This window comes from Podarcis pityusensis (genome assembly GCF_964106645.2).
Source record: "Podarcis pityusensis genome assembly, chromosome: 2".
NCBI classification, from domain to species: Eukaryota; Metazoa; Chordata; class Lepidosauria; order Squamata; family Lacertidae; genus Podarcis; species Podarcis pityusensis.
Genome location: NC_138029.1, coordinates 119,151,057 through 119,206,973, shown reverse-complemented (window position 1 = coordinate 119,206,973; position 55,917 = coordinate 119,151,057). Strand labels below are relative to the sequence as shown.

Sequence of the window (55,917 nt, the reverse complement as noted above, 5' to 3'; positions counted from 1 at the left end):
CAGATGAGGTTGGTATAGTAACCTCATCAAACCCGTTTCCAGTAGTCAATGAGCACGCCATCTCTTACCACCGGCAAGACGAACCAGTCGTAGCAGAGGCCAGCAGGCCAGTAAGGGCGGTATGGCTCGGTAAGGTCAGGGCTGTGGGGCATAGAGCAAATCAATACAGAATATAACAGAAAAAAAGGAAAAGAGAAAGTCCTTATGAAAGTATTAAATGTCCTGGTGGACTTCCTGGATCAGTCCCGGCACGGGTTTTCACGTTGGGGACGCTGCCCGCGGGCGTCCCTCCCATCCATTTCTTCAGCTGTGCGTTGAGATATCAGCTTCCGGTGTGATATCAGCAGAGCGGTCATCAGCGGAGGGTCTGGAGATGGTCAGCCGAAGGGGTTAATCAGGATTTTACTGCACAGTTCAATCTATAGTGGTCACTCTGGTGTGGTGGACCCAAGGGGTGATGCCGGCGAATTTCACGGCGGTGGGTGTGGAGAGCAGGACGGTATAAGGTTCCAGCACGGTTGTAGCTGCGTCCGTGCCCAATCGTTTACCCACACTTCATCACCTGGCTCGAACTGATGCAGCCAACACACAGGGGTTGCGAGCCTGGGTCCACCTGTCGAGACAAAAGAAAACTCGGAAGAATATCTGGACTTAATTATTCAATTGCATATCCTGACCAGCATGTGGGGACAACATTCTGACATATGGGACCGGTCTCCCAAGCACAATTTCAAAGGGTGACAGGTGGGTTCGCTTTGACGGGAGACTGCGGACCCTGAGTAATGCCAAGGGCAACATGGTCACCCAATTAGACCCGGTTTCCTGTGTCAGCTTGGACAGCTGATTCTTTAGAGTCCTGTTCATTCTCTCTCCCTTTCCAGAACTCTGGGGTCTATAAGCAGTATGCAGCTTCCAGTTGATCTGGAGCGCTTTTGCCAGTCCCTGTAGGACTGCATGAACAAATGCTGGTCCATTGTCAGATCCTATGGACCTTGGCAATCCATAGCGAGGGATGATTTCCCTAAGCAGGCACCTGGTTACTTCAAATGCCTTTTCAGTCTTTGTTGGCCATGCTTCGGCCCATCCGGTGTAGGTGCACACTGCCACCAGCAGGTAGCGGTGTAGTCCACAATGGGGTAATTCAGTAAAGTCCACGACAAGATCTTCCATAGGTGCAGTTCCACTGTGCTGAACTCCTGGGGGAGCTAGTGGTCCGGTTCTGGGGTTATTCTTTTGACATAGCAGGCATTTCCTGGAAACCTGGGCTGCCAGTTGGTAGAGGTGGGCTATATAGAAGCATTTCTCCAGCTGCTTGGTTGTAGCATCTGGTCCTATGTGGGTTGAATCATGGTATCTCTGAGTAACCTGCCGAGAAAGGGACTCTGGAATCCATATCCTGTCATCAGGGGTAAGGTACCATCCTTCTTTGGACAATGTCAGCTCCTGAGCGTCTGCAGTGTCCCTTTCCTGCTTCGTATAAGCTGGCTTGTCAGTGGTGCTTAAAATCTCTTCTGGGACCAGTGCTCCAATAACCGAGGCGGGGGCCAGTTCTTGGGCTGCTTCCTTGGCCACTCTGTCTGCCAATCGGTTTCCTCTGGCCACTTCTCCTGGTCCAGTCTTGTGTCCATAACAATGGATAACTGCCACTGCCTCGGGCTCCCATACAGCATCCAGAAGGTTCAACAAGGCTTGTGGGTGGGCCACCTGGCTTCCTCTGGAGGTAAGCAAACCTCTTTCTTTCCATAAGGCTCCATGGGCATGTAAAGTCAGGAATGCATACTTAGAATCTGTATAAAAGTTTATCTTCTGTCCCTTTGCCAGGCTCAGGGCTCTGGTAAGCGCAGTTAGCTCTGCCAGCTGGGCCGATGTTCCAGGCGGGAGTGACTTTGCTTCGATCACCTGGTCTTCCAGGGCTACCACTGCATAACCTGCCTTCCGGTGTCCAGCCTCAATGAAGCTGCTTCCATCCATAAACCATGATGGCCACTGGGGGTCTGCTTCATCTTTAAGGTCAGGCCTGCTAGAATACACCTCATCCATTACTTCAATGCAGTCATGCGTGGGCTCCTCACCTACTCCTACCGGTAATAGGGCAGCTGGGTTGAGGGTTGTGGTGACTTGGAATTTCTAACGCGGATGTAGTAGCATCTGACATTTCCTCATTTTAGCCTGGGAGAGGAAATAGGTGCCTTTCGGCAGATGGCACGCTGACTCTTTCCTAAGCGGCCTCGCCCTCCTCTTCTTCTTCTAACGGTGGACCTCCCGTCTTCAGGGCCATCAACTTCTTTGCCTGGTACTTCTCCTTTTTTCTTCTGGGCCTCTTCCTCTCTCTGATTATAAGTGGTTTGGGCTATTTTCTAACATCCATTTCAGGGTGTGGCCCATCTGGATTTTTCGGCAAATATCGGGCGCTGCTTGGGCTACAAAGGCAGTTTTTATGATAGGGGCATGGATATACTGGCGGTAGGCTTCCTTCAGCTTCTTTAAGTAGGCTCCAGGGGCCTCCTCTGTTCCTTGCACTATTTCTCTGGCCTCCACAAAGTTGGTGAGTTTTCTGGCTGCCCTCCTCATGCCATTTAAGACATTCTGGCGATAAGTGGTGAGGGTATTTTACCCTTCAATGGTCTGATAATCCCAATTCAGTGTAGTTTCAGGATATCCTGTTGCAACAGCTTGATCTCCTGCCCCCTGCGCTCTCATGTGTGCTCGGGCTTCAGCATGAATTCGCCTATCCTCCTCTGTAGCTAGCAGGGCATCCATCAAATATTGCACATCATAAAAAGTGGGGTTGTATGTTTTAAAAAAAATTCCCTCAAACAGCTTAATGATTTTGGCAGGGTTTTCTTCAAATGAAGGGTTTTGGTTCTTCCAATTACAAACATCTGCACTAGAGAAGGGGACATGTTGAACTGTATAAGTTCTATTGGGCACCACCCCGTTAGGTCCCGTGGGGGCCGGAGGGTCATACACTCTATGGAGAGGCATCACTCTGGCCGCGCCCTCCTCCTGTGTTTTATGTGCCCTATGGGGGGTCACTCTTTTCACTGCCTTCCCCACTCTTTCTGCCACTTTCTTCTCTGTTCCCCTACACATCCCGCTGTTTTTAACATATGGGGACTGACGTCCACTTCTCCTGCATAAGGTTCCACATACTTTCTTAAACGTTCTGCCTGTTCTTATTATCACCTATCAACTTAACTAATCTTTTTACAAATTCCTCATCCTCACCATCCTCTTCTCGTTCCTCCCTTTCTCCATCCTCGCCCAGGTCTACCAATGCATTGTCCACGGGATTGGGGGCTGGGCCATCTGTTCCCTGTGGCGGGGGTGGTGCCAGGGCTGTTGCCGGGGCATGAGGTGGTGGGGCATCAAAACTTTTATCTTCTTCCCTCTCTGAATCCTGGAGGACTGGGGGGTTGTCCTCCTGTCTTCCTGACTGAGCAGATACGGCTGCCTGAGACTTTTTGGCAGCATGACTTCAGCCAGGAGGGGGGGGGGGTTCTGTTCCACATTGGTCTTCCATGTGGAAATGTAGGGGATTTGATCAGGGTGGACATTCAAAATGTTCTGATATAATGGATTAATGAGTTGCAAATCAAGGGTCCTGATGGACGGCCAATTTGTTATTTTGGGGTGAGCCAATCTAATTTACACAATGTCCTCATCCTCCCCTCTCATCAGCTTGAATCCCCAAAAGCATTTCAAAGGGGTACTTTTACTTTGGCCAGAACCCATTTCTTCCAGATACTTCACACACAACAGACCTACAATCGCTCGGCCAAGGGGACACTAAGCCCTGGCCCACACTTGACAATTCAGCCACTAGAGTATCTTGACATGCAACATACAACATACAAAACACACCAATATAATTTCAACATGTAACACACTAAACACACCAAAATAATTTCAGCATGCAATACACAAAACACACCAAAATAATTTTCCCTCCTTCTTCTGTTCCAAATTTTTGCTGGTGGCACTCTACTGCACAACCAATCCCCTTATTCCTGGTGGCTGGCACTCTACTGCGCAACCAATCCCCTTATTCCTGGTGGCTGGCACTCTACTGCCCAACCAGGTGAGGCTGATCAGACCTCGCCCCCCTTTTCCTTGGGGGCCCACGCCCTTTCCCTTGGGCTTACCTTTTTCCGCTGCGGACCTGTCCCCTCGGCGCCGTCCTCTTTGTTTTTCTCCCTCAACAAGATGTCTCCACTGCAGGACAGTGTGGCTGGCTCCCCCCACGAAACAGGTGGGGTGCGCACGGGAGCCTGCAAACGCTGCTGAGCTGTTCACCTTGGTTGAGCCTGGCCCTCCGGTCCGTATTGGGGAGAGGGCTTATCCCGGACGAGCCCCCAAAGAAATGAAGCCTTATTTACCTAGGGATCCATCAGCCACGCCATCCCCGGACCTTGGAGGGAACAAAAGTACCAGGAAAGCAAAATCTTCTTTGGAGAAAAAGTTTATTGAAATCTGTGCACAGAGACAATATCTGTACACAGAGACAACCAGCTGGATAGCTCCTGAAAATATACTGGCTGTAAAGCAAGACACTTCAGCAAACTTTCTTATACTCTCTGAGCACTCTTCCCCCCTCCCATACCTTCTCAAATTATTCCCTTACATGGCACATCTATATTGCTTGCTAAACACATTTTATTGCTTGCTAAACATTCCTGTCTTTCTATTTTGCTTGCTAAACACATTTTATTGCTTGCTAAACATTCCTCCCCTCTCCTTTGTACACGTGTCTTTTCTCATCTTTGCATTAGTAAGCATAAGACAGGAAAAGGGGCCTCTTTAGCAGGCCTGGTTAAATCTGCACTTTTGACCCGCCAGCCAAATTTAGTAGGTCTGGTTAGTTATTGCTAACAGCAGCGGTTTCTTGCTAGCTGGCTAGGCAGGAAACGAACTTTTGACCTGTCAGCCAAATTTTGCAAGCAGTCACTGGCGGTGTGCTAACTGTCTGGCCAAAATTTGCAGAAGTAAGATTAGCACAGGATTAGCACAGGAATTTACTGCAGATAATATTTGAGAGCAACCTTTCTTAGGTACAGAGTTCTAAGCACAGAAAATATTGAGAGAAACCTTTTCCCATCTCCCTTTAGTGTCATGATTTGACTAAGATGAGAGACCCAAGTTGAAATCCCCAATGAGCCACAAAAATTTGCTGCGTGACCTTGGACCAGTCGCTATCTCTCAGCCTGCCCTACCTTCCAGGGTTGTTTTGAGGATAAGCTATGAGTCAAAATGCTCTACCTACCTGGCAAAATTATCCTGCAAGTTCCCTTGGAGCCAAAATTTCCCCCCACCTCTTATTTTGAGGAATTCACTGCTGTATCATTTGAGCAAAGCCTTAGTATTAGTAGCAGTAACCTGCCCATCTGATTGTGTTGCCCCAGCCATTCTGGGCGGCTTCCAGCATATTTTAATAATAATAATAATAATAATAATAATAATAATAATAGACATTAAACATTGAAAACTTCCCTATGCAGGATATACATGGAATATAAAAACGGGGACTAGATTTGGAGAGGCTCAATTCTTTATTGAGTTACTAGATGCAGGATATTCACCAAATATGAAAAGCAGGATTGTTGAAACAAACATGCAGTATTATCGTGACATTGTTAGGCAAAAGCAGAAAAGCAAAATAAATTACCTTATAAACCTTAGAAACCCTTAGCAAAATGATTTTGTGTGTGTGTAGTTAAGAGAGTCAGAGTGCCGCCAGACAGTAGCTTGCAGGAGAGATGAAAATACCAGGAAATTTAAGTTTGGAAAACTGAAATGGATTCAGGCACTTTCAAAAGGAACCTCTTTTGCAGTTACGGAAGTGGTTTTTATTTTATTATTCAGTTATACAATTTATATACCATTTAACTACAATAGTCTCTTAAGAGGTTTACAAAGATTCTATATGAAAAACCACAAAGGTCAGTTAGCTATAGGATCAGCCTTCAATTAAAATGCCTGCTGGTGAGGCGGGCCCTGAAGTATCCTGAACCCAAATTATTTAGGGCCTGGGAAATTAATACAAGGAGCCTGAACCTGCCCTGGTAGCGTATGGGCACCCAGGGAAAACTTCCGAACACTGGGTTTTGTGCTGGCAATATTCTGTCCACATCAACAGTGTAGCTGCAACATTTCACCCCAGCCCTGGACAGAGCACAGGGCAAAAACCGAGCCCTGAGGTTGTGGCCAGTGCCAGTCCTACTCAAGAGTAAACCCAGTGAAATTAATGGCCGTGTGGGAAGACGGACAAGCAAGACAGGATGTGGTAGAATGGAAGCGTAAGCAAATTGGATCAATACAGACTGGATATAATCTAACCCACGTATGGAATTTGATTTGTTGAATTGGGATGAATATTCATAGAGTAATAAGATGTGAAATTAGTTCTGTATGTAGTAACAGCAGCCAGAATTTTGCTGGCACAGAAATGGAAACAGGAAGAGATACCCACGAAAGAAGAATGGAGGATGAAACTGATGGAATACACCGAAATGGACAGACTGACGGGGAGAATTAAGAACCAATGTGACCAGAGATTCTCCGAGGACTGGAAGAAATTTACAGAGTATATCAAAAATTTCTGTGATGAGCAAATAACGTTCGTTGGCTTTCAAGAAGCTCTGTGAAATTATTGTTAGAAATATTGTTTAAAAAATATGATGTGATTAAGAGTATTTGAGTGCAATATAATATTGGGAAATGTGAGACGAGGATAAAAAAAATAAACGGAAAATTATCAGACAAGCTGAGGGAAGTTCTGGAAAAAAGGGTTTAAGTTTAAAATGGATGTATAATTTTGTAAAAATGTTTTTTTTTAATGGAAAATCTAATAAAAAATATTTATAAAAAAGAAGAATATTCATAGAGTAACAGAGTTGTAGTGTTGGAAGGGACACTGAGGATCACCCAGTCCAATCCCCTGAAATATAGGAATGAATATGCAGCTGTCCCAAACAGGGATCGAATCTGCAACCTTGGAGTTATCAGCACAAAGCTCTAATGACTGAGCTGTCAGCAGATATAAATAAATAGATTGTCTGGAGGAGCCTTAAGGTCTAGGATGTTTTATTTTGTATTAGATTATTACATATTTTGTATCAGATTATTACATATAACAGTATTGTACACCCACATATAATAAAATACCCCACCCTAACCCAGAAGATGTTTAGGCAATATTACTGAATGAAAATCCAAATAAGTTCTTATTCCAGGCAACTATTTACGTTAACCAAATCATTTTATAATGCGAGTGGAGTCTTCCGTTTTCATCTTTTGGCCACATGCATAATTAAGCTACACCAATCACGACTAGGACCTTTATTGGAATAATTCCATAATAATAATTTTATTATTTGTGCCCTGCCCATCCGACCGGATTGCACCAGCCACCCTGGGCGGCTTCCAATAGACATAAAAACGTACTAAAACATTGCACATTGAAAGCATAAACTCCCAAACCACTCAGCGGCTAACTTGAAAAGCAACCTTATCAGACAACAACAAAATTGAAAGGCGATTCCAGCATGAAATGGCTGAACCAGGATCTAGCAACAAATCTGTGCCAATTAGTCAAAACTTCCCCCTGCATACTCAACTTGATCACTGGAATCTGCAGGAGAGGACCTTCTGCAAAACACAGTCCTATCAACATGTCCATGTGACATGATTTTGGAATCAGGCCTTTTGTGTGGTGGCACCTAACCTTTGGAACTGCCTGCCACTGCAAAACAGATACGCTGCATATTTACAGACCGTTTTTCACCGTAGATGGTCACAGGGTTAGAAGCTAGCAGGGTGCCAGGCGCATTTAACAGCTAAAGAGTCTCCCTTTGCGGGCACCTGAAAAAGTCTGGGTGCCATTTTTTGCACCTGGCTGACACTCAAGAATTACTGAATTGTATGTGCTTTGAAGCCTCGAAGTATATGTTAAGGATAAACAATATGTTTAACAATAAAGAGTAGAGTGTTTTGAAAACTGTAGTACGGTGCCAATATTTTTATTGTGCAAACACCAAATTAAACATATATGAACAATTTCTGTTAAAAATGTGATATTAACAATGTGTCACTTATGTGAATTGTGTATGAGTTCATGCTTCTCAAAATAATACATAAAAAGTGTTGCTGACCCCCCCCCCCCAAATGGCGACTAGACATTCTGTTTTGGCGCCCACAACCCAGGTCCCAGGAGCCATTTGGCTCCTAGATTTCCTATCCCAGTTTCTAAGACTGGGTGGTCACAAAGCAGTTTACGGAGAAATAAAACAATCCACGAACCATAATAATACAAAAAAAAAACCCTTATGTTTCATAAATAGGCACAGTATAACTTACTTAAAATGCCTGCTGGAATAGACTGATTGTTGTTCAATGCCTGAAGTTCAACATGTATGTGCAGTTCAAAGGCAGGTCAAAGGCCTGGAAACGATGCCTTATGAGGAACGGCTAAGGGAGCTGGGCATGTTTAGCCTGGAGAAGAGGAGGTTAAGGGGTGATATGATAGCCATGTTCAAATATATAAAAGGATGTCACATAGAGGAGGGAGAAAGGTTGTTTTCTGCTGCTCCAGAGAAGTGGACACGGAGCAATGGATCCAAACTACAAGAAAGAAGATTCCACCTAAACATTAGGAAGAACTTCCTGACAGTAAGAGCTGTTTGACAGTGGAATTTGCTGCCAAGGAGTGTGGTGGAGTCTCCTTCTTTGGAGGTCTTTAAGCAGAGGCTTGACAACCATATGTCAGGAGTGCTCTGATGGTGTTTCCTGCTTGGCAGGGGGTTGGACTCGATGGCCCTTGTGGTCTCTTCCAACTCTATGATTCTATGATTCAACATGTATGTGGAAGGGAGTTCCACAGGATTAGGCCCACAGTGCTGAATGCATGGCTCCTGGGGTTATAAACCGTGCATTTGTGCCACAAATTGTGAGTCCCGCAAAGTGCTTGGTGAGAGGCAGGGATATAAGTGATCAGGCGAGCCCTAAGATATTCTGGCCCCAAGTTGTTAGGAGTCTTGTAAATTAATACAAGAATCCTGAATTATCCTAGCCAACTGTAGACTGAAATAGTACAACAGAGTCCCAACATAAAAGGGATTCCCTGGTGTAGACAAAGTTCCCCTTTTAGGGTTGAAAATGTGCGCATTCAGATAATAAGAGCCCAGGAAGTTTCCTATGGCCCTGGTGGCATCGCAAACCTCTGTTTGCATTTTGGACGGAGGTTTTTAAAGAACTGGAAAACTTTTATAAGCTGAACATCATCATGTCTCCAGCCCCAGCAGTAGTGGGAATAGTGAATTACACTGACTTTCCAAGCTGTATATAAAGAAATGTCACTTTTGCTTGCAGCGGCTTGAAAATTGCCAGAGGCTGGCAAACGGCTAAAGGTCTGAGAACCAAAGGGTCTGAGAAAACTGGCAGAAAAACTAACATGCCAAATCCATGCTGCTAAAGAACATGTCCCTCTTCTTTCTTGCCTCAATAATGGACTGGATGAGAGCCAACAAACTGAAACAAGATTGAGGCACTTCTAGTGGGTGGTTCCCTAGACCAGATGGTTGTGAGGTTTGCAAGACGGTTTGAGCATATTACACCGATCCTGGTCCGACTGCACTGGCTACCAGTTAGTTTCTGGGCCCAATTCAAAGTGCTGGTTTTGACCTATAAAGCCTTAAACGGCTCAGGACTGCAATACCTCAAGGGCCGCCTCTTTCCATATGAACCTACCCAGACCCTGAGATCATCTTCTGAGGCCCTCCTTCGTGTGTCACCTCCTCGAGAGGTTTGGAGGGTTGCAACATGAAAACGGGGCCTTCTCTTCAGTGGCTCCCCATCTGTGGAATGCTCTCCCCAGGGAAGTTCGCCTGGCGCCTTCATTATACACCTTTAGGCACCAGGCAAAAACGTTCCTTTTTAAGCAGGCCTTTGGTTGATTTGATTGTCATCCTATGCCCTTTCAAAATGTGGCTTTTTTTGGAGGGGGTTAATAATAATAATAATAATAATAATAATAATAATAATTTGTTACTTATACCCTGCCCATCTGGCTGGGTTTCCCCATTCACTCTGGGCGGTTTCCAACAGATTAAAAATACATTAAAACATCAGTCATCTTTAAAAACTTCCCTAAACAGGGCTTTATTGGGTTGTTGCTTTTATTTTGATTATATATTTTATGCTTTAATATTTTGATTTTGTTCTGTGAACCACTCTGAGACCTCCAGGTATAGGGCGATATATAAATTCAATAAATAATAATAATAATAATAATAATGCATGGCATGGCAACAGTTTATATCTTGCATGAGACAGGAAGATCGGACAAGGATTCCTCCAGTGTCTCACAATAGACTCTGGAGAGGTTTACTTGTGCTATTTGCATAGTGTGACAATTTATTCTCCTTTCATTCAAATGCTCTCAGGGGTAAATAATGCAAAGACAGTATTGCAAACTGAAAGGGAAAAGGGAAACTTAAAAAAAACAGATCTGCAGAGCATGTTACAAGCCAAGTTCTACCCCAAATGGACTCTCTGATGCATCAAAAGATTTGATTTTTGGGCAAAACATTTCCCACACTCTGAACAGTTGTAAGGCTTCTCTCCTGCGTGAACTCTCTGGTGTCTCACAAGGTGGGATTTTTGGCCAAAACGCTTCCCGTACCCAGTGCAACTGTAGGGTTTCTCCCCTGTGTGGGTCCTCTGGTGGTTTGCCAGGTTTGATTTGTCAGCAAAACCTTTCCCGCACTCCCCGCAGCCGTAGGGTTTCTCGCCCGAGTGGGTTCTCTGGCGTCCGCTGAGGTGAGCCTGTTGAAGAAAACCTTTCCCACACTCCAGGCAGGTATAGGGCTTCTCTCCCGTGTGGGTCCGCCAGTGTTTTGCAAGCTCCGACTGCTGTGGGAATCCTTTCCCGCACTCCAAGCACGTGTAGGGTTTCTCCCCGATGTGGATCCTGTGGTGAATCACAAGGGCCGAGCACTGGGCAAAAGATTTACCACACTCGGTGCATTTATAGGGCTTCTCTCCCGTGTGGACCCTCCGGTGGTTCACCAGGTCTGAGAGCTGAGGGAAAGATTTGCAGCACTCGGCGCATTTGTAGGGCTTCTCTCCCGTGTGGATTCTCCGGTGTATCACAAAAGCAGACTGCTGAGCGAAGCTTTTCCCACACTCCGGACATCCGTACGGTTTCTCTCCGGTGTGGAGCCTCTGATGGTTCACGAGGCAAGACTTGTAAGCGAAGCCTTTCCCGCACGCTGCGCACTCGTAGGGTTTCTCTGCCGTGTGGGCCCTCCGATGCACAACGAGTTTCGATTTGTAAACAAAACGTTTCCCACACTCCTGGCACCTATACGGTTTCTCTTCCGGGTGGGCTCTCCGATGGCTCTTGAGTTCTACCTCCCGGGGGAAACCCTTCCCACTCTCCAAGCAGTTGTAGGGTATCTCTCCTACGTGGATTCTCTGGTGTCTGGCGAGAGATGATTTCCGAGCAAACGGCCGGCTGCACTCCGGGCATGAATGCCTCTTCTCGGAGTCGCCTGAAAGGAGAAAAGAGCAAAAAACATAAGACGGGGATTCACTGCTGTTCCTTGTAAAAAGCAACCTCAGAAAACGGACAAGGCAAGGGTCGCCAACATGGTGCCCACGTGTGCCCGCCAGCACCTCCTATGGTGCCTGCTGAGTAAAGACCGCTTCAAAAATCCACATTAGCCTCTCCAATATTAAATGGGCCCCCTTGAGCAGGCCCACATTTTATCAGATGCCATGACTGGACACCCAGCCTCCCGCTTGTTCTGAACAGAACAGAAAAACAAAGAGTTTCCCCCTCATTGTTTTCATTATTAGCAGGGATGGAGGGAAACTGAGAGGAAAACGACAATTCAAAATGGAAATTTGGGTAAAGCTGGGAGTGGAGGGTTTATTGCACCAGAGCTCCAGATCTACCATAATCTCATGCCTGAATCCCACCCCCAAATAGTGGCTGTCTGGAAGTGCCCTGAAACTCAACCGGAATGTCAAACAGAGCATTGCAGGGGGTTGGACTAGATGACCCTTGGGTCCCTTCTAACTCTACCACTCTATGGTTTTATGATCAGTAAAAAGCACATTACGCCCATTGATGGGGCAGCTGATGGCAGAGCTTCCCTGTCCAGTTTCAAATTTCCCCTCTGTTCTTTTGTATGTGGCAACCATTTTGTCTCAAGGCATGCCCCCAGCGGCAGCCATTTTGTGACCACAGCATTCCAAATACACCCACCGGTGGTGCCTGTACTAAGAGATACAGAAAGGAGAAAAGAAAACCATATATAAACCATTAAGACCCCTTCAGACCTGGTACAATGATAAACAAGCCATTCCCTGCCATCCTTGGGTGGAGGGCTAAGGGTGGGCAAATGAGAAGGGGTAAAAAGGTTTGCCTTAGCTGAGGAGCAGGATCTGCCCATCTCTTGGTAAAAAAGAAGCCATCATGAGGTGGCAGACATTGCCAGGTGGGTCAGGGAGGAAGAGAAGGGGAAGGAAATAGTCCCATGAACCTCCTTGATCTTATCGGAGGAGCCGAGCCACTGCAAACAAATACAAAAGAAACGTACATTTTGGTGAGCATAGCATTTATTTGTTCATTATGGGGATACCTTGCCTTCTCTGCAGAAGACTCAGGACATGGTACATACTTTCCCCCCCACCTCTCAATTTTATCCTCACAACAACCCCGTGAGGCAGCTTAGGCAGTATGTGTGAATGCCCCAGAATCGCTCAGTAGCCTTCACAGCCGAGTGGGGATTTGAACCTGGAGCTCTATAGTAATTGCAATATTTTAACCCAGAAGTTGGAAAACTCTGGCCTCCAGGCCCCTGTCTCCAGCCAGCCCCCATGCGCTTCACCAGACTACACCCCCTCCATCATAAACCTGCCCCACATCCTCCTTGAGGGCCTTCGCCCCATGTATCCTCAAGCTATAATACCATGAAATCGCATCTAACACGGGGATTAGGCTCCGGACTCAGCGCCTAAGGCAAAAATTTCGTATAGTCAAAATTACCCTTGAAAATCCCTTAAACTGCCCATAAAGCACACTGTGGTACACACCTGTATATGATGAGGATGAAAGAATGAAGAGGACCGCTGTACACACTCGGGCGATTTGTCTTTCTGTTCCCCTGACATCACTGCTGAGGGGTCACAAGGGTCTGATGCCGATCCGGTAGAAAACGGTCCAGACTTGCGTGATGGAGAGTGAGTCACACACAAAGCGGCTGGCTCTGTGTCCGTTCGAGAAGTCGGTTGCGAGGGCTCCTCCGCTGCCGGTTGTTTTTTCGAGAACAACATGGCGACCGGCAACTGCTGCCGCTGCCTCTTCAGCTGCTCAAACATTTCTCGGTATGGCCTCAAAGCTTCGGCGATGCCACGTGTGACTTTGAGGCTCTGCTCCATGGAGGGATCGTATTCCGAAATCAAATCGTTCAAGTGCTTTGCCGCTTGAAACACCTCGGCAAACTTGGGAAGGTTCCAACTTGCCGGCTCTTCCTGCTCGTTGTCATCTTCTTCCTCTTCCGATTTTATCAGGTCCTCGGGCTCTTCGCTAGCCGACGTTCCTCTATGGCCCTCGATTAATTCTTCTATTTCTTCCTCAAGGATGTCGCTGAAGCCATCGCCGCCCAATTGCCTGGCCACCCGAACGATGTGTTCCACTTCGTGGTTAATGGTTGGGAAACCCCTGAAATCATTCACACATTTCTTCCACAGGTTTCGCCAACACGCGTTGACCGTTTCCGGCTCGATTGCATCCATGGCTTGTTTGACGTAAGTGATGCAATCGGCGATGTTGAAGGACTTCCAGCGCTCAGCCGCGTTGAGGCTGGGATCGGCATCCAGAGCGTTGCAGACCCGCGAGAACAAAAGACTCGTGTACTTGGCCTTGAAGCAGCGAACTACGCCTTGGTTGAGAGGCTGGATGACGGAGGAGGCGCTATGGGGCAGAAAGACAACTTCGACGTTGCTGTGCGCAAACCGGACTCCCTCGGGGTGGCCAGGAGCGTCGTCGACAATCAGCAACACCTTAAAGTCAATTCCTTTCTCTTCGAGGTACCGCTTGACCTCCGGAACAAAGCATTGGTGGAACCAATCCAGGAATATTGCTGCCGTCACCCAAGCCTTTTTGCTCGATTGCCAGAACACAGGCAGGAGGTGTTTGTCCTTGCCTTTTAGGGCACGAGGATTTGCAGACCCACAGAGCAGGCTGGGCTTTATTAAATGCCCGGCTGCGTTGCAACAAAACAACAACATCACGCGGTCTTGGGCCGCCTGTCTTTCTGCTTTCGAAATGTACGTGCGGCTGGGCATTTTCTTCCAGAAGAGCCCCGTCTCGCCAGCGTTGAAAACTTGTTCCGGGAGATATCCCTTTTCTTCTATCAGCTTCTTTAACTGTTTGGAGTAGGGTTTCGCTGCTTGTTTATTGGTGGGGGCAGCCTCGCCAGGGCTCTGCCCGTTTTTCAGGTTGAAGCGGTTCCTGAAGCTGTTGAGCCAACCTTGGCTGGCTTTGAACTCCTTCTCATCACAAGGCGAGGTAAGAGGCTTGAACAGCGCGTACAGGTCAAGAGCTTTTTCTCGCATCATGTTGCCGTCGACGGGAAGGCCTTGGCCGTTCATGTCTTCCAGCCACAGGTACAATGCCTTTTCCGCCTTCACCAAAGTCTGATCGCGAACTTGGCTCGTCACCTTAGCCGTTATGGGAGCGCCTGAGGCCACGGCTTGACGGATTTCTCTCTCTCGAACTTTAATGGCACGGATGCTGGATTCATTGCGGCCGTATACGCGGGCCACTTTGGAGACGGACATGCCGGTCCTCAATAAATCCAACACGGCCACTTTCTCCTCCAGCGTCGGAACAGATCGCTGCTTCTTGCGCTGCCCTCTGGGTGACCTGCAGGCAGCTAGCTTGCATTTAGGGGCCATGGGGTATGATGAATACTGTCCTTGAAGGACGGCGTGCTCGGCCAGGAAATCGCACTCGCGCTCACCCCAAGACGGCTCACTAGCTGGAACCGCCCACACTTGGCTCTGACAGTCGCCCACGCCTTGTTTCGACAGGTACATGGAGTTGAATTCGTGTGCGTTAAATGTGCTTATGACGTCGCTCCACTGTAATGCCTTTTGCTCGCCTGAATAGAGGACGGAAAGATGTCTTGTATGGAACGTAGATGGACGTCTGTTGGCCCGCCCACTTTTAACTTTGGCTCCACCCATTTTGTCCCTGGCCACACCCTCCACTGGCATGAGGCCCCCAGAAGGCTGCCACAAGGGAATATGGCCCTTCGCTAGAGGGTCTTCCCACTTGTGTTCCATGGGGCACCCCACAAATGCTCCACAGAGGCCTAGAATCCCTTTTAGGGACGGGGCAGAAATCCCATTCCGTTCCCATTTAAAGCCAAATTTATGCTTCCCGAGACAGTATGAGAACATAAGACGCAGCCACCCTTTGAAATGCACACTTGTCCAAATTTCATGATGTAGTTCTCCCACCGACGTTTAGAAAAAGGAATATATGAGGTAAACGTGGGCATAATAATCAATACGTTTGCGAAAATAGCATGCCAAAATGCAACACAGTGGCTTGCAAAAATGGGTACGTTGGTCAAAACGGCGGGCAAATTTGTGTCTTATTAGGAGAAATAATTTCCAAGAGGATTTTTTTTTAAAGAAACAAAATTGGCAGATTTGCTGCAGGAATGTGGAGAACGAAATTGAAGGTAAGAAAAATGAGAAGAGAAGCAAAATTGCTGTGTCCTCCCATTCCTAATCGCAGTAGATGTGGTCACACTCTCAGGGAGTTGGAGGGGGAAGGAGAGGAAATGAAACAGTTTCAGGCAACTGCTAATTGTTGAGGGTCGGGGGGCGGAATAACCAACTTATCCCAAGCCCCTTACCTGTGTGCGTGTTGGAGATCACGGTTTCATCCATCCCCTGAGAATCAGGCACCCACATGTCTTCCCCTTGCTCTAGCCGGGAGATGAGGTCAGGCTTGAGGGCTGGAAATCCTTCTTGGGAAAGAACGAGGGGGGAAATCAAGGTCACAATTGGCTGACTGGGTTTATATATATATGTGTGTGTTCGTGTGTGCGCGCATGCGCATAAACTTAACAAGACTAAGCCTATGTAACCATTTAATCTTTCATTTTGCCTGGCTGCAAATTTTAATTTTTATGCAATTCACTCTTTCCATTAAACAAAACAACAGCAGAAAAGGAAGCTTACACAGATGTACTATTTTCTCCCCTTTCTCCCTTCCTTTATTTCCTTTCATTACTTCTTTTCTTTTCTTCTTCTTTACTGAGGTTTAACTGCAAGTTATGCAAAGGGAGAGTTTATGCCAAGTCAACTTTGCTGATACAGTCTACGTATAAAAACTCTGTATACGCCTAAAGGTAAAGGGACCCCTGACCATTAGGTCCAGTCGTGGCGGTTGCGGTGCTCATCTCGCTTTATTGGCTGAGGGAGCCAGCGTACAGCTTCCGGGTCATGTGGCCAGCATGACTAAGCCGCTTCTGGCGAACCAGAGCAGCGCACGGAAATGCCGTTTACCTTCCTGTCGGAGCAGTACCTATTTATCTACTTGCACTTTGAGGTGCTTTCGAACTGCTAGGTTGGCAGGAGCAGGGACCGAGGAATGGGCGCTCACTCCGTTGCGGGGATTCGAACCGCCGACCTTCTGGTCGGCAAGTCCTAGGCTCTGTGGTTTAACCCACAGCGTGTCCCCTCTGTATATGCCTACTTGGCGCTTAATAAGAAAAAACCTCATACGCTCTTATAGGGGAGGCCCTTAGCTCAATGGAACAGCATCTGCTTTGCATGCAGAAGGTCACAGGTTCAATCCCCAACATCTCCAGTTAAGGCTGGGCGAGATCAGGGCCTCTGGAGAGCTGAAATATTGCCTGAAACACTGGAGAGCTTTTGCCAGACAACACTGAGCAAGGTGGACCCGTCATCTAACTCAGCGCAAGACAGCTTCCCATTTTCCTTTGCTTTCAGCCATCATTTCAGGATGAATGAATGTTTAGCCATAATTTCAGAATGAACGTTATTTCAGAAAAATAATTTAGAAAATGCATTTACATTCTTAGGCAGACCACAAGGATTACCCTATACACCAGTCTTCCCCAACCCGGTGCCCTTCAGATGGTTTGGACTATAGCTCTCATCAGTCCCAGCTAGCGTGGCGAATGGTCAGGGATGATGGAAGTTGTAGTCCAACGATATGGTAGGCCAAGGCTGCTCTACAACCTTGGTTACGCTTTCCATTTTAAGAGTTTATCAAGGCACTGCCACCTTCCTTACCCAGCGAGGACACATTCCCATAATTCTCCAGCATGACCTCTCGGTACAAGGCCCTTTGGACCGGGTTCAGCAGAGCCGCCTGCTCTTCCGTGAAATATATGGCCACGTCTTCAAAGGTCAACGGGCCCTGCAAGAACAAAGCAAAATCTGAGGAGCCCGAGGTGGCAGACACGCTTCCCCCTCTTCCCAATTCTTCCTCAAAACAACCCTGCGTGGTAGGTTAAATGGCTGAGACGCAAGGACTGGCACCAGGTCAGCCTGTGAGCTTCATGGCAACTTGAATTATTAAAGGTTCCCCCCCCCCCCCGAGAATCCGAGACCAGGAAGAAGAGTCGGTGGAAGAAGATTGGAAGAAATTTAAAGATTATTTACAGAAATATTGTAAAATTAATGTTAGAATGATGTTGGATAGAAATTAAGTGGTTTCCAGCTGTAATGCTTTAAGAGAATATGAAAAAAGGCTTATAAATGGGTAAAAGCTTAATGGCAAGGATTTGCTGAACTAATAAATCTAAGTGGAATACAAAAAAGGGAGGTACGAGGAGGTCCGGGGAAATAAGCTTAAGGAAAATAAGAAACGGAAAATTAATGTGTTTTAACTGTTTTTACTTTGTATTTTTCTTTTTCTTTTTCCATTTTTATTGTAATATGTTAAAAAATCTTAATAAATATCTTATAAAAAAATGAATTATTAAAGGTAAAGGTACCCCTGACCGTTAGGTCCAGTCGCGGACGACTCTGGATTTGCGTGTTCATCTCGCTCTATAGGCCGAGGGAGCCGATGTACAGCTTCTGGGTCATGTGGCCAGCATGACTAAGCCACTTCTGGCAAACCAGAGCAGCGCACGGAAACGCCGTTTACTTTCCCGCCGGAGCGGTACCTATTTATCTACTTGCATTATGACGTGCTTTCGAACTGCTAGGTTGGCAGGAGCAGGGACTGAGCAACGGGAGCTCACCCCGTCGCGGGGATTCGAACCGCCGACCTTCTGATCGGCAAGCCCTAGGCTCTGTGGTTTAGACCACAGCGCCACCCGCGTCCCTGGAGACACTTATTTTCCTCACAGATCAGCGGTTCCCAGAGTTTCCTGGGGTTGCTGGTTAAACCAGTCTGGGAAGTGCTGCTCTGGGAAGAGAACTGGGGTTTCCTTGCAGCTGTCTGCGTCCTTAACAAAGTAGAGTTCCCAGGATCCTTTGGGGAAGGCATAACAGTTTAAAGTGGTATGATTCAGCTTTAAATGCATAGTGCAGACGGTGCCCAAATTACGTGTGGCACATTCTACACTTAAAGGTAAAGGTAAAGGGACCCATGACTGTTAGGTTCAGTCACAGACAACTCTGGGGTTGCGGCGCTCATCTCGCTTTACTGGCCGAGGGAACCGGAGTACAGCTTCCGGGTCATGTGGCCAGCAGAGCAGTGCACGGAAACGCCGTTTACCTTCCTGCCAGAGCGGTACCTATTTATCTACTTGCACTCTGACATGCTTTTGAACTGCTAGGTTGGCAGGAGCAAGGACTGAGCAACGGGAGCTCACCCTGTTGCGGGGATTCGAACCGCCAACCTTCTGATCAGCAAGCCCAAGGCTCTGTGGTTTAGACCCCAGCGCCACGCTTGCATTCTACTCTTAGCTGACCATAAAAGTACTTTGCTTAGAAGGCACCCCCTGTAATTTTATACACCTTCCTCTCTTTCTTCCCTCCCCTCTTCTCTCTCCCAGCCTTTCCTGTTTTTGTTCAGCGCCAGCCCTACTGTCAAGCAGTGAGACAAGGTGCTTCAGTGGGCAGATGCCAAGGAGTCTTGGCAAGTCGTTGCAGGACAGAGCTGTGTGGCCCATTTAGCCTGCCCTGAACCATCCAAGCCCTTATTTTGCCCTCAGGAAAATACTGTCCCATCATCAGTGTTGAAGTCAGTCTGTGTAAGCATCATACATTTAAAGGCGCACTGCTTCCCCACAAGAACCCTGGGAGTGGGGCTGGGCGATATCTGGTTTTCAACACACATCACCAGCTGAACTTCGTGATATACCAATATATCACGATGACTTAAATCAGGATGGAACTGTGAAGAGTCAAACGGTAGGGCTGGGCGATCATCTGGTTTCCAACATTGTGACATATCAGCAGCTAAACATGTGCGATATAATCCTATATCACGATATATAATGACATCTGAAGGCAGCCCTGTTTAGGGAAGCTTTAATGTTTAATAGGTTATTGTATTTTAGTGTTTTGTTGGAAGCCGCCCAGAGTGGCTGGGGAAACCCAGCCAGGTGGGCGGGGCATAAATAAATAAATAAATTATTATTATTATTATTTCTGAAATAAGGATGGAGCTCTGCAGAGGCACTGGCCAGCTTCACGGTCTTCCCCATCCTCATCCAAAAATTTCCTACCTGAGCTGACTCCACCAGAGTATTTTCTCCTCTCCCTTCGGAAAAAGGGGGGGATCCAAGTTCAACTGAGGACGTCATTCGGTACTCTGAGGGATCTTAAAAAAAAAAAGATTTCTGTTATTTGCAGGTTAGGGGAACTGAGCTGCATTTTATGGATTAAGAATATGCAAGAATATGCCCCTTACTGGATCAGGCCATATCCTGTTCTCACAGCGGCTGACCTGGAAAACGCAATGGGAAGCCCACGAGCAGAACCTCAGTGCAACAGCCCTCTCTCCCTATTTGTGAAAACTGAATCTCTCAAAAAGTATTTTGCAAATTTCAAAGTGATATTTGATTTTGGGGCAAGGTGGGAGAGAGAATCAAAAGCCCAGTCCTCTACATTTTCATGAAAACAGTGAATTATGGATGTATTAAGTATGACTTAATCAGCTGCCACATTTATAAATGGTTCTGTAAGAACTGTATATTACAGTCTATTACAGCAATATACAACCATACATTGGAATTGGAAATTGGAAAAAAAGAATTCATACTTTCTTGTGGCACCTTAAAAACAGCTGGGTTTACAAGCTTTAAACAAAACAGAGCCGAGCAGTTTTATCCTGTTTCCACTTACTGTTTTTATTTAATCCACTCCACTTGGTTTATTTAAACCAGGCAGCCCCCAACTCGGCCCTCCAGAAGTTTTGGGACTACAACTCCCATTATCCCTAGCTAACAGGGCCAGTGGTCAGGGATGATGGGAACTGTAGTCCCAAAACATCTGGAGGGCCAAGTTCGGGGATGCCCGATTTAAACTAAGGACTTGTACATTGACCACTAATAATGAATCATGTGTTGCAGATATTCTTGCAAATTTATCGTGCTATTTTTGCGATGTACAAATGACATTCAGAGACTTGGTCTTTTCAGTTATACCGTTTATTATTCTTATGATCCTTGTTTATAAAATCCAATAAAAAGTTAAAAAAAAAAAAACCCAACCAGCTGGGTTTCTATGCCACCTCCAAATTTTGCGTGCACCTTGTTTTGCTGGAACAGATTAAAACATCTCCCTCTTTTCCAAGTTAAGGCCCAGCCAGATACGGACGGAGGAATGTCCTGGCTTGCTTTTCTGCCTTTTAAAAGCAGGCTGGTCTTCAGAAATCAGCAAGGGAAGCTTTCCACGCCGGGGAAATAAAACGCAGTCAACTTCCAGCAGCCCCAGCCTGCTGCTGCAGCAGGAGCACAGGAGCACAGGCTGATCGAAGAAGCTGGCAACCTGGGACAAGAGCTTGCAATTCTCCTCGCCCCCCCCATTCCTCCCCTTCCAGCTGCAACTCACCGGCGCCAGGACCCATCCAGAGCAGGCAGGACCCCCTTTGCATCTCCAGCGCTTCCCCGCTACCTGCCTTTGTGCTCCGAAGCTGGGCAAAGGCAAGGGAGGCAGCCCGCCAGCAGGAAAGACCAGGGCATGCTGGGAATTGTAGTCCCCGCGCCTCCCGGCCCCTTGGAAGGCAAGGGCTTCTGGGAATTGTAGTACGGCATGCGCATTGGTTTGGAATCAAAGCGCTATCTGATGATGATGATGGTGATTTTTAAACCAACAACTCTCTTTTTCTTTTTTGGGGAATTTTGCAAATGCTTGTTTGTTCTGCAATGTTTTTTTGTGCGAGGAATTGATATCTTAGTGTGTCAGCAACCATTTATCTGAAACTCTTTGCTTGCATTATTAGTGGTGTCAGCTTTTTAAATATAGTTTTTGTTTAAGTCAAAATAAAAAAAATTCCTTCCAGTAGCACCTTAAAGACCAAATAAGTTAGTTCTTGTTATGAGCTTTCGTGTGCATGCACACTTCTTTGTTTAAGGTAAAGGTAAAGGCACCCCTGACCGTTAGGTCCAGTCGTGGCCGACTCTGGGGTTGCGGCGCTCAACTCGCTTTATTGGCCGAGGGAGCCAGCATACATCTTCCGGGTCATGTGGCCAGCATGTGGCGAGCCAGAGCAGTGCAAGGAAACGCCGTTTACCTTCCCGCTGGAGCGGTACCTATTTATCTACTTGCAATTTGACATGCTTTCGAACTGCTAGGTTGGCAGGAGCTGGGACTGAGCAACGGGAGCTCACCCCGTTATGGGGATTCGAACCGCCGACCTTCTGATCGGCAGGCCCTAGGCTCTGTGGTTTAGACCACAGCGCCACCCGCATCCTAGTTTTTGTTTAGGCAAGCCTTAATCAGAAATGTAATTTCATTATGCCTTTTTGGTTCCGTTTAAAACAACAACAACCCTGTTTAACTGTTTTGATATTATTATTATTATTCATTTTTTATAATAATTCTTATTATAATCTTTTCTGTTTTACAATTTCAAATAAACATTTTGCAAACCTGGAAATATCCAATGACTTCCCTTCTTCTCTTTCAATGGTTCATTTTACATATCTTACATCCCTGCATATTTTACAATAATCATTCAAATCAATTTTCCACTATTATATCCATAAAGAATCATTTACTGTGTTGAATTTATCTTAATGCTGCTGTACACAACTGTTTTCCATATACTCAATAAACATTTTCCAGTCTTCTTTATGAATGTATGTTCTTATTGCTCTCTTGTTCTATAGATAATATTATTATTCTTTTAAGTCTGTTGGGTTTTTTTTGCTTCCCTCTTACAGATATTTTATGTAAACTGCCTAGAGACTTTTTCTTTCTGTCAATTAAGCGGTATTTAAATTTTGTTGAACAACCTAGATAATAAAAATATATAATATGATGTGTGTAATGAGCTGATCTGGTTGCCTGGAGGCCATAAAGGGCCAACAAATTAAGAACCTATGGATGTTGTTGTCAGCATCTGTCTGTCTTGAGAGACAATGGAGTGTCTCTCCATTGTCTGCTGCTGTGATTGCAGTGTAATAAAAAAAGTAAGGTCTTATAAATATAATAAATGTTCATAAATGTACCAACCAGGCACATACATGGGTGTGTGGACCACATGTCTGGAGCAGCACGGGAGGACCGTCCTGAAACAATTTTGAGTCCCAAACTGACCAAATGTTTCCTCTGCAAGGAGGGAGGGGGTGAGGGAACCTTCCCATTGTCTCAGGAAATGGGTAATCACCATCTCAAAGGAATGGGCAAACTACCAGGAAAGGCAAACAGATAAGGCAATATCAGAAAACCTGGCAGACAGGAAAGACAACAACATTCAAATTTCTGTTGTAGACCACCTTTTCTGTGATGTAGGTATGATGTTTGTGGGGGGTGGTCTTGGGTTACACCCCTTCTGTGATGTATGTATGATGTATGGATGGGTGGTCTTGAGCTCCAGGGCAGGGAATTTAAAATGTCTATATAAGGGCAAGCACACCTTTGTTCTGGGTCCTCCTCCGTCCTCCTGTATGTGAGGGAAGCACCCTGTTGCAACAGCTTTAATAAAGATCAGGCTTACTAGCTGCTTTGCTTCTCAATATTCTCTGGTTGGCCTCTGTTATTTTCTCCTACTGATAGGGAACCCACATTTTTATTGTTTATGGGACACAACCTAGCCAAAATGAAGCATCTTAATTAAAATGTTATGAATACCACAACTTACTAGGCACGTCTGTGTTTGTGTGTAATCAAAAGCATGGGAAGCAATCAAGGAGCATTCGCTGCTACTTGAGAAAACATTCAGCAAATGCAAAGACCTGGGGACATTAATAATAATAATAATAATAATAATAATAATAATTTATTATTTGTACCCCGCCCATCTGGCTGGGTTTCCCCAGCCACTCTGGGCGGCTTCCAACAAAGATGAAAGATACATAAAATGTCACATATTAAAAACTTCCCTGAACAGGGCTGTCTTCAGATGTCTTCTGAATGTCAGGTAGATGTTTATCGCTTTGACATCTGATGGGAGGGCGTTCCACAGGGCGGGCACCACTACCGAGAAGGCCCTCTGCCTTGTTCCCTGTAACTTGGCCTCTCGCAGTGAGGGAACCGCCAGAAGGCCCTCGGAGCTGGACCTCAGTGTCCGGGCAGAACGATGGGGGAGGAGACGCTCCTTCAGATATACTGGACCGAGGCCGTTTAGGGCTTTAAAGGTCAGCACCAACACTTTGAATTGTGCTCAGAAACGTACTGGGAGCCAATGTAGGTCTTTCAAGTCCGGTGTTATATGGTCTCGGCGGCCGCTCCCAGTCACCAGTCTAGCTGCCGCATTCTGGATTAGTTGTAGTTTTCGGGTCACCTTCAAAGGTAGCCCCACGTAGAGCGCATTGCAGTAGTCCAAGCGGGAGATAACCAGAGCATGTACCACTCTGGCGAGACAGTCTGCAGGCAAATAGGGTCTTAGCCTGCGTACCAGGTGGAGCTGGTAAACAGCTGCCCTGGATACAGATTTGACCTGTGCCTCCATGGACAGCTGTGAGTCCAAAATGACTCCCAGGCTGCGCACCTGGTCCTTCAGGGGCACAGTTACCCCATTCAGGACCAGGGAATCCTCCACACCTGCCCGCCTCCTGTCCCCCCAAAACAGTACAGTGGTGCCTCGCAAGACGAAATTAATTCGTTCCGCAAGTTTTTTCTTCTTGCGAGTTTTTCGTCTTGCGATGCACGGTTTCCCATAGGAATGCATTGAAAATCAATTAATGCGTTCCTATGGAAACCGACTTCAGACCAGGTCCGGGGACAATCTGTCCCCCGACCTCTTCTGAAGGCTGGGGGGGGGGCGAAAGTCTTTGCTCCCCCCCCCACGGCAGCATTTTAAAATCGCCCCGGACAGCGGAGGACTTCTCCGCTGTCCGGGGCGATTTAAAAGCCCTCCCGGGAAGGCAGCCAGGGGGGACAAAGATTTTCGCCCCCCGCCAGCCTTCCCCTCTTTTGAAGCAAGGGGCGGAGGGAAGAAGATCGCTTCTCCCCTTTGCTGCCCCTTGCTTCAAAAGGGGTCCGGGGAGAGAGAGGAAGGCGCACGCCTTTCCCTCTGTCCCCTCTTTTGAAGCAAGGGGCGGCAACGGGGAGAAGATCGCTTCTCCCCTTTGCCGCCCCTTGCTTCAAAAGGGGTCCGGGGGGGGAGAGAGAGGAAGGCGCGCGCCTTTCCCTCTGTCCCCTCTTTTGAAGCAAGGGGCGGCAACGGGGAGAAGATCGCTTCTCCCCTTTGCCGCCCCTTGCTTCAAAAGAGGTCCGGGGAGAAAGGGGAAGACGCCAGCATTTTAAAAAACCTCGGGACAGCGGGGGACTTCTCCGCTGTCCGGGGCTAATTTAAAATGCTGGCGGGCGGCAGCAAAGCCTTCGCTGCCGCCCGCCAGCATTTTAAAAAACCTTGGGACAAAGGAGAAGTCCCCCGCTGTCCCGGGGTTTTTTTAAATGCTGCTGGGCGGCAGCGCTGCCGCCCGGCAGCATTTTAAAATCGCCCCGGACAGCGGAGAAGTCCTCCGCTGTCCCGGGGTTTTTAAAAAACCTCTCCGCCCCCCGCCAGGCTTCGGAGCAGCCTTCTGAAGCCTGGCGGCGGGAGGAGGTCCGAGGACAGTGGGCAAGACGCCCTGTCCCGGAGATTTCCCTATGGGCTTTCGTCTTGCGAAGGAAGCCCATAGGGAAATTCGTTTTGCGAAGCGTCTCCAAAACGGAAAACCCTTTCGTCTAGCGGGTTTTCCGTCTTGCAAGGCGTTCGTCTTGCGGGGTACCACTGTACTTCTGTCTTGTCAGGATTCAACCTCAATCTGTTAGCCGCCATCCATCCTCCAACCGCTTCCAGACACTCACACAGGACCTTCACCACCTTCACTGGTTCTGATTTAAAGGAGAGGTAGAGCTGGGTATCATCCGCATACTGATGAACACCCAGCCCAAACCTCCTGATGATCTCTCCCAGTGGCTGCATGTAAATGTTGAAAAGCATGGGGGAGAGGACAGAACCCTGAGGCACCCCACAAGTGAGAGCCCAGGGGTCTGAACACTTATCCCCCACCACCACTTTCTGAACACGGCCCAGGAGGAAGGAGCGGAACCACTGTATGACAGTGCCCCCAGCTCCCAGCCCCTCAAGACGGTCCAGAAGGATGTTATGGTCGATGGTATCAAACGCCGCTGAGAGATCCAGCAGAACTAGGAAACAGCATCTCTCCTTTGTCCCTAGCCCGCCGGAGATCATCAACCAGTACGACCAAGGCAGTTTCAGTCCCATGATGAGGCCTGAATCCCGACTGGAAGGGATCCAAATGGTCCGCTTCTTCCAGGCGTGCCTGGAGTTGTTCAGCAACCACTCGCTCAATTACCTTGCCCAAGAATGGAAGATTTGAGACTGGGCGATAATTGGCCACCGTGGCCGCATCTAAAGATGTTTTTTTAAGAAGTGGTTTAATAACCGCCTCTTTCAGCGGGTCTGGGAAGGCTCCCTCACGGAGGGAAGCATTCACCACCCCACGAAGCCCATCGCCCAGTCCTTCCCGGCTAGCTTTTATAAGCCAGGATGGGCAAGGATCCAGGAGACAGGTGGTTGGCTTCACTCATCCAAGCAGCCTGTCCACATCCTCGAAGGTAACAGATTGGAATTGATCCCACACAACTTGACTAGACAGGACGCTAGCACTCTCCCGCCCTGGCCCTGCTCCCACGGTGGAGTCTACTTCTTCCCGAATCTGAGCGATTTTATCTGCAAAAAACTTTGCAAAATCATTGCAGGAGATCATGTGGCCTGTACTGGGCCCCGATGTCGCAGGTGGTTCCGCTAAATTGTGAACCACCTGAAAAAGTCTCCTGCTGCTGTTTTCTGCAGATGCAATAGAGGCAGCGAAGAAAGTCTTCTTCGCCGTCGCTATCGCCACTTGGTAGGCTCGACGTTGAGCTGTAACCTGTGTCCGGTAAGATTCGGAATGAGTTATCGGCCACCGGCGCTCTAGCCGTCTCAACGATTGTTTCATTGCCCTCAGATCCGTGGAAAACCACGGGGCTGTCCAGGCTCCATGCAATCGGAGAGGGCACTTCGGAGCCAAACAGTCAATAGCCCTGGTTAACTCCACATTCCAGCGGGCCACCAGGGAATCGGCTGAAAGGCCATCAACATGGGATAAAGCATCCCCTACCACTCTCTGGAAACCATTTGGATCCATTAAGTGGCGGGGGCGGACCATCCGAATTGGTCCCACCTCCCTGCAGAGGGGATGGGTCGCAGAGAAGTCCAGATGCACCAGGAAGTGACCTGACTATGGCACTTCTTTCGTTTCGCTTTTACTTAGTGTCAGATCACCAACATCCATAGAGGTAAACACCAGGTCCAAGGCATGTCCACGGCTATGGGTTGGGCCAGACTTATTCAGGGACAGCCCCATGGAGGCCATGCTTTCCACGAAGTCCTGAGCGGCCCCTTGTAACGTCGTGTCGGCATGGATGTTAAAATCCCCTAGGACAACCAAGCTAGGTGTCTCCAGGAGAACATCCGCCACAACCTGAAGCAGCTCGGGCAGGGAATCCTTGGTGCAGCGGGGAGGTCGGTACACCAGTAGGAATCCTGTACTGCCCCTATTGCGCAACTTCCAGAACATGCACTCGGAAAACTGGGTCTTCCCAATAGGATGCCTGGTGCAAACTAATGACTTCCTAAAAATCACTGCAACCCCCCCTCCCCGCCCACATGACCTGGGTTGCTGTGCGTAAGAGAAACCTGGTGGACAAGCAGCGGCAAGGACAGGCCCATCTGCTTCATCCAACCAAGTCTCTGTTACACATGCCAGGTCCAGTCCTCCATCCATGATCAAGTCATGGATGGCAGTAGTCTTATGAATCATTGACCTGGCATTGCACAGCAACACTTTCAGGTCATGTGGGTATCCCTTGCTGATTCTAGTATCCATCCGGTCAGGATCAGACCCGGAGGCAGGGATAGTCCTCAGACAACGACTAAACCTGCCTCCTCTGTAATGACGTGGTCTGGTCTTAGCGTAACTCCTCCTCCTACCCGTGATCACCGAGATCGGTTATCCCAGTGCATCCCCTCCTGTGGAACATGCCCCAGCCATTTTGTTGGCTGGGACCTACTCCCCAGCAGCCCTGACCCCTCCCCTTAAGAACAAAATAACACCTCAAAAAAAACAAAAACAAATAAAACAATACAAACAAAAAACAATAAAAATTACAAAAACATAAAATCAAACAAATTCCCAGGCCCAATAAACATCCATCCCACCCCCACCCCCCCACATACAAAAAATTCAAAAGAAATTTTTAAAAACATTTTAAAAGCACTCTGCACCCCTCCAGCAGTAACAGCAACTGTCCTAGTGAGGCCCGTCAGGCCCTGCCCTGGGCCAGGTGGTAAGTGGCAGGAAGGAGCAGGGCCCCCAGACACTCACACAGGAGAGTCCTCCAGGGCAGCAGAGCGCAGCAGTCCCTGTGAGGCTTCAGGCCCCGCACTGGGCCAGGTAGGTGGTAAGCGGCAAGAGCAGGGCCCTCAGACACTCACACAGGAGAGTCCTCCTGGGCAGCAGAGCGCAGCAGGAGAAAGAAAAAGATCACGTGGTTACTGAGATTTTGAGTCATTTCCAGGAAGGGAAACTCCCAGTAGCTGAAAACTGAGAAAACGAAACTTAACTCTGGTCTTCAGAGCGAAGGAGCCATGGCTGCTGCAGGGGGTCACATCCAGCGTCTCCACGATGAAGCCACTTGCTCCATCTGCCTGGAATATTTTAAGGATCCAGTGATCATCCCAGAGTGTGGGCACAACTTCTGCCAATCCTGCCTGATCCACTGCTGGGGGAAATCGGAGGCAAAGGCTTCCTGCCCTCAGTGCAGAAAAAGAGTCCAGAGAAGGAGCCTCATCCCCAACAGGCAACTGGCTAATGTGGCAGAAATAGCCCAGAATCTCAGCCTTCAAGAGGGAAAGGAGGAAGGAGGGAAAGGAGGAGTCTGTGAGAAGCACCAGGAGCCCCTGAAACTCTTCTGCAAAGTCCACGAAGCCCCCATCTGCCTGGTGTGTGACAGATCAAAGAAGCACAAACACCACAAGATGATTCCTCTGAAGGAGGCTTTCCAGGAGTACAAGGTAGGAGATCCCTGGATCTTGAGGGGAGAAATAGCTGTGGATTCTTCTTGGGAGGTTTTCTTTTTAATTCTCAGGTCCCAAGTAGGCATGGCATGAATTGGTGGTGGTTTATGTTAGGAGTCATTCTGCAAAGAAACAGAAAAGATGATTGCTCCTCCAGACTAGTTACAGTGGTACCTTGGGTTAAGAACTTAATTTGTTCCGGAGGTCTGTTCTTAACCTGCTGGCGCGCGATTTAAGAACTTTAAGAACTTTAAGAACTTTTTCTGCGAGTTCTGGCTGTGGTTTTCTAGGCTGAAGATGATGATGATGATGGTGATGAGTATAAAAGGGGAGAAGTTGCAGTTTGAATTTGCCTGCAGAGAGAGAACACCCACGTCCTTTGTGTTTTTGTATAGCTGTAATAAAACCTTTATTTGAGTGTTTTACACTCGGTCTCGTGGTTCTGTCGTCTGCCACCAGAAGAAAAACCGCCTCTAACAGTTTATTATGTAAAAAGCAGCCAAGAGGGAGCCTGAGGGCTCCTGGAGGAGGGAGCTGAAGTCTTTCTCTCTGCCAGGGAGACAAAGGGATCTTCCCTTGAAATACTCACAGCAGCTTGAAAGATTTGAACTGGAACCATGGTAGGAAGAGAAAGGGTTAACCTCATCCACATCTCCCAGCAAGGTTGCTTTGTACATATGAAGAACACTGCAAATGGAAATTGCACATACACAACAAAGTACATGTCTCCTTTGGCTAGCAGGATCCCTCCTCAATGCCCTGCAAAGCAGATAGTAGCAAGGGATCAGCTGGGGGGGGGGGGCGGTGGCCAGGAATTGACCAGATGGTGCAGGATCCTCCCCCCAAGTATCTGCTGGAAGCAGATTTAGGAGTGTGTGTGTGTGTGTGTGTGTGGAAACACCTACTGGTGGGGAGCACGCTTATTCTGGGGGTGCTGTGGGGCCTATGCAATGAGGTAACAGCCGGGGCGGGGGGGCTGAGGATCTCCTCCCTTCCCAAATGGCAAAGGACTCAGTGGTTCAGAGTAGCATCTGCAAAGACTAGGGGGAAATATGACTTTGCCATGACAACTCAGAATTGGACCTGTGCTATTATACTGTATATAAAAAATAAAATCCTCATTCTGGATCCTGCCTTAGCCCTTCCTCCTCCTCTTCCTCCTCCTCCTCCTCTTCCCACTTCTCCCTGGGACCTCAAGATGAGAAGTCAGGCTTGAACTCTCCTCAGAGAAGTTCAAAGGAGCAAGCATGGCTGCCTCTGCTCTTCTCCAGACTAGTTACAGTGGTACCTTGGGTTAAGAACTTAATTTGTTCCGGAGGTCTGTTCTTAACCTGCTGGCGCGCGATTTCCGTTCTCATCCTGAGGTACTACCAGATTTTTTGCTCCATAGGGCGCACTGGACCATAGGGCGCACCCAGTTTGTAGGGGGGGAAATCAAGAAAAATAATATTATTTTCCCCCCCAGCCCCAAAGAGCAGCGTACAGGATGCGCGCAACCTCTCCCTGCTGGAGGGGTTGCGTGTGGCTATGGCACAAGCCAAGGCAGCCAGCGGAATCCATCCTGCTGGCTGTTTTGGATTCCTCTTTAGCCCCACACAACCTCTCCCTGCCGGAGGGGCTGCGCGTGGCTATCCCTGAAGCCTGGAAAGCGAGAGGGGTTGGTGTGCACCAACGCCTCTCGCTCTCCAGGCTTCAGCGAAAGCAACGCAAAGCCTTTGGAACATGGAGGGAGCGCTCCCTCTGCACTTCAGAGGCTTAGCGATGCTATCGCTGAAGCCAAGGAGCCTGCATTTGCTCCATAGGATGCACACACATTTCCCCTCAATTTTTGGAGGGAGGAAAGTGCGTCCTATAGAGCGAAAAATAAGGTACTTTCGGGTTAGCGGAGTTTGTAACCTGAAGTGTTTGCAACCTGAGGTACCACTGTAGTTGCATTAGAAAACTTTCCCATCCCAGTTCCGCAGTGGTTTTCAGCCAGTGTGCTGTGGCACCTGGAGTGCCCTGAATGATGCTCAGGGATGCTGCTGGCAACACTGGCCTCTGTCCCTCTTTCCTTCCCTCCCTCCTCGGATGCCATAGCTGCCTCCCAAAGGCTTGTGCAGCTCTTTGTTGCAGCAGCCCTGGCTACAAGCCGCGCTGGCGAATGGTGCCTCTGGGGCTGGCCAGGGGGTGTGGGCTGCCAGGAGCTGAGGCGGCCTCGGAGGAAGCAAGCAAACTGGAGAGGGACCCTTGCTCTTGGGAAGGGACAGACAAGTCCCAGGCCCCTGTGGGGCAGCTTGAGAAGGCACCTCTTTTTGGGGCTCAGAGACCCAGAGGAGGACTCCTAAGGAGAGGGGAGAGGAGGCTGAGAGAGCCCTCCACAAGGGAGGGTGTTAGAGAAAGGGTGAGGGGCTGCAAGCTCCGCAAGCAAGGGGGGACCTAACTGGGATCCTGAGCCCCACAGGGACACCGCAGAAAGAAGGTAGTTGGTCAAGGGAGCCAGGGACCCAAAAAGGTTGTACTTTTATTTCCTCTAGTAAACTACTTCGCTGTTATAGCAAGGCCACTGGACCCAAGAAGCCTGTAGAATATTCATCTCCTCTCTCTGTGTCTCAAGCAAACCTAAGTTTCCCTTTTTCTTTTCAGGGAGAGATCTGTCACCGCTTGGAGATTCTGAGGAAAGAGAGAGAGGAAATTCTGGCCCATCAAGCAGCCCTGGACAAGGAAAGCAAAGACCTCCTGGTAAGTGCCACTCTTATTACTACTATTGAGGAAACAAGCACTTGAAGAGTCGAGTCAGGACTGAGGAGGGATGGGGAAATCTGCCCATTTCAACTTCTCCCCATTCTCCTTTTCCATATCAGTTTGTTTGTTTATTTATTATTATGAAAATGAAAAAAATGCTAAGGTGGGTACATTCTTGTATAAATATTTTGATACGTACGTTATCCTCATAAATACATTTTTGTGAACATTACCTGGCTGAGTCAAAATAGCTAGGAAAAATGCTCCTTGCTTTAGGCTGTAGCTCTCTGCGAAATAGAAGTCAACAGAAAATTCAGTGGAGAGGGCCTCACCTCAAATTAAAGGTTTACTTCTTTAGTAACTGGAGGTTTCATGTCTCTGAAAAATCGGAAGTGTCCTCCCTGTGAAATTCCCATCATGCTCTTCCTGATGTTTTGAAGGCTGAACACCTTCCACACTCAGACCTCCTCTTTTCTTGCAGAAATTAACAGAAACGGAGAGGCTGAAGACTGTGGAGAAGTTCAGAGAACTGCGCCAGTTCCTGGAAGAACAAGAAAAACGTCTGCTGACTCATGTGGAAAAGGTGGAGAAGGAGATTGCAGGGAGAAGGGATGAGCAGTTGGCCAGACTCTCCAGGAAACTCTCCTCTCTTGAGAGGATCATCCAGGAGATGGAGGAGAAGAGTCAGCAGCCAGCGAGTGAACTCCTGCAGGTAAGATGGTGGCAGGAACAACCAGAGGATCCAGGAAAAGGCTGCCTCCAATCCTTCATGTGCCCCTTTCATGTATGCAAGGAGTGCATTGGCTGAGTTGATGGAGCCTCTAGTCAGGTTTGTAATGGACAGGAACACCTGAGAGACCTGGGATGCTTAACTCACCTGAATGCAGACTAGAGATTCATCTGTGTTCTTGATGGAACAGGAGCTGATCTTCTGCTCTTTGCTGATGCTTTGTCTCCGAACGCCTTTTAGCTGTGGGGGGCTTCATCTAGGATGCGTTCAGGCCTCCTTCCGACATGAGCCAGTCTCTTGACCAAGCTTCTCTTCCCGTTTCCTCCACAACTTCTGGGTTGATCCCCTTCCACATGGATACAGATCAGCCCAAAATGGTGCTCAGTCCCAGTGACCAAAGAGCAAGACAGGGGGACTCATCCAGACTGCTGCTTGTCCCACCCCTTTCCTCCAGGAAAACCCACTGTTTACTGCTGAATTAGAGCAAACACCAGCCAGGTTTTCTCCAGACTGACGTTTGCTTTGAAGTTGCACTAAGGAGCAGGTTTTTCCTGAGGGAAAGAGGCAGGGCAAAGGAAAACCACTTGGACCCGTGTTCTCTATGCACAGGAAAAGCAGAAGTGTGGGTGAGCCCAAAGAAACACTGACCTATTTTATTACCCCCTGGGAGGCATTTTATGCTGCAGGTGCTTTTTAAATTTCCAGGTGGAAAATAGCATTCGAAATTTGGGGACTTCTATGGAAGACAATTTGGGACAGTGCCCTGGTAGGATTATCCTGTAGGCTTACTTACGTCTGAATTGCACAATGCAAACTGGATTAAAGTTATTAAATTATAATCTAAGACTAGAGATGGTGTGAATTGTCTCTTGAACCCACAAATGTGAAATTTCCCTAAAATGCTGGTGGGTTTTCATAAGGATTTTAAACAAAAACGGCAAACTGATGTGGAAATGTGGAGATCTTGAAATCAGAACAGTTAATAATTTCACACTGGGAAAATAAAAGCTGTGAGAAACCAAAACCAGCTGATTCTGCCATCCCTCCCCAAAACCTTGGCATGTGCCAGGCAGACTGACACCCGAGGGCCAGAGGGGGTCTTTCTAGTGTGGCCTGTGGTGTGCAGTGAATTCCCCTCTCTTTTTCCCTCTAGGATGTGAGAAGGACCTTGCAGAGGTAAGTGGATCTGGCTCATTTCCATTAGCATCACTCTTTGAAGCTGAGATGCAAGAACCTCAGACATGGCCCTCCAGGGGCTGCAGGGGGGAGACTGTGGGACTCACTCCTTGCAGCACCTCACAGGTAAAAGTAGAGCCCCCTCTTCTGAACTTGTGGCCCCCCAATTCTCCCTCCAAGGTTCAAGGTCAACTGCCTCCTCCCTCCCTCCTCACATCCCTTCACAAAGCGGTGGGGGCTCTTTTCTTTCTCTTGCACTTTCTGTTCATGGACTTTGTGGTAATTTCAAACATCTGGAAGAGAAAGTGCCAAAGATGCTTGGGAAGAGCTTAGGACATATTTCAATGTCCAACTAGAAGCCCCTCAACTCTGTTAACTCATCCCCTTTGAGGCACTGAGGCAGGGAAGGTCTGTTGGTCTAGAATGGGTGGGTTCTTTTTCTTGGGAGCGTTTCCAGCGTGAGAGGCTGAAGGTGGTCTTGAGTGGGGGGTGAAAGTCTAGTTGTTTCCTGCCTCTGGAGGGAGAATCCCATGGGGCATGGGGTTGTGCCCTTCCTGGGTGGGAGAGGGGGTGAAGGGAGGGTGGAGGTTGTTTTCCTTGACCACTGGGCAGCTTTGGACATCACTCACATCCTCTGGAGAAGCTCAGGGAGGGAGGGATTGCAGGCATTCCACCTCAGGGGTTTGGTTCTTAAGTCCTGGGACCTTCCCAGAAAGTTGTTAGGGGGCAGCACTGTTTGAAGCCATGGGAGCCCTCCGGTGGTGTCGCTTGGGGTTACATCTTGTCCCCTGTACTGTTGAGCATCCTTACATAGCCACAGATAGCTGTCCTCAGGGGTTTTGGACTGAGGTCTCATCTGTGGTAGAAATAAACCTGTTGGGAAATAAACTTCCACTTTGTTCATGTTATTGAAATCTCCTGCAATAATTAGGGAGATGGGGCCACAATGGGGCCATTCCTTGTTTTTCTTTTCACCAGGTATGAGGAAAGAGAGAGTCCAGAGAAGCCACTGCCTTTCCCTCCAGAGCTGAGGAACAGGATCTTGGAATCCTGTGATCTAAATCACCTTGTGGAGAATACAATGAAACAATGGAAAGGTAATGAATAATGGTTGCCAGGATTTCACACTGGGAATTCTATTACTTCTTCAGAACTGGACATGCCAGGCTCTTATTGCATGGAATTGAGTAACCCCAGGATACCTTCCTTCTTGGTGCTCTAGCCTTCATTTCCTGTCTCCCAGAATGGCCCATGTATATTGTGAGGCTGGATCCTGTAAAGAAAGCCTGAACCAGAGTGTAGAGCAAAGTCATGTTTTTTTCCTCCCATGTGCATCTGTTTACATTTATACGAAACCTCCTTTTCCTTGTGGTTCCCTGTCTGCACAATCTGGGGTTGTCCTTTTGGAGGTTCTCCTGCTCTGAATGGAGTCACAGGGCATTAAGAAGCCCCCAGTTCCCCCTCTGCCTCCTGCTCAGGCTTCTTTCTCAGCCGTGGAGCCAAGGCCTGAGCCGTCTCCTCCTCAGACGTCCCCCTGCAGCTGCCATATCTAGGGCTTCAGCCTTCAAGATCTCCTGAGAGTTCCCCCATTGAGAGTGGAAGCAAGAGCACATGGGCCCCAAAGGGCACAATTATGCTTGTGAAGAACCTTAAAGATTTGTAGAAGGTTTGTGAGGAAGGGCTTCCTTTTGCCTGAGAGCTCTGCCAATCCTTCCTCATCAAACTTCACTTCTCCTTATGTTTCACAATTTTGGCTTTAATGATTCCCCCCACCACTTTACTTGGGGAAGATGTTAAGGCTGCCTCCATCTCCCCTCTGCATCCTTTTACGGGATTCCTATTGCTCTGCCTCCCCTCCAGTCCTCCAATGTAGAGCCCAATTTAGGGACAAAGTTCAGAGACCAGCAGGATTCATGCTGAATGTTTTTATTCTGCTATTTGTAAGCTTGCTTTCTGATTGCTTTGTTTTAAAGCTTTAGTTATTTTCATAGATTCTTCCTATGATTTTCTTGTTTTTAATTATTTTTCTACTATTTAATAATAATACTAGAATTTAAGGATGCTACATTATGAAGTGTTACTTTTGTACGGAGATTTATTTCAGGTGGAAGAGTGTTGTCCTTACACTTTATATCTTTTTGCTTCCTCAGATGCTCTGCTATTCAGTGAACAGATTCAGAAAGGTAAATTTCCAGGGGAGGAACAATTTGACAGGAGGGATGGGGACTGATATTTCATGGGTGTTGAACCGTCTGTTCTGCAGACTTTGGGACACCCTTCAATGGCGTCACTCTGGGAAACAGTCCTCTACTGGCGTTTGGGTTCTTTCCATGTCCCATGAATGAACTGGGAGAGGGTTTGAAGGCTTGGACTGGGGGCAGAGCTTGGCCCTGCGAAGAACCTGCACACCAGTCTGAGTTCCATTTCTGCCTATAGACCAGTGGTGGCAAACCTTTTATGGACCCAGTGCCCAAACTGCAACCCAAAACCCACTTATTTATCGCTAAGTGTCAACACAGCAATTTAACCTGAATACTGAGGTTTTAATTTAGAAAAAATAACTCATACATTAACAGCTTTGATCTTAAAAGAAATTCACAATAATATAGCTTCAGAAAAGAAACAACTTTTTATTGAAAGGTAAAAGTTTGTATTTGGCAAGCTTTTGAACAATTAATGTGATTTTTGCTGTTGTATGCATGTTGATAATTTATCTAACCTTGGCTCATACTTTGTAAGTTTGAGAGCAACAGATGCAGCACTCAAGTCATCTGTTAGTCTGTTTCTGGTGTCAGATTTTATGTAATTCAAAGCTGAAAACAGCTGCTCACAAGCATAAGATGATCCAAACAAAGTAAGGAAAGCAATCCCAAGTACTTTCATTGATTTAAAATTATTTGGCAAATAATTCCACACTTTAAGAATTTCATTTTCAGAACTATCTGTGCTGTCTTTTGTCATTCTTTCTGTCTTCTCAAGTGTTTCACGCAGGTCACAAAATTTATTTTTCCGGACAGACTATTATCCTGGTTTCCCCCTCAATTTTATAGATTTTGCTTTTTTTCATAAAATTTATATACTGTTTGATTGTGGGGAAAAGCACAGAGCATTAGACTCAGATCTGAGGCACCTGGCTAAACTAATCTGCAGCAGAGAATCGCAACAGAGCAGCATCTTAAGCTAGCCACATCCTGCATAAAACCCTTCTCTTGTGGCTGAACTACAAGGACGCTGGCTCAGCTACAAGATCTTGACAAAGGAGTCCGGGAGGGCAAGAGTTAACATCCCCCTGCCCTTAAGGAGAGTCCATATGTGCATGTTTAACAGTTTAATAAATTGTTCTGTGCACAAAGATGTGAACATGAGCCCAAATACTGTCATGTGGCAAGCAAGGGAGCAATATGTATTATTGTTATTTTGTTGTTGAAAATTTAGAAGATTGCTACTAGCAATACATCACAGCTTCGAAAGCCTACATAGAGTATTTCAAATGAGAGTTGTCAGTGATCCATGGTTAAAAGAAGAAGTTGGCAAATGTGTCCTCTTTTGTGCTCTTCAAAATAACCCTACACTTGCCTATCACGACTGTCTTAGCCCCTAACTTTTGAGTTATTCCCCCTTCCCTCAGGGAACACGTCTTATGGTTTATATTAAATCCAAAAGAGAAGCATGGAATAAGGAGTCCTTTGTAAAATTGCCCTGCCACCTGCCTCCTCTTCCTTGGTGGCAAGGCCTAAACTTACATATGGCAGGGAGGAAGGCAAGGAATAAACAGGCTCTCCACTTAACACGATTTTCACTTGTGCGCACGAGGGCCCATAACGTGGCTCCCCGCAAGGGGAGGCCTATATGTGTTTTTATGTTGTATTTTTATGCTGTGAACCACCCTGACCTATGGATGAAGGGCAGTATGCAAATGTGATTATTATTATTATTATTATTATTATTATTACAGTGGTGCCTTGCAAGACAAAAAGAATCCGTTCCGCAATTCTTTTCTTCTAGCGGTTTTTTCGTCTTGCGAAGCAACCCCATTGGCGGCTTAGCGGGCTTAGCAGCTAAGCTGTTAAAAGGATATTAACAGCTTAGCCGCTTTGAAAAGGGGGGGGGGAGCGGGGAAAAAATGGCGAGACTCGCAAGACGTTTTCGTCTTGTGAAGCAAGCCCATAGGGAACTTCGTCTTGCGAAGTGCCTCCATGACGGAAAACCCTTTCGTCTAGTGGGTCTTCCATCTTGCGAGGCATTCGTCTTGCAGGGCACCACTGTATTATTTATTACAGGGGGGTCCTCATCTCCCAGCCCAACCCAGAGGTCCCCGAAGGCCAATTCCCACAGAGATTGTCAGAGGAAAGCAGCTTCTCTCCTCTCCTGCCTCCTCCAATTCTCCTCTCTTTCTCCTTAGATAACACAGAAGAGATGAGTAAAAGGGTTCCTGGGTGGTTTTTCCTCTTAGAAAATGCCTGGGATGAGAGGAGGGCAGGCACCATACACATCGGATATAAGAAAGTGAAGGGAACTGATTTAAAATCAAACAAGGAAGATATTTATTCTGTTGAAAGTCTGCAAGGAGTCTCACTCTTGCATGTGATCCAAAGAAATCCCATTCATCTGAAAGGGAATCTGGGTTTTTCCGGGTTATTATTATTATCAGGATGTCCGTTTCTGTCTCTCAGCTGACTCTGCATATTCTTCTCTTTCCCTCATCTTCTTCCCAACAGCAAATGTCACTCTGGATCCAGACACAGCCCATCCCAAACTCATCCTGTCCGAGGATCGGAAAAGCGTGACATTGGGAGACAAACCTCAAGCCCTGCCTGATAATCCTGAGAGATTCAGTGACTGGCCTTGTGTGTTGGGACGTGAGGGATTCACAGCAGGCAGCCATTTCTGGGAAGTCACTGTGGGAAGTGGGGAAGATTGGGTTTTGGGGGTCGCCAGGAAGTCTGTGGAGAGAAAGGGTTACTTCTCCTTTAGACCTGAGTGGGGGATCTGGGCTGTGGAGAAGTGGGAAAGCGAGTACTTTGCCTGCACCTCCCCTGATGACACTCCTCTGTCCCTGTTTTGGGAGCCCAGGAGGATCCGGGTGACTCTGGACTATGAAGGGGGACGTGTGTCTTTTTCTGACGCTGACTCAGGAGCCGAACTCTACACATTCTCAGGAGCCTCGTTCTCTGGAGAGACCCTCCTCCCTTTCTTTGATCTGGAGGGAAATTATAAAACCCAGCTCAGTATCTCCTGAGAGGACTAAATCTGCCTCTCAGGCCCAGCAGGAGTCAGACCAGAGTGACTGACGTAAAAACCATTCACCCGCCAAAAGCCAAAAGCACGTTGGGCAGTTTCCGAAGGGCCCTTTGAGAGGATTCATTCCAGTCAAAATCAGCAGAAATAACAGAACAAAAATGGGTTGCTCTTCCTTTGCATTTTCTTTCCTTTCCCCAAAATTCCCTCTGCAGCTTACTTCTTAAAGAGACAGTCACACGTTTAGAAGTCCGAATAAATTTTCTCACCTTCAATCTTCTTTTCCTTTTCAAATGTCTGATTTGGCAGAGGATGAGACTCTTAATCTCAGGGTTATGGGTCTGAGCCGCACGTTGGGCAAATGCTTCCTGCACTGCAGGGGGTGGGACTAGAGGACCTTCAGAGTCCCTCACATTTCTGCAATTCTAGGAAACCTTCCTCTCCCCACAAGACCTCATGCAGCTGTGAAAATGCATGCATCATTGGATTAATAGAGGACAAAAAAATGAACCCCTTCACCCACATCGGGCAGCATACCTCCTTGCTCTGGAGACCTCAGATGGGAAGAAAATCTAAAAGAAATTGAACAAGGCGTCGGCTTCAAATATCCTCTGCAAATACAGCCTCACCTTCTTTGTCAGAAATAAACCCCATTGCCTTGAGTGGGGCTTCTGCCCTGTTAAAATTTGTGTTTAGGGTTGATGCGTTGACGTTCCTTATTTACAAGCTGGATTCTGTACTGTATATTGGGGGCATCAAATGGGGTGTCCTCTGGATAGAGCTGGACTCTTAATCGAAGGGTCACCAGCTTGAGGATCACATTGAAAATAGCATGCGGGCAGAATTTCATGTCTGTTGAAAATAGCGTCTGGGCAGAATTTTCAAAAATTGGTTAAAATGTCTGGAAAAATCCGGACATAATGGCAGCTCGAATCAGCAGTGTTGTGGTTTTTTGGGCAAATTTCCTAAAAAAATAGCTTTAAAACACTCTCTTTTTTTGCAGGGAGATCTTGCTCAACAACATCTGTGTCTAGTAGAGTTGAGCCAAACATCCCCCACTCAGGTTCTGCTGTCCCGGAAAACACCATTTAAAGATGGACGCCCAAGACCCCACACACGCTCCCACTCCTGATATTGCAATGCCAAGCCTTGCAAAATCACAGCCCCCAGTCCCATCCCTAAGCAGATGCTGACAGACAGTGTAATGTAGTGGTTAGAGTGTGGGACCAGGACCTGGGAGGCCAGGGTTCAAATCCCCACTCGGGCATGAAGCTCACTGGTGACCTTGAGCCAGTCATGGGCTCTCCGCCTAGCCCACCTCACAGGGTGGTTGTTCTGGGGATTATAAGAGGAAGGGGAGAACCTGGAGCTGCTTGGCATAAAGGTGGGATATAAAGCACTCCATTGTGGGCCCAATTTTATGGAACTCCCTTCCAGGTTGTGGTCAGACAGGCCCTTCTCCCTGTTGAGCCTACTGAAGACATCATAATCATCATCATCCTAGCAGGCTTATTTTATATTTTCCACTCCATTCCAAAGTACGGAAAACTTTGTGCACTGCTTAGAGACAATGGCAATCAAGCTGTATAGAAATGGCTGAGACAAATTCAACGGGGCTGGGAAGTTGCTCAGTGATGGGGCATATGCGCTCTGCACGTGCTCAGGTGCACTCTGATCCTTAGCACGTCATTACATTCGCCCTGCTCAAGGGAACACCTCAGCCTGCCCTTAAGCGAGATGTCCACTTACCTCAGTGAGTCCAGCTTCTGCCATTTCAAGTCCCTCAGGAGGAAGCAAGGACTAGCACAATCGGGGCCGTCTTAATCATAGGCGCCTGGCCGAGAGTCCGGGGTCCGAGAGTCGGAGTCCGGGGAAGAGCCCGCCCGTTAGAGCACCGCGGCAGGCTCTTCTGTTCGGGTTTCCTGAGTGGACCTAAAAAAAAGTCAACAACTCTGGGCAAGCGGTGGGGGGGGGGGGGCGCTGGGCAGATCTTTGCATCCCGGCATATGCTTAAGACTTCCCTGAGCACAATGAGACTTTGTCCCCTTCCTGCCCACCCAGATCTGCTAGGGAAGGTCAGGGGGAAACCCCAGAACAGATTTGGGGAGAGGAGAGGGGGAGAACGTTCCGCCACACAAGGAAGGTTCTTCAGAGTCTCAGGAAAACAGGATGTCCATCCCATTCAAGTGCCAAGTTGACAGAAACAACGCACAGAGGGAGGTGTTCTGAGAATCCGACATGCAATTAGGACATTCCCTCACCCTGGAGAATCTGCCAAAATTCTCTGGAAGACCTCCTCCCAATGCCTCCCTTTCCTGCAGGAGTTTTACCCAATAAACATTTAAAAATTAAAGCCTTACCCAGCAAAATCATGCCCCCGTCGTATTTCAGTGCCGCGTCCATGTAGCTTTGTCTCTGACTGGGAGTTGTTTGGAGAAGCCCCACCTGTCTCAGGGGGCCTGGTGGCTGTTCCCTGAGACGGCATCTGAAACACAGGGAGGAATTCAATGCTGCCCTAAGCCAAAGTCCTTCAGCCGCAGCCTAGTTCCCCTACCTAGTGGAATGGCTTGTGCAAAAGACGGCGCAGAATGTTTACATGCTTGTGGGTGTTAAGTTGTGGGTGAACATATCAGACGACAGCGATTCTTCAAACAGCTCTTGTTTATTCACAGGCCTGAAGTGAACTGAAGGGTTCAGCCAGCCTGCTTATATAGAGCTCCACTACAATGCAACAGTAACCACTTTCTGTAACTATCCAATCACTGAATGTCACTTTCAATCCCTTATTTGCATATGTGGACCTGAGTGAAAACTATCTACAATATCCGCCTGCTGGCCCAGGGTGAGAACTTCAGTACGTAACAGTGGGAGCAAACAACCGCCAGTGCTGATCACCCTGCTAGCGAGATTCCCACAGGCTGCTAGTCAGCTCCTGGGCCAAGTTCAAGGTCCCATATCCCCCAAGACCAGGTGACTTGAGAGAGGGGCTTATGCCTTGTACACCACTAGATCCCTGCAGTCTGTGGGAGTGTCTCTCCTGCACACCCCAAAAATCTCAGAAGCCCTTTTGCACAGTGACTCTGAGCAGGGACTTGAGAGTGGCTGCCCCTCTTCTCTGGAATATCGTTCCTGTTTCTGGAGACACTATTGCTCCAACAAGCTGGATAAATGGCTTTTCACTACAAGGGTCCACTTGTTATGGTTTTAAATAAATGTGCAATTAAGGAGTTTTCTTCACGGAATCAAGTCCCGCTTGCTAAATCAGAACTCGCGTCCATTTAGGGCAGCAGCAGATGTTCTCCAATTCAAAAATGCCAAGGAAGCCTGCGAAGTAAAATGTTATGAATACCACATCTTACTAGGTATGTCTGTGTTTGTGTGTAATCAAAAGCATGGGAAGCAATCAAGGAGCATTTCGTGCTACTTGAGAAAACATTCAGCAAATGCAAAGACCTGAGGACATTTAAAAAAAACAAAACAGATCACGTGGTCACTGAGTTTCTGAGTCATTTCCAGGAAGGGAAACTCCCAGTGGCTGAAAACTGAGAAAACGAAACTTAACTCGGATCTTTGGTGCGAGGGAGCCATGGCTGCTGCAGGGGGTCACATCCAGCGTCTCCACGATGAAGCCACTTGCTCCATCTGCCTGGAATATTTTAAGGATCCAGTGATCATCCCAGAGTGTGGGCACAACTTCTGCCGATCCTGCCTGATCCAGTGCTGGGAGGAATTGGAGGCAGAGGCTTCCTGCCCTCAGTGCAGAGAAAGAGTCCAGAGAAGGAGCCTCATTCCCAACCGGCAACTGGCAAACTTTGTAGAAATAGCCCAGAATCTCAGCCTTCAAGAGGGAAAGGAGGAAGGAGGGAAAGGAGGAGTCTGTGAGGATCACCAGGAGCCCCTGAAGCTCTTCTGCAAAGTCCATGAAGCCCCCATCTGCCTGGTGTGTGACAGATCAAAGGAACATGAAAATCACAAGGTGATTCCTCTGAAGGAGGCTTTGGAGGAATACAAGGTAGGAGATCCCTGGATCTTGAGGGGAGAAATAGCTGTGGATTCTTCTTGGGAGGTTTTCTTTTTAATTCTCAGGTCCAAAGTAGGCATGGCATGAATTGGTGGTTGTTTATGTTAGGAGTCATTCTGCAAAGAAACAGAAAAGATGATTGTAACTTTAAGAACTTTTTCTGCGAGTTCTGGCTGTGGTTTTCTAGGCTGAAGAGGTACAGCTGGTGATGAGTATAAAAGGGGAGAAGTTGCAATTTGAATTTGCCTGCAGAGAGAGAACACCCACATGCTTTGTGTTTTTGTATAGCTGTAATAAAACCTTTGTTTGAGTGTTTTACACCGGTCTCGTGGTTCTTTCTCTGCCACCAGAAGAAAAACCACCTCTAACAGTTTATTATGTAAAAAGCAGCCAAGAGGAAGCCTGAGGGCTCCTGGGATGGCTGGGAGGAGGGAGTTGAAGTCTTTCTCTCTGCCAGGGGGACCAAAGGCTCTTCCCTTGAAATACTCACAGCAGCTTGAAAGATTTGAACTGGGACCGTGGGAGGGAGAGAAAGGGTTAACCTCATTCACATCCCCCAGCAAGGTTGCTTTGTACATATGAAGAACACTGCAAATGTAACTTGCACATACAGAACTAAGTACGCGTCTCCTTTGGCTAGCAGGATGCTTCCTCAATGCCCTGCAAAGCAGATACAGTGGTGCCCCGCAAGACGAATGCCTTGCAAGACGGAAAACCCGCTAGACGAAAGGGTTTTCCGTTTTTGAGCTGCTTCGCAAGACGAATTTCCCTATGGGCTTGCTTCGCAAGACGAAAACGTCTTGCGAGTGTTCCGATTTTTTTCCGCTTTCCCCCCCCTTTTTCTAAGCCGCTAAGCCGCTAATAGCCTTTTAGCCGCTAAGCCTTTAATAGCCGCTAATAGCGCTGATCCGCTAATAGGGTTGCTTCGCAAGACGAGAAAACCGCTAGACGAAGAGACTCACGGAACGGATTATTTTCGTCTTGCGAGGCACCACTGTAGTAGCAAGGGATCAGTTGGGGGGGGGCGCGGTGGCCAGGAATTGACCAGATGGTGCAGGATCCCCCCCAAGTAACTGTTGGAAGCAGATTTAGGAGTGGGGGGGTGGAAGCTCCTACTGGTGGGGAGCATGCATATTCCGGGGGTGCTGTGGGGCCTGTGCAATGAGGTTTCAGTGGGGGAGGGGTGTCTGCTGAGGATCTCCTCGCATCCCAAATGCCAAAGGACTCCGTGGTTCAGAGTAGCATCTGCAAAGACATGGGGGGAGATGACTTTTCCATGACAACTCAGAATTGGACCTGTGCTATTATAGTATGTATACAAAATAAAATCCTCATTCTGGATCCTGCCTTAGCCCTTCCTCCTCCTCCTCCTCTTCCTTTTTTTTTTTGAAAATAATATTTATTACTTTTCCAACAATTTAAGCACTTAAAGAAAAAAAAAGATGAACAATACAATACAATACAAAAACACTAACATGACACTAACACATTAAACTAACAAAACAAAACAAAAACAGTTTAAAACACATCAAACAATTTCAGTAACTTATCTTTCATTCACTTATTTCAACGACCTCCTCACACCTCCCTTTTTGTATTCCGCTTCTATTAATTGTTTCAGCAATTCCTTTCCATCTTCCTCTGTTTTCTATCCTATAATCATCCTAACACATTCTAACCATATTTTTTCCTTTAATACTCTATTAATAATCTATTTATACTTAATTCCTTATAACATTTCTACTAAAGCCATATAACTTCATTCCAACATTTTTCTAACATTCATTAATTTTACAGTATTTCTATAAATAGTCTTTAAACTTTTTCCAGTCTTCTTCCACCGACTCTTCTCCCTGGTCTCGGATTCTGCCAGTCATTTCCGCCAGTTCCATATAGTCCATCAACCTGGTGATCTTCTATCCGATGCCTCCTCCTCCTCTTCCTTCCACTTCTCCCTGGGACCTCAAGATGAGAAGTCAGGCTAGAACTTTCCTCCAAGAAGTTCAAAGGAGCAAGCATGGCTGCCTTTGCTCTTCTCCAGACTAGTTACCGTGGTACCTTGAGTTAAGAACTTAATTTGTTCCGGAGGTCTGTTCTTAACCTGAAACTGTTCTTAACCTGCTGGCGCGCGATTTCCATTCTTATCCTGAGGTAAAGTTCTCAACCCATGGTACTACTTCCGGGTGAGCGGAGTTTGTAACCTGAAGTATTCGCAACCTGAGGTACCACTGTAGTTGCACTAGAAAACTTTCCCATCCCAGTTCTGCCGTGCTTTTCAGCCAGTGTGCTGTGGCACCTGGGGTGCCTTGAATGATGCTCAGGGGTGCTGCTGGCAACACTGGCCTCTGTCCCTCCAGCTGTTTGTTGCAGCAGCCCTGGCTACAAGCTCCACTGGCGAATGGTGCCTCTGGGGCTGGCCAGGGGGTCTTGGGTGCCAGGAGCTGAGGCGGCCTTGGAGTAAGCAAGCAAAGTGGTGAGGGGCCCTTGCTGTTGGGAATAGAAAGACAAGTCCCTGTGGGGCAGCGTGAGGAGGCATCTTTCTTTGGGGCTCAGAGACCAAAAGGAGGACTCCTAAGGAGAGAGGAGAGGAGGCTGAGAGAGCCCTCCACAAGGGGCTGCAAGCTCCGCAAGCAAGGGGGACCTAACTGGGATCCTGAGCCCCACAGCGACACCGCAGAAAGAAGGTAGTTGGTCCAGGGAGCCATGGACCCAAAAATGTTGTACCTTTATTTCCTCTAGTAAACTACAGTACTTCACTATTATAGCAAGGCCACTGGACCCAAGAAACCTGTATAATATTCATCTCCTCTCTATGTGTCTCAATCAAACCTAAGTTTCCCTTTTTCTTTTCAGGGAGAGATCTGTCACCGCCTGGAGATTCTGAGGAAAGAGAGAGGGGAAATTCTGGCCTATCTAGCAGCCCTGGACAAGGAAAGCAAAGACCTCCTTGTAAGTGTCTCTCTTGTTACTAGTGAGGGAACAAGCACTTGAAGAATTGAGTCAGGACTGTGGAAGGCTGGGAAAATCTGCCCATTTCAACTTCCCCCCATTCTCCTTTTCCATATCTGTTTGTTTGTTTATTTATTATTATGAAAATGAATAAAATGCTAAGGTGGCTACCCTCTTGTATAAAGATAGATAAACTTAATCGCATTAGCCAACGGCCATAGCAATGTAAAACAAGCAATATATACAAATAAAATATATCCAAATAAAAAAGACAGCAATGGGTAAAAAGGGCAATCATATGACCAAGATTATCGTTCAGATAGTCGCCCTTAATCTCCTTGCACCGTCGATAAACCTAGCAACCTTTGCTCTTGTCTGATCATTTTGATCTGATAAAAGAAAGAACAATGTGGCCTCAGATGGGCGGCCTGGGATGGTAAGTAAGAGTGGGGTGACGATCTCATTCCTCAGATCTTTATAAAGGGGACAGGACGGGAGAACATGAGCCACTGTTTCCAGATTGCCATCTCCACAGCGGCAGAGTCGTTTCTCAGTTGGAATCTTTTGGTATCTGCCCTCAAGTACGGCAGAGGGCATCACATCCAATCTGGCCAGTGTGAAGGCACGTCTGTATTTTGGGATAGTTAATTTATACAAATCTGGTGCCAGGGAATCAAACTGAGAAGGGGGGGGGGGACGCATACCAAGGACAGAGTTTCTTTATAATGGCCAGATTGTTCTGTTGCTCTAAGTCCTTCAGACGCTGTCCAATTAGCCTTTGGGCTTTAATGAAGCCCGTCATGAGAAGCTGATGTGGGTGGAGTCCACAGGAGAGGAGTTTTTGGTGCACAATTTTAAATCATGCACTTTTATGGGGGTCTTGTGTCACTAAGGGCAGTAGACTGGGTGGATTTAAATTTAGACGGCGCCAATAATTAAGAGTTCTTTGCCAGGACTGAGCTTCTACAGAGGGAAGACTTGCCTCCAGTCGTAATGCTACATTTGGGACACAAGGTGGTACAGAAAAAATCTGCCTGAAAAATTTGGATTGGGCGGTTTCAAGAATGCTGCAATGATTACCAGTCCAAATTTGGGCTCCGTAAAGTATCTGCGCCAAAGATTTGGCTTGAAAAACTTCTAGGGCTGCTGGGATGTATTTGCCGCCCCTCATATGGAAAAAAAACGGGACAGCATCTTAGCTGCTTTTTCTTTAACACATTTTTGGTGTACATCCCATGACCCAGATGACTGGAAGACTATGTCCAGGTATTTAAAGGCTTTAACCTCCTCAGTTGGGTGATTGTCCATGCTCCAGCTATGTGATCTATGTTTCCTTGACTTTGGTTTTCTGATAGTTTACCACCAGCTGTTCTCTCCTGCAGTATGCTGAGAATTCTCCTATCAACCTTTTTAGGCCTATTTTTCTTTGGGATAGGAGAACCGAATCATCAGCATATAAGAGCTTCCCCCCATTCTCCTTTTTCCATATCAGTTTGTTTGTTTGTTTATTATGATGAAAATGAATAAAATGCTAAGGTGGCTACCTTCTTGTATAAATATTTTGATACGTACTTTACCCTCATAAATACATTTTTGTGAACATTACCTGGCTGAGTCAACCTTGAAAAATTCAGAGGTGTGAATTTCAAAAGATTGCTCTGTTTCAGTCTCCATATTTTTCCAGCAATTGCGAATTAGGTAAGATCACCTTTGAATGCAGCTAAATTGAGTTTATTTCCCCTTGTCATTTATTATGTAAAAAGCAGTGAAGGAGAAGCCTGAGGACTTGTGAGCTGAGAGGGTGGAAGCACTTCAATTCAAATCCTGATTTACCATAAATATTACTAAAGAGTTATCTTTCTAAATGTGCGCTCTTGTTCATTTTTTGGAAACTCAGGCTATTTTCAACCTTTATAGAAAACAGGGGAGCTATGGGGATGAACTCTGCACTTGCCTTCCTACACCTAAATGGCACCAGCCTAAACTGAGGGGTGTTTTATGTCCCTGGGTGATCTCTGAACAACTCTGAACTCTGGTTATGCCATGCCCCAAAACATGCAGGGAACATCCATGGCTAGGAAAAAGGTCCTTCCTTTAGGCTGTAGCTCTCTGCAAAATAGAAGTCAACAGGAACAGCAATGGAGAGGGCCTCCCCTCAAAATAAAGGTTTAGTTTTTTCGTAACTGGAGGTTTCATGTCTATTAAAAATCATAAGTGTCCTCCCTGTGGAATTCTCACAATTCTCTTCCTGATGTTTTGAGGGCTGAGCACCTTCCACACTCAGACCTCCTTTTTTCTTGCAGAAATTAGCAGAAATGGAGAGGCTGAAGACTGTGGAGAAGTTCATAGAAATGCGCCAGTTCCTGGAAGAACAAGAAAAACGTCTGCTGACTCATGTGGAAGAGGTGGAGAAGGAGATTGCAGGGAGAAGGGATGAGCAGCTGGCCAGACTCTCCAGGAAACTCTCCTCTCTTGAGAGGATCATCCAGGAGATAGAGGACAAGAGTCAGCAGCCAGCGAGTGAACTCCTGCAGGTAAGACGGAGGCAGGAACAGCCCAAGGCTCTGCTCCAGGAAAAGGCTGCCTCCAATCATTCATGTGCCCCTTTCATGTATGCAAGGAGTGCAGGGGCTCGGATGATGGAGCCTCTAGTCAGGTTTGTAATGGACAGGAATACCTAAGAGACCTGGGATGCTTAACTCACCTGAATGGGGACTAGAAATTCTTGATGGAACGGGAGCTGATCTTCTGCTTTTTGCTGGTTATTTGTCTCTGAATGCCTTTCAGCTGTGGGGGGCTTCGTCTGGGATGCGTTCAGGCCTCCTTCCAACATGAGCCAGTCTCTTGACCAAGCTTCTCTTCCCTTTCCCTCCACAACTTCTGGGTTGATCCCCTTCCCCATGGATTCAGATTGGCCCAAAATGGTGCTCAGTCACAGTGACCAAAGAGCAAGACAGAGTGACTCATCCAGACTGCTGCTTGTCCCACCCCTTTCCTCCAGGAAAACCCGCTTTTTACTGCTGAATTAGAGCAAACATCAGCCAGGTTTTCTCCAGACTGACATTTGCTTTGATGTTGCACCAAGGAGCAGGTTAGAAACACAGAGTTGTTTTATTACCGCTTTGGAGGCATCTTATCTTGAATCTGTCATGGGACTGCCATTGGAACAGGGGAGGGAGGCAGGGATACCAAGAGCCTCCAGAAAACTTGAGGAGCAGTTCCTCTTCCATTGGTGGGGAAAGCCACACCTCCAGTGGAGAAGAGAGGGAAGGGCTCGAGGATGCTGCAGAAAGCTCCAGCACCTCACCAGGCCAGGCTGGCCAGGAGGGACGCACGCCACTTCCATCGCCCACCTTGCGCAGAGGGGTGAAACACAAGGAGGGGAGGAGGCTTTGGGTGCCGAAGTTCTTATGTTGGGGGAAAAGCCGGAAGGGGCCACTCCCGGATTCTGCAAGTGACTAGAAGGACATGAACTTTGTAGTTCTGCACTGTAAATAGTTTGCACCAATAAACCTGTAAAAGACAGGTTGGAATCCTGCCTGGTTACTCACGAGCAACCACCATCAGCACCTGACAGAATCCATAAACGTGAAATTCCCTTAAATGCTGCTGGATGTTCATACGGATTAAAAATAATAATTGCAAACTGATGTGGAAATGTGATATTGGAAAAAATCATAATTTCAGAATGGAGCCTCTAGTCAGGTTTGTAATGGACAGGAAGACCCAAGAGACCTGGGACTCACCTGAATGCAGAGTAGAGATTCGTCTGTGTTCTTGATGGAACGGGAGCTGATCTTCTGCTCTTTGCTGATGCTTTGTCTCCGAATGCCCTTCAGCTGTGATGCGGAAATGTGAAGAACCTGATACTAGAAAAATTCATAATTTCAGAATGGAAAAATAAAAGCTGTGAGAAATGAAAACTGGCTGATTCAGCCATTCCGACCCAAAACCTTGGTGTGTGCCAGGCAAACTGACATCTGAGGGGCAGGGTCTGAGGGGGTCTTCCTAGTGTGGCCTGTGGTGTGCAATGAATTCCCTTCTCCTTTTCCCTCTAGGATGTGAGAAGGACCTTGCAGAGGTAAGTGGATCTGGCTCATTTCCATTAGCATCACTCTTTGAAGCTGAGATGCCAGAACCTCAGACATGGCCCTCCAGGGGCTGCAGGGGGGAGACTGTGGGACTCACTCCCTGCAGCACCTCACAGGTAAAAGTAGAGCCCCCTCTTCTGAACTTGTAGCCCCCCAGTTCTCCCTCCAAGGTTCAGGGTCAACTGCCTCCTCCCGTCCCTCCCCACATCCCTTCACAAAGGGATAGGGGCTCTTTTCTTTCTCTTGCACTTTCTGTTCATGGACTTTGTGGTAATTTCAAACATTTAGAAGAGAAAGTGCCAAAGATGCTTGGGAAGAGCTTAGGATGTACCAACAGATTTCAATGTCCAAGTAGCATCTTGTCCAAGTAGCAGCCACCCAACTCTTGGCAGCTTTTGACATCACTCACATCCTCTGGAGAAGCTCAGGGAGGGAGGGGTTGCAGGCATTCCACCTCAGGGGTTTGGTTAAGTCCTGGGACCTTCCCAGAAAGTTGTTATGGAGCAGCATTGTTTGAAGCCATGGGAGCCCTCCGGTGGTGTCGCTTGGGGTTACATCCTGTCCCCTGTGCTGTTGAGCATCCTTACATAGCCACTGATAGTTGTCCTCAGGGGTTTTGGACTGAGGTCTCATCTGTGGTGGAAATAAACCTGGTGGGAAATAAACTTCCACTTTGTTCGTCTTATTGAAATCACCTGCAATAATTAGGGAGATGGGGCCACAATAGGGCCATTCATTGTTTTTCTTTTCACCAGGTATGAGGAAAGAGAGAGTCCGGAGAAGCCACTGGCTTGCCCTCCAGAGCTGAGGAACAAGATCTTGGAATCCTGTGATCTAAATCGCCTTGTGGAGAATACAATGAAACAATGGAAAGGTAATGAAAAATGGCTGCCAGGATTTCACACTGGGAATTCTGTTACTTCTTCAGAACTGAACACGCCAGGCTTTTATTGCATGGAATTGAGTAACCCCAGGATACCTTCCTTCTTGGTGCTCCAGCCTTCATTTCCTGTCCCCCAGAATGGCCCATGTATATTGTGACGCTGGATCCTGTAAAGAAGGCCTCAACCAGAGTGTAGAGCAAAGTCAGGATTTTTTCCTCCCATGTGCTTCTGTTTACAGCTATACAAAACCTCCTTTTCCTTGTGGTTCCCTGTCTACACAATCTGAGTTTGTCCTTTTGGAGGTTCTCCTGCTCTGAATGGAGTCAAAGGGCATTAAGAAGCCCCCAGTTCCCCCTCTGCCTCCTGCTCAGGCTTCTTTCTCAGCCGTGGAGCCAAGGCCTGCGGCCGTCTCCTCCTCAGACGTCCCCCTGCAGCTGCCATATCTATGGCTTTGGCCTTCAATATCTCCTGAGAGTTCCCACATTGAGAGAGGAAGCAAGAGCACATGAGCCCCAAAGGGCACAATTATGCTTGTTAACAACCTTAAAGATTTGTAGAAGGTTTGTGAGGAAGGGCTTCCTTTTTCATGAGAGCTTTGCCAATCCTTCCTCATCAACCTTCACTTCTCCTTACGTTTCACAATTTTGGCTTTAATGATTCCCCCCACCACTTTACTTGGGGAAGATGTTAAGGCTGCCTCCATCTCCCCTCTGCATCCTTTTACGGAATTCCTCTTGCTCTGCCTCCCCTCCAGTCCTCCAATGTAGAGCCCAATTTCAGGGACAAAATTCAGAGACCAGCAGGATATATTGTGAATGTTTTTATTCTGCTATTTGTAAGCTTGCTTTATTATTGCTGTGTTTTAAAGCTTTAGTTATTTTCATAAATTTTTCCTATGATATTCTTGTTTTTAATTATTTTTCTACTATTTAATAATTATACTAGAGTTTAAGGATGCCACGTTATGAAGTGTTACTTTTGTATGGAGATTTATTTCAGGTGGAAGAGTGTTGCCCTTATACTTTATATATTTTTGCTTCCTCAGATGCTCTGCTATTCAGTGAACAGATTCAGAAAGGTAAATTTCCAGGAGAGGAACACTTTCACAGGAGGGATGGGGACTGATACTTCATGAGTGTTGAACCGTCTGCTCTGCAGACTTTGGGACCCCCATCAATGGCGTCACTCAGGGTAACAGTCCTCTAGTGGTTTTTGGGTTATTTCCATGTCCCATGAATGAACTGGGAGAGGGTTTGAAGGCTTGGACTGGGGGCAGAGCTTGGCCCTGCAAAGTACTTGCACACCAGTCTGAGTTCCATTCCTGCCTACAGACCAGTGGTGGCAAACCTTTTAGGGACCGAGTGCCCAAACTGCAACCCAAAACCCACTTATTTATCACTAAGTGCCAACACGGCAATTTAACCTGAATACTGAGGTTTTAGTTTAGAAAAAAACAACTCATACATTAACACCTTTGGTCTTAAAAGCAAAACACAATAACAGAGCTTTCAGTGATACAAAGAACTTTTTATTGAAAGGTAAAAGTTTGTATTTGGCATGCTTTTGAACAATTAATGTGATTTTTGCTGTTTTATGCATGTTGATAATTTGTCTAACCTTGGCTCATACTTTGTAAGTTTGAGAGCAACACATGCAGCACTCAAGTCATCTGTTAGTCTGTTTCTGGTGTCAGATTTTATATAATTCAAAGCCGAAAACAGCTGGTCACAAGCATAAGATGATCCAAACAAAGTAAGGAAAGCAATCCCAAGTACTTTCACTGATTTAAAATTATTTGGCAAATAATTCCACACTTTTAAGGATTTCATTTTCAGAACTAACTTTGCTGTCTTTTGTCATTCTTTGTATCTTCTCAAGTGTTTCACGCAGGTCACAGAATTTATTTTTCCAGATAGTCTATTATCCTGGTTTCCCCCTCAATTTTATAGATTTTGCTTTATTTCATAAAATTTATATACTGTTTGATTGTGGGGAAAAGCACAGAACATTAGACTCAGATCTAAGGCACCTGGCTAAACTAATCTGCAGCAGAGAATCCCAACAGAGCAGCATCTGCAGCTAGCGACATACTGCAAAAAAACCCTTCTCTTGTGGCTGAACTAAAAGGACGCTGGCTCAGCTACAAGATCTTGACAAAGGAGTCTGGGAGGGCAAGAGTTAACATCCCCCTGCCCTTAAGGAGAGTCCATATGTGCATGTTTAACAGTTTAATAAATTGTTCTGTGCACAGAGATGTGAACATGAGCCCAAATATTTCATGTGGCAAAATATTGTTATTTTGTTGTTGAAAATTAAGAACATTGCTACCAGCAATAAAGCACAGCTTCGAAAGCCTACATAGAGCCTACATTTCAAATGAGTCATCATAGCATTCCATGGTTAAAAGTCGAAGTTGGCAAATGTGTCCTCTTTTTTGCTTTTCAAAATAACCCTACACTTGCCTATCGTAACTGTCTTAGCCCCTAACTTTTGAGTTATTCCCCCTTCCCCCAGGGAACTTGTCTTATGGTTTATATTAAATCCAAAAGAGAAGCATGGAATAAGCAGTCCTTTGTAAAATTGCCCTGCCACCTGCCTCTTCTTCCCTGGCGGCAAGGCCTAAACTTCCAAGAAGGTAGGGAGGAAGGCAAGGAGAGACCAAGTGGGTGAGAGAGATGGAGGGCAGGAATAAACAGGCTCCCCATTTAACACCATTTTCACTTGTGGGCACGAGGGCCCAGAACATGACCCCAGTGAAAGTGAGGGGAGGCCTATATGTGGTTTTATGTTGTATTTTTATGCTGTGAACCACCCTGAGACCTATGGATGAAGGGCAGGAGGCAAATATGATTATACTATTATTATTATTATTATTATTATTATTATTACAGGGGGGTCCTCATCCCCCACCCCAACCAGAGGTCCCCAAAGGCCAATTCCCACAGAGATTGTCAGAGGAAAGCAGCTTCTCTCCTCTCCTGCCTCCTCCAATTCTCCTCTCTTTCCCCTTAGATAACACAGAAGAGATGAGTAAAAGGTTTCCTGGGTGGGTTTTCCTCTTAGAAAATGCCTGGGTTGAGAGAAGGGCAGGAACAATACACATCGGATATTAGAAACTGAAGAAAACTGATTTAAAAACCATCAAGGAAGATATTTATTCTGATGAGAATATGCAAGGAGTCGTCTCAGTCTAGCATGTGATGCAAAGAAATCCCCTTGATCTGAAAGGGAATCTGGGTTTTTGGGGTGTTTTTTATTTATCAGGATGTCCGTTTCTGTCTCTTGGCTGACTCTGCCTATTCTTCTCTTTCCCTCATCTTCTCCCCAACAGCAAATGTCACTCTGGATCCAGACACAGCCCATCCCAGGCTCATCCTGTCCAAGGATGGGAAAAGCGTGAGAAGGGGAGACAAGCCTCAAGCCCTGCCTGATAATCCTGAGAGATTCAGTGTTCAGCCTTGTGTGTTGGGACTTGAGGGATTCACAGCAGGCAGCCATTTCTGGGAAGTCACTGTGGGAAGTGGGGAATGGTGGGGTTTGGGGGTCGCCAGGAAGTCTGTGGAGAGAAAGGGCAGATTCCCCTTAAAGCCTGAGAGAGGGATCTGGGCTGTGGAGGATCTGGGAGGGGAGTACTTGGCCTGGACATCCCCTGATTTCTCTCTTCTGTCCCTGAGGGAGAAGCCCAGGAGGATCCGGGTGACTCTGGACTATGAAGGGGGACGTGTGTCTTTTTCTGACGCTGACTCAGGAGCCGAACTCTACACGTTCTCAGGAGCCTCGTTCTCTGGAGAGACCCTCCTCCCTTACTTTGATCTGTGGGAAAATGAAGCCCACCTCAGTATCTCCTGAGGGGACTAAATCTGCCTCTCAGGCCCAGCAGGAGTTTCTCTCCAGACCAGAGTGACTGACATAAAAACCATTTACCCGCCAAGAGCAGGTTGGACAGTTTTCCAAGGGCCCTTTGAGAGGATCCATTCCACTCAAAATCAGCAGAAATAACCAAACAAAAATGGGTTGCTCTTGCTTTGCGTTTTCTTTCCTTTCCCCAGAATTCCCTCTGGAGCTTACTTCTTAAAGAGACAGTCACACTTTTAGAAGTCCTAATAAATTTTCTCACCTTCAATCTTGTTTTCCTTTTGAGATGTCTGATTTGGCAGAGCATGAGACTCTTAGTCCCAGGGTTGTGGGTCTGAGCCCCACGTTGGGCAAATGTTTCCTGCACTGCATGGGGTGAGACTAGATGACCCTCAGGATCCCTCACAACTCTGCAATTCTAGGAAACCTTCCTCTCCCCACAAGACCTTATGCAGCTGTGAAAATGCATGCATCATTGGATTAATAGAGGACTAAAAATGAACCCCTTCTGCTCGCTCTGGAGACCTCAGACGGGAAGAAAATGTAAAAGAAATTGAACAAGGCGTCAGCTTCAAATATCCTCTGCAAATACAGCCTCACCTTCTTTACACTTGGTCAGAAATAAACCCCATTGCATTGAGTGGGGCTTCTGCCCTGTTATAAATGTGTTTAAGGTTGATGCATTGACGTTCCTTATTTACAAGCTGGATTCTGTACTGTATATCGGGGGCATCAAATGGGGTGTCCTCTGGATAGTGCTGGACTCTTAATCTAAGGGTCACCAGCTGGAGCATCACGTTGAAAATAGCATGGGGGCAGAATTTTCAAAAATTGGTTAAAATGTCTGGAAAAATCTGGACATATGGCAGCTCGAATCAGCAGTGTTGTGGGTTTTTTGGCAAATTTCCTAAAAAAATAGCTTTAAAATATTCTCTTTTTTTGCAGGGAGATCTTGCTCAACAACATCTGTGTCTGGTAGAGTTGAGTAGAGTTGAGGCAAACATCCCCCACTCAGGTTCTGCTGTCCCGGAAAACACCATTTAAAGATGGACGCCCAAGACCCCACACACGCTCCCACTCCTGATATTGCAATGCCAAGCCTTGCAAAATCACAGCCCCCAGTCCCATCCCTAAGCAGCTGCTGACAGACAGTGTAGTGTAGTGGTTAGAGTGTGGGACCAGGACCCGGGAGGCCAGGGTTCAAATCCCCACTCGGGCATGAAGCTCACTGGTGACCTTGAGCCAGTCATGGGCTCTCCGCCTAGCCCACCTCACTGGGTGGTGGTTCTGCGGATTATAAGAGGAAGGGGAGAACCTGGAGCTCCTTGGCGTAAAGGTGGGATATAAAGCACTCCATTGTGGGCCCAATTTTATGGAACTCCCTTCCAGGTTGCGGTCAGACAGGCCCTTCTCCCTGTTGAACCTACTGAAGACATCATCATCATGCTTGCAGGCTTATTTTATATTTTCCACTCTTTTTCATTGTATGGAATACTTTGCGC

At 47.1% G+C, this 55,917-nt stretch overlaps 3 protein-coding genes across 7 annotated transcripts; 2 read left to right on the top strand and 1 right to left on the bottom strand.

Moving 5' to 3' along the window:
• Positions 1 to 11,310: 11,310 nt before the first annotated feature.
• On the bottom strand, positions 11,311 to 21,525 carry LOC308469383 (tigger transposable element-derived protein 1-like). Of its 3 annotated transcripts, none has more exons than XM_080991743.1 (7): positions 21,064 to 21,525; positions 19,737 to 19,831; positions 17,344 to 17,470; positions 15,936 to 16,046; positions 13,099 to 15,170; positions 12,429 to 12,575; positions 11,451 to 11,549 (listed from the first exon to the last, which is right to left on the bottom strand). In XM_080991743.1, the coding sequence occupies exons 1-6, from the start codon at positions 21,104 to 21,106 to the stop codon at positions 12,477 to 12,479; spliced, it is 2,547 nt and encodes an 848-aa protein (XP_080847869.1). In that variant the 5' UTR covers positions 21,107 to 21,525; the 3' UTR covers positions 11,451 to 11,549; positions 12,429 to 12,476. The 3 variants fall into 3 exon arrangements, with proteins under 3 accessions (XP_080847870.1, XP_080847869.1, XP_080847868.1); XM_080991742.1 differs by having other exon boundaries at positions 15,936 to 16,049; positions 21,064 to 21,524; XM_080991744.1 differs by lacking the exon at positions 12,429 to 12,575 and having other exon boundaries at positions 11,311 to 11,549; positions 15,936 to 16,049; positions 21,064 to 21,522.
• Positions 21,526 to 27,958: 6,433 nt separating this feature from the next.
• On the top strand, positions 27,959 to 38,890 carry LOC308469794 (zinc finger protein RFP-like). Of its 2 annotated transcripts, XM_080992747.1 has the most exons (7): positions 27,959 to 28,744; positions 31,373 to 31,468; positions 31,953 to 32,183; positions 33,355 to 33,377; positions 34,356 to 34,474; positions 35,528 to 35,560; positions 38,096 to 38,890. In XM_080992747.1, exons 1-7 carry the CDS (start codon positions 28,319 to 28,321, stop codon positions 38,614 to 38,616), a joined length of 1,449 nt encoding a protein of 482 aa, XP_080848873.1. In that variant the 5' UTR covers positions 27,959 to 28,318; the 3' UTR covers positions 38,617 to 38,890. The 2 variants fall into 2 exon arrangements, with proteins under 2 accessions (XP_080848873.1, XP_080848874.1); XM_080992748.1 differs by lacking the exon at positions 35,528 to 35,560.
• Positions 38,891 to 42,084: 3,194 nt separating this feature from the next.
• Positions 42,085 to 54,683, top strand: LOC308469804 (zinc finger protein RFP-like). Of its 2 annotated transcripts, XM_080992766.1 has the most exons (7): positions 42,085 to 42,627; positions 45,490 to 45,585; positions 47,889 to 48,119; positions 49,644 to 49,666; positions 50,432 to 50,550; positions 51,606 to 51,638; positions 53,892 to 54,683. In XM_080992766.1, the coding sequence occupies exons 1-7, from the start codon at positions 42,202 to 42,204 to the stop codon at positions 54,407 to 54,409; spliced, it is 1,446 nt and encodes a 481-aa protein (XP_080848892.1). In that variant the 5' UTR covers positions 42,085 to 42,201; the 3' UTR covers positions 54,410 to 54,683. The 2 variants fall into 2 exon arrangements, with proteins under 2 accessions (XP_080848892.1, XP_080848893.1); XM_080992767.1 differs by lacking the exon at positions 51,606 to 51,638.
• Positions 54,684 to 55,917: the final 1,234 nt, after the last annotated feature.

Coding starts and splice junctions, on each gene's coding strand:
- LOC308469794 (XM_080992747.1), top strand. CDS start 28,319: ATGGCTGCTGCAGGGGGTCACATCCAGCGTCTCCACGATGAAGCCACT. Junction 32,184..33,354: donor CAGCGAGTGAACTCCTGCAG/GTAAGATGGTGG, acceptor TTTTCCCTCTAG/GATGTGAGAAGGACCTTGCA. Junction 35,561..38,095: donor CAGTGAACAGATTCAGAAAG/GTAAATTTCCAG, acceptor TCTTCCCAACAG/CAAATGTCACTCTGGATCCA.
- LOC308469804 (XM_080992766.1), top strand. CDS start 42,202: ATGGCTGCTGCAGGGGGTCACATCCAGCGTCTCCACGATGAAGCCACT. Junction 45,586..47,888: donor AGGAAAGCAAAGACCTCCTT/GTAAGTGTCTCT, acceptor TTTTTCTTGCAG/AAATTAGCAGAAATGGAGAG. Junction 48,120..49,643: donor CAGCGAGTGAACTCCTGCAG/GTAAGACGGAGG, acceptor TTTTCCCTCTAG/GATGTGAGAAGGACCTTGCA.
- LOC308469383 (XM_080991742.1), bottom strand. CDS start 21,106: ATGCAAAGGGGGTCCTGCCTGCTCTGGATGGGTCCTGGCGCCG. Junction 16,050..17,343: donor TGGGAATGTGTCCTCGCTGG/GTAAGGAAGGTG, acceptor TTCTTTCCCAAG/AAGGATTTCCAGCCCTCAAG. Junction 12,576..13,098: donor TTCATCCTCATCATATACAG/GTGTGTACCACA, acceptor ATTTGTTTGCAG/TGGCTCGGCTCCTCCGATAA.